At 53.1% G+C, this 65350-nt stretch overlaps 3 protein-coding genes and 1 long non-coding RNA gene across 10 annotated transcripts in view; 1 reads left to right on the plus strand and 3 right to left on the minus strand.

Moving 5' to 3' along the window:
- Window positions 1–8418, minus strand: part of SLC4A1 (solute carrier family 4 member 1 (Diego blood group)) — a 10779-nt gene extending 2361 nt beyond the window's left edge. The window contains exons 1-16 of the mRNA XM_045986269.1: window positions 8404–8418; window positions 8192–8282; window positions 7435–7575; window positions 7080–7159; window positions 6017–6197; window positions 5774–5909; window positions 4989–5112; window positions 4777–4861; window positions 4445–4626; window positions 3777–3987; window positions 3339–3551; window positions 3014–3162; window positions 2712–2906; window positions 1679–1852; window positions 1117–1206; window positions 464–630 (exon numbers count right to left, since the gene is read on the minus strand). Coding sequence (XP_045842225.1) covers window positions 464–630; window positions 1117–1206; window positions 1679–1852; window positions 2712–2906; window positions 3014–3162; window positions 3339–3551; window positions 3777–3987; window positions 4445–4626; window positions 4777–4861; window positions 4989–5112; window positions 5774–5909; window positions 6017–6197; window positions 7080–7159; window positions 7435–7575; window positions 8192–8282; window positions 8404–8418 — 2234 coding nt within the window. The remainder of the gene's footprint in view (window positions 1–463; window positions 631–1116; window positions 1207–1678; window positions 1853–2711; window positions 2907–3013; window positions 3163–3338; window positions 3552–3776; window positions 3988–4444; window positions 4627–4776; window positions 4862–4988; window positions 5113–5773; window positions 5910–6016; window positions 6198–7079; window positions 7160–7434; window positions 7576–8191; window positions 8283–8403) is intronic.
- Window positions 8419–23726: 15308 nt separating this feature from the next.
- LOC123930268 lies at window positions 23727–33564 on the minus strand. Its single transcript, XR_006816030.1, has 3 exons — window positions 33445–33564; window positions 25234–25256; window positions 23727–24058 (listed from the first exon to the last, which is right to left on the minus strand). It is a non-coding gene; the product is annotated as an uncharacterized LOC123930268 (long non-coding RNA).
- A 3363-nt stretch (window positions 33565–36927) lies between these two features.
- On the plus strand, window positions 36928–46367 carry RUNDC3A (RUN domain containing 3A). Of its 5 annotated transcripts, none has more exons than XM_045985672.1 (11): window positions 36928–37254; window positions 40943–41058; window positions 41436–41584; window positions 41772–41857; window positions 42834–42923; window positions 43023–43103; window positions 43188–43353; window positions 43473–43630; window positions 44392–44529; window positions 44649–44752; window positions 45773–46367. In XM_045985672.1, exons 1-11 carry the CDS (start codon window positions 37148–37150, stop codon window positions 45913–45915), a joined length of 1338 nt encoding a protein of 445 aa, XP_045841628.1. In that variant the 5' UTR covers window positions 36928–37147; the 3' UTR covers window positions 45916–46367. The 5 variants fall into 5 exon arrangements, with proteins under 5 accessions (XP_045841628.1, XP_045841624.1, XP_045841625.1 ...); XM_045985668.1 differs by having other exon boundaries at window positions 37066–37254; window positions 41448–41584; XM_045985669.1 differs by having other exon boundaries at window positions 37067–37254; window positions 41451–41584.
- A 639-nt stretch (window positions 46368–47006) lies between these two features.
- Window positions 47007–51867, minus strand: SLC25A39 (solute carrier family 25 member 39). 3 transcript variants are annotated; one of them, XM_045985674.1, is made up of 12 exons: window positions 51733–51867; window positions 50299–50398; window positions 50105–50164; window positions 49936–49980; window positions 49556–49689; window positions 49142–49209; window positions 48875–48999; window positions 48518–48691; window positions 48090–48199; window positions 47794–47875; window positions 47633–47713; window positions 47007–47541 (listed from the first exon to the last, which is right to left on the minus strand). In XM_045985674.1, the coding sequence occupies exons 2-12, from the start codon at window positions 50381–50383 to the stop codon at window positions 47426–47428; spliced, it is 1080 nt and encodes a 359-aa protein (XP_045841630.1). In that variant the 5' UTR covers window positions 50384–50398; window positions 51733–51867; the 3' UTR covers window positions 47007–47425. The 3 variants fall into 3 exon arrangements, with proteins under 3 accessions (XP_045841630.1, XP_045841631.1, XP_045841629.1); XM_045985675.1 differs by lacking the exon at window positions 51733–51867 and adding an exon at window positions 51487–51619 and having other exon boundaries at window positions 49556–49665; XM_045985673.1 differs by lacking the exon at window positions 51733–51867 and adding an exon at window positions 51487–51619.
- Between the last annotated feature and the right edge of the window lie 13483 nt (window positions 51868–65350).

Below are 65350 nucleotides of genomic sequence, written 5' to 3' on the forward strand. Positions count from 1 at the left end.
CTCTCCTCCATGCTTGGGTCTCTCTGAACCTTAGTTTATCCTGTTGTGCTCCTCTCCCTTGGAGTTCCTTTCTCCCCTCCCTCCCACCCCTCTTGATAATCCAGACTCTAAGAGTGGAAGGATCTCAAGACAGCCCCTAGAATGCCTACAGGCAGATTTACGTTGAAGCTGATGAGGCTGATCTGGTAAAGGTCCATTCTGAAGTGTGCCACTTCATTTTGTAGTTCTCATTTTGTTTTCTTTTTCTTAAAAAGGCCTCCCCAAATTACACCATGTCAGGTCCCACAAAACCTGCCCCTGTCCCTGCCCGTGGGGCAGGGACACTCCTCTTCATCGGGGGCTGGGGGGTGGGGGCTGGGATTGACTAAGACTAGCTCTCAGTCCGTGCTGTCACACCTGCCTGGAGCCTGTCCCTTTCCCTGCCTCAGACCCTCCCAGGCCCAGCCCTGCCCCTGGTTCTTACGTGGTGATCTGGGACTCAAGGAAGATGAGGATGAAGACCAGCAGGGCCGGCAGGGCGGAGGCGAACATCATCCAGATGGGGAAAGGTGAGTACAAGCCCAATGGGTGGATAACCCAGCCCCGGACTGAGGGGTCGGACACGGAGAGGCCTTCAGGCACACTGAGTTTCTGTGGGAGGGGGATGCTGGTGAGAACACCAGGCAGGAGAATGGGGGAAAGGAGGCAAGGGGAGCCAGCATCTTGGGCACTTGGGAACTTATATTGAGTACTGCTTTGTACCCAGTCACTGCTTTAAGGTCTTTATATACATCTTCTCATTCCCCACTTTGTAGATGAGGAAACAGGATCAGAGAGGTTGTGTAGTTTGCCTTGCATCACACAGCTCTTTGGTGGCAGACCTGAGATACATACTCAGATGGGCCTGGCTGCAGAGCAGATTCTTTCCTATTGTCCTGGGTTAAGGAGCAAAAAGGCCATCTGACCCCGACCTTTGCTTCAACCAGAGGAGTCCTATAGGGCTGTGGGACGAACCTGGGGCTCTCAGGGGAGGCTGGGATGAGTAGAGGGAGTTCTAGCTGGCTTCAGGTTTGGGAAAGTTGTTCTTGGGAGGGGGCATACTGGCAGAATAAGCTGACAATAGGAGGAGAGTGTCACCTGGGTGTAAGTGTCCTCAATGAAGAAATCCACAATGACCATGATCAGAATGGAGATGGGGACCCCAAAGTCCCCAATGATCCGTCGCAGCTGAGAGAAGGTGGAAAAAATCCAGTCAGTGCTCAGTTGTTTCCCCACCTCCTGCCCCCCCCTCTTGCCCCCACTCCTGCCCCCTCTTCATGCAGGGTCCTTGCCCTTCCCAGGGGATCCACCAACATCTAATGCCCTGTCCTGCACCTCAATGTATCGGCCTTCTTTCTTCTTTCCCAGGCTCAGCGCCACCGCTGGCCCCACAGCTTCCCCACCCCTTTGTAAGAACTGTCCCTGGCTCCCTGCTGGGTTCCTAGCCTCAACAGGCTGAGAAAGGGAGATGGGCTTGCCTGAAGAGTGAAAGCCTAAATGAGGTGGGGGCCAGGGGGCCAGGAAGGCTTGGAATAGGGAATGGGAATCTAGGGTAAGAAGGAGAGTTAATGGCATTGAGGAACTTGGAGGGGTGCTTTGGACTGGGACAGGGCAGCGTAGGCAAGAGCGGGGCTGGGGGGGGGGGGGGTTGGGTACTGACCATGCCAGGGAAATAGGAGCTGTTCTTGAACTTGCGCAGCATCATGGCGAGAAAGAAGGTGCCAGCCATGAGTACAAGGGAGAGGAGGGCTGTGTTGGGCAGGGGAGCCTGAGGTTTGGGCACCATTGTCACATTGTGGTCATAATGCTTCTGCAGCGGGTGGTCCTGGAAGATCTGGAGCAGAAAACCAAGGCATCCTATTTTTCTCATCCATCTATCCATCATCCATCTATCAATCTGCCCATCATCTATCCATCTATCTGTCCATCTGCCCATCATCTGTCTTTCCATCCATCCATCCACTTTTCTTCTTCCTCAACCGACAGGGTAACAGAGGGACAATGGGATTCTATAGCTTGGTTTTCAGGAATGAAGACCAGTCTCAGCTTGGGTGGGGCAGGTCATGGCGGCAATGAGTGTAGGTGTGCATGGGAGGCTGCAGGTCTCAGAGATATAAAGCCGGTGGGCAGGAAAGAAGTGCCAGGGAGGCCCCTAAAAAGGGCTTCAAAGACTTGGAAACAGAAAGCCCCACCAAGCAACAGAATCAGAGGTGGATACGCAGTGTCCACCTTTGTCTCCGTAGACAATGCAGATGTACAGGTAACACAGTCGAAGGTGCGGGAGCTGAGGAGACAGGCTGCTCCCTGCAGGCCCCGTGGTTCTTGACGGTGAGCGCCTGAGGGGACGTGGGGGACAGCAGAGCGTCTGGAACCCGGGCTGCCCCGCCATTAACTCAGTTTTCCCAGTCCAGGCTCACGTACACGCAGGCCCGTTAGCCACTCTGGGTGTGGTTACGAGCCGCACATGCGCACACAGGGCGCCCCCTCAGGCGCAGGCGCTCTGCGGTCACGGCCGGACTACCGGCCCAGAGGCAGCAGGTGTCAGCGTGAGTGTGGTCACAGCCTGGCACGATGAAGGCACAGCGACACGCGGGCCACAAGGACACGTGCACATTGACACACATGGCCACATAGTTGTGCACAGAGTCGCACACGCACACACACACGTGCGTCCACACTGCCACGTCCCCCACCTTGATCAGCTTGACGAAGGTCTCGTAGATGAAGATGAGGGAGATCAGGAAGGAGAAGATCTCTTGGGTGTAGCGGGAGATGAAGCGGACCAGGAAACTGCCCTCGAAGGCCACTATGAGCACCACAAACAGGACAAGCCAGAAGCCGATCCACACGCGGCCCACGATGTACTCCAGGTTGTTTTTCGTGCAGAACTGCAAAGGTGTCGGGGAGGACTGGGTCAGGCAGGTGGGCCCAGGCACCCCGTGGTCAGGCAGGCGGGGGCCAGGAGTCTACAGGGTCCGGGTGGGGCCAGAGCTACCGAGAAAAAGGCTTCTTCAAACACCAGCAGGGGTCCCGAGAAGCCAACCACAAGGAGGGGTTGAGCCCCGAGCAGGGAGAACAGAATGCCTTGCACCGCCGTGGAGATGAGCAGCTCCGACACCCCCATCAGGTTCTGGGTCTTTTCTCCTGTGGGTAGAAGTTAGTGTGGTCAAGGTCAAGAGGTCATTTCTAGGGTCCAGTAGAGCATTTCACAGGCAGGCTGTAGTAGGGGTCCAGATTGTCTGATTGGGTCAAAAGGCAGGGCCAACACAGAGGCCAAAGGGTCAGAGGTGAAGGTTAGGGGATCATGCAGAGGCACTGACCCAGGAGGCCACCGAAGGTGATGGCAGGTGACAAGGCAGCAAAGTAGATGAAGATGACAGCGGCCAGGACCTGGGGGCTGAACGCGTCTGTGATGTCACTCAGGTAGTAGGGGTAGCGGCGCCGGATGTCACGCACCAGGCCCCCAAAAAGCAGGCCTGTCCTCTGCAGAGGGTCATCTGGCCCACCAGGGGCCCCTGGAGCCCCATACAAATCTGTAGTCAAGGACAGGGCCATGGTCACAGGGGGTCATGGCGGGAGGTGTTGGGGGAGAGGAATCGTGGGGAGAGTCTTCCAGCTGGAACAGGTGACCAAGTTGGCAGGGAGGCATGAGGACAGAGAGAGGGGACACCAGGGTACTGGATGGGAGGAGGGGAGGCAGGGGCTTGCAGGGTTGCACTGGGGACCCTGAGGGTCTGTGGGAGCCACAGGGCAGGTACCTAGGCCCTTGTAGAAGTGGGTCTCGGGTTTGGCGGGACTTTGTGAGTAGCGTCTCCGCAGCAGCTCCTTCTGCACCGGCACCAGACTGAGCAGTGCCTGCTCAGAGGGGGCCTCGCAGGGAGGCAGCACCAGGCTGCAGTCCAGGAAGCCCTCCAGGTTGCAGACCAGTTCCGCCTTGCTCTGGGCCATGTAGGCATCCACGCGGAACACCTGGGGGCCAGAGAGAGGGTCGGGGCTGCGGGGACTCGCTAGATGAAAGGACTCAAGAGTCCACATCCGTGGCCTCCAGGAACCAGAGCCCTCTCTCCCAGCTCCTTCTTGCTAGGAATAGCTTGCCCTGCCCCCCTCTAGCTCCCCCTTCCTTTCCCACCACAGAAGAGTTTGGGGGAGCCAGGCAGGGGAAAGGAGAACGCACTAAAGCAAATGGGGTAGCTTAGCGCAGACCAGCCGGAACTACAGTAAGCCCAGGCCAGGCAAGACCTAACTGGGTGGAACCAGGTCCTGTCGGGCAGGGCTGGGCCAGACCACCTGCCCCTGGCCAGACAGGGTAGAAGCAGCAGGGGGGAGACCGACTAACAAAATTCAAGTGACCCAGGCCCGTCCAGTGAGTGACCTCAGCTGCCCCCCAGCCCTCGGGCTCCCCCAGCCCTCCCCAAGCCTGCCTTACCCTCTCGGACATGAGGGTGGCAGCAGCCCGACCAAGTTGGGTATAATCGGTGTTGGGGGCCTCAGGTCCCAGCAACACGAAGAGGAAGCGCACAGGCACCGGGAGCTGCACAGCCTCCAGCTCCGTGGCCACCTTCAGCCGCACGAAGCCCAGCACCGGCCGCTCCAGGAATTCCGCTCGGCCTGCCGGGGAGGAGGTGATGGGAGGAGGTCAGGTCAGGCTGAGGGGGGTGGCGGCTGGGTCCATACTTCGGAAGAGGGAGGCTGGGCAGGGACAGAAAACATCGCCTTGGGGGTGTGGGGACATTGGGGGTGCAGACCCTAGCTGCTTACCCACGAGCACCAGAGTGGCCTCCGAATCTGGGGGAATCTTCTCCAGAATTCCAGATGGCGAATGCCCTTCTGTGCCCTCCTGTCCCTGTTGCGTGGAGGGTGGTGAGGGAAGTCCTCTGGCCACATTGATCATCCAGCCCCTCCTCCCCTAACCACTCTCATTTCTAACCCTGTTCACGTGGGTCGCTTCTTGGCTCTCCCCACAGCCTCACCTGTTGGCAGAAGAGCTGTGTCTCTAAAGAGGGGTGCTGCGGGAGCAGAGGCTCGGAGGGGTCCCCACTACGCGTCAGAACCGTGGGCTTCACACCGCCCAGGGCCTCCAGGTCTCCGGCGTGACTGTGGGACACACAGGGGACATGGGCTGAGTAAACTATTTGGGCTGGGTTGTTAATAACATCTAGACCGAGACCGAGACCGGTGGTCAGAGAAATTAAGCAGTGTTTCCCAGTGACCAGACAAGAGGGACCCTGGGGCAAAAGGACAGTCAGCCTCCTTTGGGAGGATATTGTGGATGCAAGCAGCCGGTCTCCGTCTGGAATGACCAGGTGGGGCCAGGATGGCTGGAGGGAGGGGCCGTGAGAGCCTGCCCTCCTGAGGACCAGTAGCCCCCACATCTGAACACAGAGATACGGCCGCCCCTCAAGAAGCCAGAGGTAGGGGGCGCCTCAGTGGCTCAGAGGGTTAAAGCCTCTGCCTTCAGCTCAGATCATAATCCCAGGGTCCTGGGATGGAGTCCCACATGGCTCTTTGCTCGGCAGGGAGCCTGCTTCCTCCTCTCTCTCTGCCTGCCTCTCTGCCTACTTATGATCTCTGTCAAATAAATAAATAAAATCTTAAAAAAAAAAAGAAGTCAGAGGTAGGAGCTGTCATGGAAGAAATGTGGGCCCTGGTCTGGTGGGGAAGGGGCCCCCTGGGCCGCCAGGGAGAGCTCTGGGCCAGTGGGCCGTGGAGGTAGGCCCTTGGGCTTCGGAGTCTGGGTCCTGGTGGGCAGGGGCACCTGTGTTGGAGCAGCAGGACCCGGAGCAGCTGGTCTCGGGCCTCAGGCCGGATCTGCTCCTCGTAGATAAACCCATCCAGCAGCTGGTTGGCCACTCCTGCCAGGGAGGTCTCCGGCAGATCCAGGAGGACGGTACCTGCAAGGGATGGAGGGGTGAGCCAGATGGCTGGACGGTGGCCCTCCGGCCCGCCATGGCGCCGCACGCACATGCAGGTCTCGGGGAGGGACCCTGTGGGGACTCACCCTTGGCAAAGGCTTTCTGCAGTTCCAGGAGGCTCCAGAAGGTGAGGTAGGACAGGTGTGGGCGGCTCCAGACCCCGTCCTCCCCGAGGTTCTCCTCCAGCCGCACCCAGTGTGCCGCCTCCATCCACCGCAACTCCTGGTTCTTCTCATCCATCACCAGTTCCTGAAGCTCCACGTACGCCTGCGGCCCCACAAGCCTGAGTCAGTGCCCGGGCCCGGGACAGCACCCTGGGGAGACTGGCAGTCCAGGGCATGGTGGGCGCTCAGCAGGCTCTGAGAGGTGTTTGGAGGAGGCCCAGAGTCCTGGAGCACTCAGGGCAGACCCTGAGCTCAGAATGGATGGGCAGGAGCAGCAGCCTGGATGTGTTGAGTGAGATAAGAAGCGCACGTGCACGTGTGTGTGTGTGTGTGTGTGTGTGTGTGGCAGCGGGGTGGGGTGGGGATATAGCCCTCCGCTCCGGCCCTATTCCCTAACTCCCTGACCAGGCCCTTACCCCATTTCAGAGGCATTTGGAGAACCTCTGGACCAAAAGGGTGATAGAGCAGACCCTTGGGAGGAAAACAAAAAAGGAAGCCTTTGGGGTCATCGGGGGTGGGGGAGGGCTCCTGTCTCCAAGACTGTTGAGTGGGCTCAGCATGCCCTTGGGTTTTCTTGGAGCCAGCTGGTCACTCCCAGGGGCCTTGCTGAGGGCAGATGCAGTTTCCTAACCAGCTAGACAGTCTGATGTCCAAGCAGGGGCCCAGCGGGCCTGGGCAGAGGGGCACGTATTCAATTCTGTGCTTCCCCAAGGAGCACCTGCCGGCCCAGCCCAGGAGCACAGACCTTTGGCAGTCACTTTATCTCAGCCCAGGGAGCTCCCCGCTCAGTGGGAGAGGGATCTATGTCTCCCCCCCGTCCCAGCAGGGGTGTCCTCCTCTCTTCTACCTATTTCCTGCAATGCTCACTCCTCTGCCTGTGTGCGGGGCTCCCCCCTGCTGAAGCTGTGCCCATCCCTCTTCACCTCCCTTCTCCTAGTGGAAGGGTCAGTGTCCCAGGCGATCAGGTGATGCCGGGTGTCCTCACCTCGTGGGGGCCTGCCTGCGATGTGGCGTCTGGGTCTGTGGCCGTTTCGTAGTCTGTGGCTGTTGGCTCAGCGTGGTCAGCTGAAAACCGGAGGTGGGTTAGTGTTGCCCCTCGATAATCCTGCCCTTAGGGTCCTCCTGCATGCCCCACAGTGAGCCTCTGAGACAGTCACGCCTCCCTTACTCCATCCGTGGCTGCTGGCTGGGACCCAGTGCCCGCCCCCCACCCATGCACTGCTGCTCAAGGGTCTGTGGCGCCCTGTGCTCATTCTTGGCCCAGCCTGGCTCTTTCACGCCCCATCCGAGCCTTGTGGAAGACCCTGGGAGTCATCTTCAGTGGTGACAGAGAGGGTCACCTCCAAAGTGGAGAGTTCCAAATGGCAATTCCCGGGATTCTCCTAGGATCTCCTTCCTCTCCTGACACTTTCTGGGACCAGCTTCCCTTCCTTCTTCCCCCCCTGCCTCAGCAATCCCACCAGCCCAGCCCTTCTCCCTGTCTCCAAGTGGAGCTCTGGGAGCCCGGGTGGGGTCTGCTTTATATTGTCCCCCACTCCACACCCCACTCCCAGCCCTCATTTCCCAGAGGGGCCTCTTATCTTCAATACCAATGGCCAGCACTTAAGACCTATTGACAGTAAACAGGTCCCCACCTGGGGCTCCCCAACTGAGACCTTGGCAGGGCCAGGAAGGTTTTCTGCTGCCTCTCTACCCTGGGGGTCCCTGTGGCCCCTGACTCCTCAGGACCTCTAGACCCCCCCAAACAGAATGATGTTCCCAGAACAGGCCTGGTGCCTGGCCTAGAAGTCGGCATGGGATGGACACAGATGGCATGTGGGCTCATGCCCTTGTCCCCGAGGGGCCTGGCTGCCCTGTCCCAAACTGAGGGCCTGGCCATGGGTGACTAGTCCTGCCCCCCCACCCCCCAGTCCCCTCCTGTGATCATTTCAAACAAAACTCTGTTTATCCTTCAATCAGCCAGGATTGCGGGGAGAACTGGCCCTGGGGCTGGTGGCGGAGGGGAGGGGGTGTGGAGAAGGGAGAGGACAAGTTCCTTTACTGTCTCTGTTCGGGGCTCAGCAGCTCATCCCAGCAAGAGAGAGAGTTGGGGCTCACCTGTTGGCTCCTCCACTTGAACCACAGGGACATCTGGGTCTTCATACTCCTCCTGTTCTAGAACGTCCTCCAGCCCCTCTTCATGATCCTCCTATAGGAAGTGGCCGTCAGGGCTGGGCTGGGAAGGGCTTCTTAAGCCACCGTGAAGGTAGGAGTCTGGGGAGTCCCAGAGGCCCCAGATTGGAGCCCTGCAGACACTACGAAAGACTTACCTGCCAGTCCCCCATGGCGCTGTCTCACTTGTCCACTTATCCACAGCGATCTAAGCCCCCAGCATAACCCGTACCACGGGTCCCTGCAGGGGGGAAGCATAGGCTGAGTGAGGCCCAGGCATCCTCCCCCAGAGGAGGCTACATTAGAGTCAAGGGGGACCCCAGGTGTTGAGAGGCAGTGGGGTCAGGGGCAGGAAGCTGGGGGGGGGGGGAGGAGCTAGATTTGTAGGTGTGAGGACAGGTGTACAGGAGGAGCTGGGAGAGCTAGGGCAGGAAGAGGAAACTTGGCTGGCATCAGTCAAAGGCAGTTTGAGAGAATGGGCTGTCCTTCAAATTCACCTCCCTCTTTCATCCACCAGTCCTCATCCTGGCTTCTTTTCCTGTCCATTCCCTGGACTTAGCCAACTCCAGGGGCATCATGACCTGTTCCTTCTTCAAGGAACTTTGTTCCCCTGGGAGTCTTCACAACGTACCCTCTTCTCCCAGAAACAGTTATTTTCTGCTAGGCATGGGGCTGTAGCATCCTTGGGAATGGCTCGCAGGTGTTGAATGAAGTGTCACTGTTTCTCTCCTTCACCCCCTTGTGAACTCCCTTTCTCTTGCTCGCTTCCCATCTGTCTCATTGGCCTTACCAAGCCCTTTCCTGCCCCAGGGCCTTTGCATACACAATTGTCTACATCCTCAGTGCCCCTCTGCCCCTCATCCCTTCTCACATCTCAGCTCTTCAGATTCCCTTTCTGACCACCCTAACATTCACTAGCCCACTCTGTCATTTTCTGGTTTCTTGAGTCATTTGTGTATCTGTTGTTTGAAGATGCTGCTAGAAGGGACGCCACCTGCGTGCTAAGATCCATGTCTCGGTCCCCACTGAATCCCTTACTCCTAGCAGAACAGGTGCCGCAGAGTAGGTGCTCAGTAAGTACATGCTGAGTGGAGGGAAATGTGGCTGTCCCTTGCAGTCTTGGGTCTCTGGGACTGAGGAGTCAGCATGAGTGGGACCCTGTGTCTCAGTTTGCTCAGTGTGCCTCGGGCAGATAGGAAGGTATGCTCACCCCCAGGAAGGTGAGGCCCAGCCCGAGGGGAGCACAGAAGTTCCCTGGGGACTGGATGTGCAGCGGCTCTCTTTCACTCTCACTCAGCAACAGGGATTGGGGTCGGGTGACAAACATGCTCGCCCTGTGCCCACAGGGCACCGAGCAGTGGGAGCTGAGATGAACAAGACACTGTCCCTTCTCACGAGAAGCCCCCACCTGGACTGGGGAGGCAGCCGGGAAGGCGGAAGAGGCCAAGGGCTTCGGGAGACAATATGTGCCTCAGACCAATGAGAAATGAACCGAAGGGGTTGGGTGCAAGGGACCATGTGGCAGGTTGAAAGGTAGGGCGGACTGGTGGGGTTGGGGTCGGGTGTCTCTGAGGGGTGACCCCGGGGCTGGGCCGAGAAGCTCTGACGGGATCTGAAGGGCTGGCAGGTGGGGAAGAGTGGCCCGGGTGTGGGCACTAGCGGGCAGAGGGAGGCGCGTGCCAGGCGAGGCTGGCTGCTGTGTGAGGGAACAGGGCGAGGAGGACGTACAGACAGAATGGTCCAGAGACATTTCTTTCTGAGGGCTGGGGGGTGTTGCTGTCCCAAGAGATAGAGAGAAGGAGAGGGCATGGCAGAGCCCCACCAAACTGACAGGGGCAGGGGTCCCTGTCTTGGTAGGGGAAGTGATGACCGGGGGATGGTCCCAAGGACCGAGGACAGGGCCGTCCCTGCACTGGCTTTTGCCCATGAAGACCCTAGACAGGCACCCTTCTCTCTCCCCCTTTTGCCCCCCTCTTTCCTTTTCTCCCACTTCTAATTTTTCTTTCTTCCTTCTCTGGCCATGCCCTCTGCTCTGCCTGGGCCTCAGATCCTGAGAAGTCTCAAGCCTTAGGTGCTAAAGGTCCCACCTGGGAGACTGGGACTCTCCATTTCCTGTCTGAGAGGTGGACTGGGCAGAGGGGTCCTCCAGCTGGAGAATGCTGCATGTCCGCCACTGTCTGGTTGAATAGCCTCTGATGGCCCCCAGCCTCTCTCTAGGCCTCCGTCATCCCATCTGTACAATGGGAGGGCCTTCCCACCAGGGTTCTGAGACCTCAGTGAGAGACAGAAGAAGGGAGACTGGAGGTGCCTGGAGCTCAGCTGGGGCCTTAAAGTGTGCCCCCGTGACCCAGATTGCAGCCCCCATCGGGCCTGGCCCCTGCCGCCCAGCTGCAGGCCATGCTCCGGCACTGATAAGAGCTTGGAACTGGATCGCCTCCCCGAGTCTGGAAGCTCATCAAACACCTGGCCATCCAGCCCGCCCGGGCTAGGCCAGATAAGGGTGAGCAGGGCATCTGGAGCCCCGGAGGTGGAGCACAGCTGGCAGAGGCGGGGCGGGGGGGGGGGCTACCAGATGATGGGGAGAGCTCCCTGGTGGCAGAGCACTGCCTTTGTGCGATCACCGCCCCCACTGCACAGAGCCATCCTGCCTTATCTCTTAGAACCCTCGAGGCACTGTGTGAAGTGGGTAATGTCACTAGCCCCGTTTTACAGATGAGAAAGCTGAGGTTCGGAGAGGTTCACTTGGCAGGTAGGTATCAGAGGCAGGACAAAGGAGGCCAGCCTGCCTGACTCCCACTACCTCTCTCTCCATCGCGCTGAGTTGCCTCCCAGAAGAGAAGACAGCTCTAAGTTGGTCGAGTGCTCGTGGGTTGAAAGCATGGGCTCTCCAGTCGGCCTGCCTGGGTTCGGATCCCAGCCCTGTGACTTACTGTGTGACCGCGCAAGTGACTCAACCTCCCTGTGTCTCGGTTTTCTCATCTGCAAAGTGGGGTAACAGTAATGAACCCTACCTTATGGGGCTGTTGAAGCGCTAAGTTGGTCTATGTAAAGGCCTTAGAACACTGATTGACACGAAGGAGCTCCGGGTCATGTTGGTCATCATTATCACTGTGACTAGGGGCCAAGGTCAGACTTGCTATCTTCCTCTCTCTCTGATCTTGCTGCTTTGTTCCCATGGAATTAGCCTAAGTGCTTTGAAATCCTTGGGTGATGGGGGACTCCTCCTTTCTCTTCAAACACCCCCTAGGCTGGGGACAGGGCTGGGTCTGCCCAGTTGAGTCCCTGAAAGTGTCCCAAATGGAAAACAGGATCAGTGAACAACTGTCCTCACAGAGGGGGGATAGGATGGCCTCTGGGTCCCCATGCATGGCTGGGGGCAAGACCTGGGTCTGTGGGATCCAAGGGGCTCGTAAATAGGAGCCTGACCGGCACCCACACCTGGAGGGGGATCTGACTCGCCCCCTCCAACACCAGCCACACAGACCTCTGCTGCCACGTGCCCGTGTCTTTCTCCCAACACTGCACCCCCGCGCTCCCCAGCCGGAGGTGCCAACGGGCCTGTGCCCTTAGGGGTAACAACACACGTCCTACCGTTCTCATCCCACCCACCAGCACCCCCTTGGAGGTCGGGTGCCTTGGGCCCCCGGGCACGGATTCAGGCTGGGCACTGCAGAAACCTTCAAGACAGGTGCCGCAGGACCACCCACCCCCCCGCCTCCCCAGCCCTGCTTACCTGCTCACGAGCCTCGGGGTCCCTCGGCGAGCTCCTGCAGCTTCGGGTGTCCTCTGCCACCAGCTGAGCTCACACCCGCTCTGACAGCACCTGAGTCCTGGCTCCCAAACCCCGGGGGCAGCTCCCAAACCCCTGACTCATGCCCCCGCCTCCTAATCTGCCCGCCCCACCGTCCCGGGGAGCCCCTTCCCACCCCCCGCCCTGCTCCTTCTGGGTGCCCAGTAAACAGACTTATCTCTCACACACATCTGGACAGCTGTGCGTCTAGCCCACCCCACCCCAGCCGGCCAACCCCCAAGGCCTCCTGCTGCCCTCCTGGCTCCCAGGGATTCTCCCGGGTCTTCCTTCGCCAACTAAGATGTGATGGCTGGGTTCTCGAGCTCTCAGCCTCCTGGCAGGTCTGCTCCAGCTCCTGGGGGTTCCCGTCCTGCCTCTGTCTGTCCTCACTCTGGCCAGGCTCCTCTGCTCTGGCCCCGAGAGACACAGGTGCCTTCTCTCTTCTCTCTCGGTGTCTTCCCTGAACTTACTCTTGCTCTACACCTCGCCCACGGGGACCTGCTCAGTGCATACAAGCTCCAGGCGGCCTCTTCCCCTTCTTGCCCCAGACTAGGGCTCCCTAGCCACCTTCTCCCCAAGACCCTGGATGGCTCCAAAGAGCCGGTCCCAGGGTGCTAAGACGCAGCCACTCAGTCAACCTGAAACAATGTCAGGTCAACAAAAACAACCTTCCCCACACAGAGCTCAGAGCTCACAAAGCAGCAATGTTTGGGCACACTGGCTTCTCTGTCGGCAGCCCGGCCCAGGCCCCCAGGCCAGAGCAGCCCGCATTCTCGGCCCCCGCCGTGCCCCTGCCCACACCCCCAAGCAGGGCAGCTTCTGCTCCTGGGGATGCTAGGCCAGTCACCTGTCCCTGGGCTCCGGTTGCTAGAGAAGCAGACACTGAAAGATGAGTTCAGATGGGCCAGAATGAAGAAAGGCTTGAAAGCAGACAGAGGAGGGGGTTTGTGGATACGGCTCCAGGCACCGAGAGGGAAAACCATCCTAGGCCAGCATCAAAACTCACTGGCTGTGGGACTCTGGGCCAGTGCCTGCCCTCTCTGGGCTTTAGTGTCCTTACTACAAAGTGAGAGCCCCCGGTTCTGTGGCTTCCAGCTTGGGGAAGCTTCCAACTCAGACAGACAGGGTCAGATTAATGGCATATCCAGCAATTTCCCCACCGTTTCCTGGGTCTCGACCATAAATTCATACTGGTCCGAGCCCGATAGAGAGGAAAAGAGGCCACCGCTTCCTCCTGTGTCCAGACACTGGGCTGAGGGCTTCACCTACTCCTTGCTGTCTCCGCAGTTCCCACAAAAGGCAACTGGAGGGACAGAGGAGTCCAGTGGCCTCCCAGTGAAGAGAGGAACCGATGGCCTGATGCAGGCTCTATGCAGGCCCTGGGCCCAGCCCTTCAGATGCGCTACCCCTCTGCGCTCTCTGAGCCCCTCTGAGGAAAGCTCGGCTCCTTGTTGTTCTTCTCTGGACAGTTGAGGAAGCCAGGGCAGGGAGGTACGCTACCGGCCCCAGGCCTCTTGGCTGGGGGAACGGGAGCTGGGCCTTAGGCCCACTCCCTGCCTGATGCTAAGCCCTGTGCTCCCTCCTGCTGCCCTTGGCCCGTCATGCTAGTCGCTAACAGAGGCCCCGGCTGAAGGCAGCTGGGGGATGCCTCCTCCTGCTCCAGGACTGGAGCTCACACTGGACTGGAAGGGTCTGTCTCAAGCCCTGGCCAGCCTGGGGTGCGACAGTGGAGGCAGCAGATGCCAGATGAAGCCCCTGCCCTCACACCCCAACCCAGAGGCCCCGGGCACCTTACCCTTCCGCCCAGCCCAGGAGTGAGAGGCAGCGGGAGGCAGGCGGCAGCATGGGAGCCCCCCTCCCTGGCTCGGAAAGGACAGGCAGCTATGGGGTGGCGGTGGGCACATTTGGCTTAGGAGGACGGTTGGCCCAGCTGTTGGGCTGTTCTGCAGATACCATCCCCTAACAGCGCACCAGATACCCAAGCAGCAGCAGAGCAGATTGGCTTCTGGTTCTTTCTACTCATACCACCTGTTCTGGATCATTCTTACTGCCCTGACTGAATGCCGATGTTTCCCCAAATCTGCCCAACATCGCATTTTGATTGTTTATGCTTTTCCAGGAAGAAAGGATGGCTCTTATTACTCATTTAGTCCAACTTGGACTTCAGTTCATCTGAAGGCTCCACGAGCCTAGCACTGGGTGAGGCGCTGGGCAAATAAGAGAGGGGCTGACCTCCCTTTAGCCATGACCCTGGGCCGGACAGAGATGGTCGGAAATTCTGGCAAGTGGGGGAGTGAAGCAGGGCCCCGGGTGCCTTGGGTGCGTATCTTGATTCCTTCTTCCCATGGAGTCCTTCTTGCCACCTCTTCCTGTCTCCTCACCCCGTTCCCATTTCCTAGTTCTAAGGGAAGAGCCTACCAGGTTCCCCTCCCCCAGGTTCACGGGTGTCATTGTCCAAGTCTGTGCCCATGGAAGTTTGGGAGTTAAGGCCAAGTGTCTTCAGGAACAAGGGAAGCTAAGGGTGAACCCCCGGGCTGAGTCTGCAGAGCCCCACCCTGAACAGTGACTTGGTGCCCTCCCTGTATGGTGTTATTGCAGACCACACAGCCCAGACCACGGACCAGGATAGGTTGCCCCAGAGGGAGAACTTCTCCAGAGGGAGAACTCCCAGAGGGAGTTCAGTTCTCCTGAAGGGATGAGACTTTTTCATTTTCCATCGTCCCAGGATGTAGTCAGTCCTCAGTGAGAGGCGAGGACTTGACAGTGGGCCTTGGAAAGGAGGTTGCCTTCTCTCTCTTGGCCTGAAGGTGGAGAGGCTGAGATTCCACGTGAGGAAGTGGGGCGGGGGGGTTCCATGGCAATTCTCTGAGCTTTCCCTTGCAATGGACTTGGCAATGAGGTGTTAGGTGGAGCAGCTTGGGCCAGTGATCACTGAAGGCAGACATGGCTCATAATCTCACAGCTGCTCTTGGGTACACATTGGATGAGTTTGGCATCTCCCTGCAAGCCCCCAGCAAAACCTTGCTGGACAATTCCCCGGCAAGCCCTGGAGGGACGATCTGGGCCCATGATCACGACAAAGAGGGCTGTGGTTTGCAGTGCCCGCTAAGGGAAGGGAATGTCCAGATGGCATGGCATAACCCACTGAAGGGAGCCAGGAGGTGGCCAGATAGGAGAGGGTCTGGCCAGGTGACCTGGAGGGGCCCATGGGTATTTCCTGGTTAAGATATGACTTCCTCTGCCCTCATGGACTGGGGACTCAAACAGTGAGAAAATGTCCCATGGCTAGAATGTCTGGGTTGCATGGAACTGCTGGGGCAGAAGGCTTTGTGACCTAGATGGATATGTGACTTTGAGCTGGACATATCCCCTCTCCACTCTTGGGTTTCCTCTCTGGGCTGTCGTGAAGGCCAGACGACATGAAGATGGGAACTAGCTTGACAATGTCACCTGCTCCAGACACATGTAAAGTACCCTAGGAGCTATGGGTACCGAATCACAGCATCTGTCCTCAAGAGGTTTATGTCCAGCGTGGAGAGCAGCACATAATCGCAGAGTGCAACGTCAGGGGTATGAACAAAGGAAGGGCGGGCCTGAGGGACAAGCAATTTGGGAAGTGTAGATGTCCCTCTCCCTCTGCCTGCCTCTCTGCCTACTTGTCATCTCTCTGTCAAATAAATAAATAAATAAATAAAATTTTAAAAAAAGAAAGAACAGGGAGTCTTCTTCTTCTTTTTTTTTTTTTTTTAGATTTTATTTGTTTATTTGACAGAGAGAGATCACAAGTAGGCAGAGAGGCAGGCAGAGAGAGAGGGAAGCAGGCTCCCTGCTGAGCAGAGAGCCTGATGCGGGACTCGATCCCAGGACCCTGAGATCATGACCTGAGCCGAAGGCAGCGGCTTAACCCACTGAGCCACCCAGGCGCCCCGAACAGGGAGTCTTCTGAGCTGAGTCTCAGAAAAGTGCCTCAGAAGAGGGAGCAGGGCTTCCCACGTGGAAGGACCGGAGGTGTAAGGTACAGCGTGAGCAGGAGCCGGCCAGGGGTTAATGGAAGTGGGGTAGTAATCCCTGCACATTATGAAGGGACCAGTCATCATTAGGGCAGATGAGGGGAGTGGGGGGAGGAGAACAGGGGAGGCGGGGCATGGGAGTGGAGTTGGAAAGATGCTTAAGGATGAACCAGCCCAGCCTTCCTACCTGGGAGTCCTGTATCCCACCATCTCACTTCTCAGCCACCCCCAGGAGCCTCCCAACTTCACCGGGGCCCCCTAGGAGCCCTCTGACACTCAGAGTGACCTTTTATGTCTATTATTTATTTATTTATATTTTTTTAAAGATTTGTTTATCGAGAGTGTGGGGAGGAGGGGCAGGGAGAGAGGGAGAGAGAATCTCAAGCAGATTCCGTGCTAAGCATGGAGCTGATGCAGGGCTCGATCCCACAACCCTGAGATGGGGACCTGAGCTGGAACCAAGAGTCAGATGATTTGACTGCACCACTTAGGCGCCCTGCAGAGTGATCTTTTAGAAACAGGTCAAAAGGGGTGCCTGCGTGGTTCAGTGGGTTAAAGCCTCTTGCCTTCGGCTCAGGTCATGATCTCAGGGTCCTGGGATCGAGCCCCGCATCAGGCTCTCTGCTCAGCAGGAAGCCTGCTTCTCCCTCTCCCTCTGCCTGCCTCTCTGCCTACTTGTGATCTCTCTCTCTGTCAAATAGATAAATAAATAAATAATCTTTTAAAAAGAAAGAAAGAAAGAAACAGGTCAAAAGACCTCACTCTCCTGTGTAAAATCCTTCATGACTCCCCGCCATGTGGGGTGACACCCACTCCCCACAGCAGGCTGCTCCTCCCCTTTGTCCATCCCCCTGCTCCTCCTCCATTAAGGCGCCTGCATCATTCTTTTCCTTTATAAGATTTTATTTATTTATTTGACACACAGAGAGAGAACATAAGCAGGGGGAGGGGCAGGCAGAGGCAGAGAGAGAAGCAGGCTCTTCACTGAGCAGAGAGCCCAAGGCATGTCTCCACCCCAGGACCCTGGGCTTATGACCTGGGCCAAAAGCAGATGCTTAACGGACTGAGCCATCCAGACCCCCTAGGCACCTGCATCATTCCTGCCTGTCTCTCCCCTCCCTGCCTGGATACTTTCCCTAGTCCCTCCCTGGCAGCTCCTTCTCACCAGGCTTCAGATCAATGTCACCCCTGCAAAAAACCTTCTCCAACCAACCATTTAGAGATAACCCCCCACCACTCCATCACTGTGTCAAGGAAAATCAGGGTGCACTGTGTGTGGGAGAAAACCCAAAATCTTAGTGGTTTAAGCCAAACAGAAGTTTATTTCTCTGTAAAGTAAAATCTGGAGGAAGGAGGTCCCTGGTGGCCGGGTGCTCTGCAGTGTCAGGAACTTCACCCAGGTACTTTCTATTTTTGTGGTATCTTTGGCAAGTGGCTTTCTCTTCGTGGTCCAGTATGGCTGCTTGAGCTTCAGCCATCACTTCTGCATTCCAAGCAAAAGGAAGGAGGAAATGGTCAAGGAAGAGCTGCCATTTCCTAGAGGGTGTTTCTGCTTACATCTCATTAGTCAGAACTTAATCATGTGGCAACAGTCAGCTTCAAGGGAGCCTGGGAAATGTAGTCTTTATTTTGGGAAGTCTTGTGTCCAGAGTTCTAGTACATGGGAAGAAAAGGAGAATGAAAATTAGAGGACGCCTTGTCATCTCTGCCAGAATCATATCACCTGCTAAATCCTCTTCTTTTTCCTACTAGCTGATAGTTTCCTGCTGAATTATATCTCTCCAGTAGCACATAAATTCCACAAGGGCAAGTTTTTTTGCTAGACTCGTCCATCACTGTATCTCCAGAGCCTAGCACAGTGTCTGGCAGAGGTAGGCTCTGAATTTTTCCTGAATGAATGAATGACTCCCCACAATAACTATTTAATAATAAGTATTGTCATTCCCATCTTACAGATGGGGAAAATGAGGCTCAGAGAGATCAAGTAACTTGTCTCTGCTGCCACAGTGTTGTCGTTTCAAGTTTTTCTACCTATCGTGCGGCTCCTCTGATCACTCAGCTCCCCCCCGGATCAAGGTAGAAGCCAAGAAGCAATCACATAGAGTCTATTAGTGCTGTGTCCCTGGGAAATTCCACTTCGAGTTCTCACCACGGCCTGCCCTTAGCTTCTATTGGGATCAGCACAAGAGCTGATTGTTTGGACAGGTTTCTGTAACTGCTGCAAATCACTGGGTGAGAGGACGTTACATAGAAGCCAAGAGTTAGTTCGTCCTGGAGAGATAGGTTTCTTTGTTTCACTTTGTTTCAGTGGAAGGAGAACTACCTACCCATCTTATAAAATCTTCCTACCCCCCAGCCCCCTGGCTGCTACGAAATTTGCAGTTTAAATTATGGGCCTAGAGGCAAACTCACCCTCCAGAGAAAGGCTGGAGAGGGCAGATGGTGTGTGACTTGGAACCAGGGGGCCACGACTTGGGTCTCCACTGATGCTCGGTGAGCAAGACATTCACACTTCCCTGAATCTTAGGCCTGAGGTTGTAAACATATCATCCTTCCCTCCCAGGGCCCTTGGGAGGATTAAATGAGCTACTACAGGGATGCCTGGGTAGCTCAGTTGGTTGGGCAACTGCCTTCGGCTCTGGTCTTGATTTCCGGGTCCTGGGATCAAGTCCTACATCAGGCTCCCTGCTCAGTGGGGAACCTGCTTCTCCCTTTTCCGTTCTCTCTGCTTGTGCTCTCTCGCTCGCTCGCTCGCTCTCTGTCAATTAAATAAATGAAATGTTGGGGCACCTGGGTGGCTCAGTGAGTTAAAGCCTCTGCCTTCGGCTCAGGTCATGATCTCAGGGTCCTGGGATTGAGTCCCGCATCGAGCTCTCTGCTCAGCAGGGAGCCTGCTTCCTCCTCTCTCTCTGCCTGCCTCTCTGTCTACTTGTGATCTCTGTCTGTCAAATAAATAAATAAAATCTTTAAAAGAAAATAAATGAAATGTTTTTGTTTTTGTTTTAAATGAGCTAATACATAGGAAAGCTCTCTAGAAATGCCTCAGTGATGCATAGATGGTTGGCCCTTATCGCATGCAGTGACTGGGCACCCTGCTCACCAAGGCAGAGCTGCAACTGCTCAGGCCCCAGGAATTCTGTGATAAGATCTCCAAGTGGTCAGAGAAAGCTTCAAGGAGGAGGTTTCTTTCCAGACAAGTGGGACTGTCTGGTGCAGAACCTTGACAGTGCAGTCTCTCTCCCCTGTAGCGCTAGCCCCTTCCATTTCCCAACCCAGCACGTCCTGGTCCAAATCATCCTTTTTCGTTCTTTCTCATCCAACACTGACCCCATGGTCGAGCCTCTGTCCCCAGGGGTAGCACAGCTCATGGACAGCACGCAAATCCCATAGACGAAGGGCTCTGGAATGAGGAAGAGTTTAGACTTGGGACAAACTTTTTCCCATTAACCAGCAACCTCTGACCCTCTGCTTCCTCAGCCATACAGAAAGACTTGGTTACAGGGGCACCTGAGTGGCTCAGTCGTTAAGCGTCTGCCTTTGGCTCAGGTCATGGTCTCGGGGTGCTGGGATGGAGTCCCCGCATCAGGCTCCCTGCTCAGCGGGGAGCCTGCTTCCCTCCCCCCCATTCCCTCTCCCACTGTGTCTCTCTCTGTCAACTAAATAAATAAAATCTTAAAAAAAAAAAAGGAAAAACGACTTGATTACAGGGCACAAAGACCCCCTTCAAAAAGGTGAGCTGTCTTACAGGCTGTTCTTTGTTAATCCTCCCAATTTTTGAATGAAGTGGGCCACAGAGAGGTCAAGTCGCTTCCCAGAGGTCACCCTGCTCATAAGCGTGGAAGTGGACCGGGATTCCCACGTAGGCAGCCACGGATGGCGACGAGGAGGGAAAACCCTTAGGGAAACAGCTCTTTTCAGTCAGTGAGAGTTCCAGGGCTGCCACAGGGAGCCAGGGAGCCCTGCAGGACCCTCAGGCTCAGGTGGGGACAGTAGCCTCACTAGGCTTACAAGCTTAGGCCTGGAGGGTGGGCTGGACAGACGGGCCAGCCCCTTCCTTACCCCTTTCTTTGGGCTGAACCCACATTGGGGCCTGAATTCTGCCACACCCCCCCCCCCCACCTAGGACCCAGACAGTGGTGGGGGTGGGGGAGGACAGGATGCAGGCTTGTTTGTGGGGGGAGCTCCACACCTTGGGGGAGGGGCAGAGAACCCACAGGTGAGTGGGCTGGAGAGAGGCCTCACACCTGGGCACCCCATGCGTGCCACGCACGCATGGGCATGGGCGGAGGAAGCGAGGAGAGCGGCCCCCTCTTCCTCCCTTTGGGGCTAGGGGACTAAGGCACACAGGGACCCACGCACAGGCTCCAGGGACCGCCTGACCCTGGCCTCCCTCCCTACTCCACTCCCAGCCGCTCCTGGCGACCTCAGGATAAAGTCCAAATTCTTCCTTCTGACCCGGTTTCTGTTGACCTCCTGGCCTGGCCTCTTGGCTGTGAACTTGCTTTTGATTTCCAGGTCCTGCCCGACTAGTCTGGTCTCTGCACTCTCCTTTCCCCTGGCTAAGTGTTTAAAATTGAGCTCCAGTCCCTCTGGCCACCTCCCCTTTGGTTGACTTGCCACTGTGCCCCGCTTTGTGGCTGCTCTTCTCTGTGTCTTCTTGAGGGGACCTCCATGGTGCTCTTCCTCCCCTTCCCGAGGGCCCCCTTTGTGACTCAGTCCCCCTCTGCTTACAGGGCAGGCCCGCACCCCGTAGGAGCTCGGAACTAGGTGGGGTGGAGGCCGCCTACGCCTTATCCGGGCTATTGAGGATCATTAATCTCCACTGGGAAGCTGCCTGCCCTCCCCCCTCCTTTCCAGGCCTACTCGGAAGTATGGAGGAGCCTCCTTCGCTGCGGGGGCGGGGGGCGGGGGTGGGGGTGGGGAGAGTAGGGGGTCAGCTCGAGGCTGATATATCCTTCTGGACCCGGAGGATCCTTGATGCCAGGAGCCAAGGTAAGCAGGGTGCCACGGGTAGACGGCCAAAAACTGCTGTGTGAGAGGAACCCCAGCATTAAGGCGGGGACTCCCCCAGTCACCTTCTCCGTGCCTTTTATTTTAAAGGAAAGTGCTGATAGAATGCATAAGGCTGCAGTTGTGACTCCACAAGAGACCACAGTAAGCGATGGCCGCAGCTCCACACCTGCTGGGCGGGGGCTGGAGGAGCGGGGGAGGGGGGAGAGAGAGGGGGGCGGGGGGTGGGGTGGGGGAGAGAGGCAAGAGGGGGGAGAGGGGAGGAGGCGCAGGAATTCGTTCCTATTCAGTCGCCGGTCTGGGAAGACAGCCGCTGGCACACCGAAGCAGGAGAAGGACTGGGGGGCCCTCCTCTTCCATCTTCCCTCCATCTTTCCTGTCTTGCCCTGACTTGTCTCTTATGTGAGTCCCCTGGGGTCTCTCTGTGTGGCTGCCCCACGTCTGGGCAGGTAGGCCTCCCTGTCTGGGCCTCCCCTTCCAGCAGGGGGAGGGGGGGTTTCTCTCACCATCTCTCCTGGAGGAGACGGATGGCTCCTCCAGCCAAGGGCCAGGCCTGACGTAAGAGACAGCTCCTCCCTCCTCCAACAGTTCCATCCCTTCTCTGTTCCTCCTATCTGCTCAGCCAGATGTTTGGCGCCTCTGGCTGACAGCTGATGGCAGGGTCTGTCAGGTCTGGGCCTATGGGTGTGTTCCTGTGTGTGTGTGTGTGTGTGTGTGTGTGTGTGTGTGTGTGTGTTTTGCAGGGGAGTTGTGGTTAAGCCAATGGCTTTGGAGTCAAACCAACTGCATCTGGGCTCTTACTAGCTACGTGCCCTTGAGTAAGTTCCCAGATATTATTAAAGTCTCAGATCCTTCATCCATAACATCCAGCCTCCCAGAGAGGTTATGAGATAGTATGAGATTTTGTACAGGAAGCCCTGTAGAAAACTCCAGGCTCACAGTCGTGTTTGATAATTAGTTGCTATTAGTCCGGTTAGGAGAAAACCCTAAGTCAGCACAGGGGTCTCTTGAGGGAGGCCTCCAGATGCTGGGCCCTGAGGGGGTGATATTCCCAGCGGGTGGAGGTAGATGCCCAAAGCCTGGGCTGGTGGGGAAGGAGAAATACAAGGTCTCTGGGTTCAAAAACCCCAGACCCTAGCTTCTCCTCCTTTGCCAACTCTCTACATCAGGGGACATTGAGCTGCCCATCCCCAGTCCCAACAGGAAGACTGAGCTCTGGGGACAGTTTGTGGGGGAACCTTCAGAAACCTCTATTCCTCCATGTGCCTCTGTGTCCCTGGGTGGGGAGGCCACCATGTTCCAACAGACTCATTTCAATAGCGGCTCTTCCTACAGCCTGGAGGAGGGCAGGGAGCCGGGAAATCCAAGCTCATCAACACCGACACCCACCCCGCTTCCTTATTTCTTTTTGAATATGCGATGGAACAACCAATCAGGACCCAGAGCCTCAGCCCTGCCCCCCCCCCCCCACTGGTTAATTTCAACTTGGGCCTGACCCATGGGGCAGAAGGGGCCCTGGGTGGGGCAGGATAGGGTGGGGTTGGGTGGGGAGTAGGGAGTAGTGTCTGCAGGGCCCAGGCCCCTATCTCAGAAGCCAGCGCTGTCAGCTGGGAGACTTCAGAGGGGACATTAATTCATCTTGCCTTGGAGAAAAAATACTGGGTCTGATAGGGGTGGGAAGTGGAGGATGGGGGAAGTGTTTCCAGTCCGTGCCTCAGTTTGTCTTCCAGAGAGCTGGAAGACAGCAGGTTTGCTAAGCCTCGACTCTGACAAGGCGGGGACTTAGTTCATTTATTCACACAGGGAATAGGTCTGTAACATTTATTTTACCCTATAATGTGTCAGGCACCATGCTAGGTGTTTGGAGATACAAAAGCTTCAAACCCATGCTGTGGGGCCTGGGGCCTCAAGTCTGGGAGAGTAAACCCCACGGTCCTGGGGCTGTGCAGGGAACGGCAGCAGCCAAGAGGCCGTGGGAGCCTGCCAGGCATCCTGGGCCTATAAACCTCAGGATGAGCAGGAATTCTCGTGCCATCCCCCGCCCCCCCCCCCAACTGTGATGTAGCAGAGAGGTATACAGATGAGCTCAAAGCCTTTAGGTGTTGCATAGGACCCACCAATCTCAAATGCCAGGATGGTCAGCCCCCTCCTCCATCGGCCTCCTCTGCCCAGCAGCCCCCGAAACCTTGCACGATCCCACCACAGGGGTGTCCTCTCACATCCAGGACTCTGCTGCTGGAGGTCCTCACTCAGACCACATGTAGCCCAACACCCAGGCTGCTCTCTCTAAGCTCCCTCTCCTCATTTTGTACTTTAAAGGCAGAGTTTAGATCCCTGGAAAATACCCATTACTTGGGGTGCCTGGGTGGCTTAGTGGGTTAAGCCTCTGCCTTCAGCTCAGGTCATGATCTCAGGGTCCTGGGATCGAGCCTCATATCGGGCTCTCTGCTCAGCAGAGAGTCTGCTTTCCCCTCTCTCTCTGCCTGCTTCTCTGTCTACTTGTGATCTCTCTCTGTCAAATAAATAATAAAATCTTAAAAAAAAAAAAAGACAGAAGAAGAAAGAAAGAAAGAAAGAAAGAAAATACCCATTACAAAGAAGCTTCAGTTGGCCTGGTAACCAGACATATTATGTTTGGAAATAACTTTATTTGTGTATGTTTTGCTGATTCGTCAAGGTGTGTAAAGTGTCCCCCCACATCAGCCATGTTTTCTTTACGGTGCCTCACTGTGTAGAGTCACGATGGCCCAGGTGACTTAGCTCATATTCCAGCTCTAGCATTTTCCAGCTGTGTGACCTTGGGCAATTTACTTCACTTCTCTGGGCTTTAGTCCGCTCAGATGCCAGAATGGAAGCAGGTGATGTCTAGAACCTTCTTCCTGGGGTTGTAAGGATCCATGGAATACAGCATATAATGCAGGTCAGACAGTGCCTGGCACATAGTAAACGCAGTAGTCAGCGTTCCCTAGTTTCATTGTCATTGCCAAAAGACAATTCGTGCTTCTGTTTAGAGAAAGAAAATATTGAGAGAAATTTAATTTGTCAAATTCCTGATTTGGGTGAATTTGTTGTGTGAGTATCAGAGAGATGTTGATTGCTTAAAGCACTAGCAATTCCTCAGTAGATTCAGAAGGTTAATAAACAGGACATGAAACCAAGTTTGCTACTAGTGAGGATTTCTCTCCACTAGTAAAGGCCCTTGAACTTTAATGAATTTAATAAATAACCTCTTCCACCCCCAAGTCCTGTAAACTTATCTGTAGTGACACTGCCTGCCCTCCAGGGGGCTCAGGCTGTTCCTTGGGACTCCCTACCCCTCCTGAGCACACCGCCACACACCCCCCACCACTTCTGGGCTTCCTCAATGTCATCCCTCCCCCACACACCGTCTTGTCTACAGCCCTAAATGAACTTAAGCCTATCCCATTAAAATAACCGACCTTCTCTTGACTCTACAATGATTGCCCTGTTGCTCTCCCGTTCACAGCTCAACTCCTCTTCCTCACCTCTCATTCCCTCCTCTGCCCAAGACTGTCCAGTGTCTTCCCATCTCCCCTTTCCACTAATAACCAATTAGTTGCTAAATCTAATGGACACTGCCCAGCTCCCCAGCTGGATTTCTCTGTAGCATTTGACAGGTGCAGCCTTTCCCTTTTTGGAAATATGTGCTTTTAGTTCCCCTCCTATCTCTTTGATGGTTTCTTCTCTATCTTCTAAGCTGACTCATCTTCCTCCTATCACCTCCCCCCATGTCAGTGCTCCCCAAAGTTTGTCTTTCCTGAGCTATCTTTTCCTTACACTCTGCACACTTTTGTAACTTGGTCTTCTTCCAAGTTGCCCTATCTCAGCCAATGACATTCCCATCCACCCATTGCTTAACCCAGAAACCCGGGAGTAATCTGGCCAATCATCAAAGAGCTATCCATTGGCTTCCCTATAACTGATGACCTTTTTACAACCCAAATCAGAGCCTGTCATTCCTTGCTAATGTTCAAATCTCATAGCTCTAACTTCCAGTTTCCTTCTTCCTCTCCATTCCCTGCATTTAAGCGGTAAACTACATGAAGATCGTGGATGATTATCACAGGGCATGGCACACATTAGATGCTCAATAAATGTTTGTTGAATGTGCCTGCCGATGCCGAAAGGTATAGCGAAGAAGATGTGAAAATACATACCATGTAGTTCCCAGTGGTCCAACCTAGAACAATTTGAGGAAAAAAGTAAAGTAGCATTGGATTATAACCCAAAGTATAAAATAAATATCTATGAGTCTATATTGATATATTTAAATGGTTGAGTAAATTAATAAATGGAGGGGAAGAGATAAATCTCCCAAGCAGAAGAATTCTAGATAATATATATTGATACTTGGGGCGCCTGGGTGGCTCAGTGGGTTAAAGCCTCTGCCTTCAGCTCCGGTCGTGATCCCAGGGTCCTGGGATCGAGCCCCGCATCGGGCTCTCTGCTCAGTGGGGAGCCTGCTCCCCCCCCCTACCTGCCTCTCTGCCTACTTGTGATCTCTGTCAAATAAATAAATAAAATCTTAAAAAATATAGATAGATAGATAGATAGATAGATACTCCATTCTTCAGGTGTAGGCAGTGAAGGGACTCCCTTCAAAAAGACCACAGTTTGGGAAGTGTGGGGGGGGTGGGAGGGGAGGCACATAACTTTACAGGGGAGTAACCTGAGAGATGCTACCTCAGCTGTGAGGTAGGTCAACATCACCAGCCATTAATTATGTTGATAGTATGTATACTTGATGTGATGGGATGAATATGGGACTCCATGATCTTCCTTCCTAAAACTCATAACCTCTCATCATGAGAGAAGCATTAGACCTGTTCCAACCGAGCAGCAGCGTCATGGGTTCGTTCTACATGTCAACTTGACTAGTCTCGAGTACTCCATCATTCAGTCAAACCCTAATCTGGGTGTTGCTGTGAAGGTAGTTTGTATATGGGATTAACACCTATAATCTGTTGACTTTAAGTAAAGCATAATATGGATGGTCCTCTCCGATCAGTTGGAAGGTCTTAAGAACAGAAGTAAGGGCTCCCTGATGGACAAGAACTTCTGCCTGGGGAACTTCTGCAGTGTCAGCCCCTGCCCTTAAGACTGTGGACTTGGGGCGCCTGGGTGGCTCAGTGGGTTAAGCCTCTGCCATCAGCTCAGGTCATGGTCTCAGGGTGCTGGGATCGAGCCCCGCATCGGGCTCTCTGCTCAGCAGGGAGTCTGCTTTCCCATCTCTCTCTGCCTGCCTCTCTGCCTGCTTGTGATCTTTCTCTCTGTTAAATAAATCTTAAAAAAAAAAAAAAAAAGACTGTGGACTTGCCTAACCAGCCCCCAACTGAGTAAGTGAATTTCTTCATGATAAAGCAGTAAATCAAATGTACCAAATATAAATATTTATATGTATTTATATCTAAATATCTATATGTATTTATTAATATATAAAAATCTATCTATAAATGTCTAACATATATTTATAAATATATAAACATATATATACATATATATGTTCACAGAAAGAGGAGACATGGTTATATATCTCTGTCTGTACATCTCCATCTGTCTGTCCTACTGGTTCCCATGGGTTAAAGAAGAAACCAAAATGGAAATTATAAAATGTTTTGAACTGAACGAAAAAGTATTTGTGGAATATGGCTAAAGCAATACTCAAAAATTATGGCCTTAAATGTACATGTTGGAAAATAAGTTTATAATAAACAACTTAAGTACAGTTTCTATAATTTACCAGGAGAACAAGATGAGTCCCTTAAAAGTAGAAAAAAATAACTAAGAGTAAAAATACATAAAACCCAAAATAAAATATCATAGACAGAATCAGTAACAACAAAGTTAGTTCTCTTCAAAGGTCAATAGAGGGGCGCTAGTGTGCCTCATTCGTTGGGCATCTGCCTTCGGCTCCTGTCACTGTCCCAGGGTTCTGGGATAGAGCCACGCATACGCATCCGGCTCCCTGCTCCGCAGGAAGCCTGCTTCTCCCTCTCTCTCTCCCCTGGCTTGTATTCCCTCTCTCACTCTGTCAAATAAATAAAATCTTTAAAAATAAATAAAATAAAAGATCAATAAGATTTAAAAATTTCCAGTGCAATTTATCATGAAAACAAAGATCTCATATTGCAAATATCAGAAATGAAAAGGTGATGGGGTGTCTGGCTGGCTCTTTTGGAAGAACATTCAACTCTTGATCTTGGGGTTGTAATTTCAAGCTCCACGTAGGGGATAGATATTACTCAAAATAAATAAATAAATAAAATTTTAAAAGATTTTATTTATTCATTTGACAGAGATCACAAGTAGGCAGAGAAGAAGGGAAGCAGGCTCCCTGCTGAGCAGAGAGCCCGACCCCACCGGGGCTCCATCCCAGGACCCCGAGATTATGACCTGAGCCTAAGGCAGAGGCTTTAATCCACTGAGCCACCCAGGTGCCCCAATAAATAAACATTTCAAGAAAAGAAATGAAAAGGTAAACTTCACTACCAAATTTAAGGACATTAAAAACAAGAGGATATTATGAATAAATTTATGCCAAAATTTTTAAATTTTCAATAAAATGGACAAAGTCTTAGAAAATTATGATTTAAAGAAAAGAAAATTGGGGCACGTGGGTGGCTCAGTGAGTTGAGCCTCTGCCTTCGGCTCGGGTCATAATCTCAGGGTCCTGGGATCGAGCCATGGGTCTGGCTCTCTGCTTGGGAGGTGCCTGCTTTTCCCCCACCCCCTGCCTACTTGTCATCTTTGTCAAATAAATAAATGGAATCTTAAAAAATATATAAAAATAAAGAAAAAAAATTATGACTTCAACCAACTCAAGAATAAAAAAGGGAATTCTACCTCATCCAGATGAAGTTAGAAGGATTAGGCTCACTGTCTTGGTGTAAACAACTAGAAAACTAGAAAAGATATATGAGACAACAGTTTTAGAGACTGATGATAGGCAGTGCAGGGCCGAGAGCTCTAGAAGAAGGGGGGAAAACAAATGAGCCCTATGATTGTCCCAGTTTCTGCCTAGGGGCACTGTCAAGACCACAGTGCTGGGACATTGTCCTGAAGTTGAGATGAGAGATCAGAGCTTGGGGAAGCTGTAGCAACTGGAATTTGCTAAATGGAATACTAAAGAAAAAGGAGTTATGCATTGAAAGAGCTCCAGAAATATGCATCAGATTATCCTAGAGACTGCTGTTGAATACTAAGCCATGAATATGAGGGTAAAATTCCTTACATCTGAGATAGTGAGCTCAGAGATTAAGACTTCAGAGATTACAGAAGACTAGGATATAGTTAAGTTCTGGCCACCCAGAGTGGAGAATACTTGTTAAAACACTCAAGACACTCAGTAGAAACTCCAGAAAGGTAACAAACACTTTAGCAGTAGGGTCATTTTAACCTTAGAGTAAAGGCAAATTTAGACCTTCCCTAACATCTTAAAAATACGCTTCAAAAGAATTAAGTTTATCATGAATAAGTTAACTAATTGCCTGTTAGAACCAAGTCCAGCATTTTGGAAAACAACAAAATCCAGCACCTTGAGAAACGCAATAAATCGTGGTTTGAGAGAAAATGTTTGCCACATAGGTATCTGACAAAAGGCTTGTATCTAGGCTATGTAAAGAGCTCCTGCAACTCAATAATGAAAAAGGCAAACAACTCAATAAAAAACACTGGCAAAAGACTTGAACAGACACATCACACATGTATAGAAATAAATGGTTAATAAGCTCATGAAAAAGCTCAACATCATTAGTCATCAGAGAAATGCAAATTAAGTACACAATGAGATATCACTACATACTTACTTAAGTGGCTAAAACGCAAAGAGATCAACAGCACCAAGTGTTGGAAAGGAGGTGGAGTATTGGAAATCTTACACTTTTATACATTGTACAAACTGTACAACCACTCTGGAAAAACAGTTTGGCAGTTTCTTTAAAAGTTAATCATATACTTATCTTATGATTCATTTATTCACTCCTAGATATTTATCCAAGAAGATACGAAATATACGTTCACAAAAACCTTGAATGAGAACATTCATCAAAGATTCGTTCATAACAACCAAAAAACTAGAAACAGTTCAAACGTCTATCAATAGGAGAATGACTAGACAAACTGTGGTATACTTCTCATCAATAAAAATAAACAATTACTTACCCATGCTTCGACATCAGTGAGTTTCAAAAGCATCACACTGAATGAAAACAGCCAGTGCCAAAGAGTATTTATTTATTGTATGATTCCATTTATATAAGGTTCTAGAATAGGCAGAATTAATCTATGGTTCTAGAAATCAGTAGTTGCTTCTGTGGTAGTGGGGAGTAACTGGGACAAAGCACAGGAGAATGTTCTTGGGGTTATGGAACTGTTCTGGGTTCTTTTTTTTTTTTAAGATTTTATTTATTTATTTGACAGACAGAGATCACAAGTAGACAGAGAGGTAGGCAGAGAGAGAGAAAGGGAAGAAAGCTCCCTGCTGAGCAGAAAGCCCGATGTGGGGCTTGATCCCAGGACCCTGGGATCATGACCTGAGCCGAAGGCAGAGGCTTTAACCCATTGAGCCACCCAGGCACTCCTGTTCTGGGTTCTTAACTGGTATGATGTGGGATACTTGACTGCATCTACCTATTAAATTAGTGAATGGCATGCTCAAAATGTAAACATTTTGCTATCTATAAATTACACCTCAATAAAGAAGAGCCATGGTGGGGTACCACCGCCCACTTACCATATTGGCTAAAATGAAAAAGAATATAAATACTAAATCTTGGCAACTATATGAAGCAAGTGGACCTCTCACACATTGATGATGGGGATGTAAAAAATGGTACAATCACTTCAGAAATTTCTTATAAAGTTAAGCACATACTTCCCCCATGATCTAGCAATTCCATTCCTAGGTTATACCCAAGAGAAACAAAAAATTTAATTACAAGTATTGAAAATGTATACAATACTATTTGTAGTAGTGTTAGCCAAAATAGTAAAAAAGAATCAAAATAATCCCAATGTCCCAATCCCAAGTGAGTGGACAAATAAATTGTGTTACAGCCATACAGTGGAATAATACACATTACCCACTGTATTTATCCACGGATCTCCACCAGCAATAATGAGGGCTGAATTAATGATACTTGCAACAACATGAATGAATTTCCAAAATGTTACACTAAGTGAGAGAAGCTAGACACAAAATCGTATCTCCTATATGATTCCATTTAAGTGAAATTCTTTTAAAAATCAAAACCAAAAACTAGTCTACAGTGACAGAAAGTAGATAAATGACTGCCTGAGGCGAGGTGTGATGCAGAGGATTGACAGGGAAGAGGCACAAAGAAATCTTTTTGGTAAAAAAAAAAATCTTTCTGGTGATGGAAATATTCCATATTTTTGCTGTAGGTTATATATTGGTCAAAACTCACCAACTTGTAAAATTAACATGGGCACATTTATTGTGTGTAAATTATTCTTTGATGATGTTGATTTTTAAAAATGGAGAAACCAAGTGACAAAGTCAAAATAAAACACTAAGAATAAAAAGAATAGACAGAGTATCCAAATAATCCACAACTATTAAAGAAATTGGATCAGCAGTCAAAGACAGTTCCATGACCGGATAGCTTCATCACCAAATTCAGCAACATATTCAAGAAGCAAATATTTCCAAAGATTCACAAATTATTCCACAAAGCATAAAAAATAAGGGGGTATGTCTTAACTCATTTAACAGCATAATTTTAATACCCAAACCTGGCATGGATAGCACAAGGAAGGAAAATAACAGGTCAATCTTACACATTATCATAAATTTTTATGGAATATATATTATACATATGTAATGTATAAAATAAATATATAAAAGATAATACACCATGACCAAATTGGCTTATCCTACAAATGGAATTTATAACATTAGAAAAATCAGTTAAGGGGCGCTTGGGTGGCTCAGTGGGTTAAAGCCTCTGCCTTCAGCTCAGGTCATGATCCCAGGGTCCTGGGATCGAGCCCCACATCGGGCTCTCTGCTCAGCAGGTAGCCTGCTTCCTCCTCTCTCTCTGCCTGCCTCTCTGCCTACTTGTGATCTCTGCCTGTCAAATAAATAAATAAAATCTTAAAAAAAGAAAAAGAAAAGAAAAATCAGTTAATGTAAATTGCCACATGAATATGAAAGTGTAAAAAACATATATTCATCTCAGAAACAAAATGAATTTGATAAAATTTGCCATCCATTAATGATTAACACTTTGAGCAAACTAAGAATAGAAGGGAACTTCTGTAACCTGATAAGGAATATCTATAAAAAACCTACAGCAGGGACGCCTGGGTGGCTCTGTTGGTTGAGCGACTGCCTTCAGGTCAGGTCATGAACCTGGAGTCCTGGGATCAAGTCCCACATCGGGCTCCCTGCTCAGCAAGGAGTCTGCTTCTCCCTCTGACCTTCTCCCCTCTCATGCTCTCTCTCTCTTTCTCAAATAAATAAATAAAATCTTAAAAAAAAAACCTATAGCAAACATTACACTTAATAACGAAATCTTTCCTTCTGAGGTCAGAAACAGGGCAAGGATGCTTGTTACGTGGTGAGGAAAAAACAAACCTGTTTTTGCAAGTGACCTAATTGTATCCAGACAATCCAAATGAAGCTACAGGTCAATTATTTCAGCTTATAGAATTTTTTAGTAAATTAGCAGCATCAGCTTAAAAATGAATTGCACAAAGACAACTCAATTAAAAAATTGTCAAAGGACTTGAATAGTGAAGATCTACAAATGACCAATAAACATATGAAAAAATATTCAACATCATTAGTCATTAGGAAAATGCAAATCAGAGCCACTATGAGATACCACTTCATACCTGCTAGGATGACTATTATAAAAAAATGGAAAGTAGCAAGTGCCCGTGGAGAAATTGGAACCCTCATATATGACTGATGGGGATATAAAATGGTTCAGCCACTGCAGAAATGGTTTGGCTGTTCTCAAAAAGTTAAACATAGAATAACCATATGACACAGCAATGCAAAAGAATTGAAAATAGGGACTCAAAATAGATCCCAGATGGCCATTTTGGTCTTTCTGTCCATTACAGTAATTATGTCCACCTTGACTCTAGTGGTTAAGGGCCATCACTTGGCCTCTGTTCTGGGCTCCTGTCGTAACTGCTGACTCTCGGAAGCCCACTCTACAGTATTTTCCACTACCATCAACTTTCGCGTGGAGAGCAGAGCCACTACTGAGCTACATATGGTGCCAGTGCCCCCCAACAACTAGCCCATTTCTTATCACTCTACTGAGGGAAGTGTCTCTGAACCTTCATGAGGAGCACAGGAGGCTGGAGGGTTCTCTGGTCACATACAATAATAATTTCATTCCGGTGTGCCCACCTCTCTGCCTTTGAACCCCTTCCCCGGTACTCTGCCAAGGAAGTTCCGGCATTTCCTCCTCATTTGCTGTAATGCATAGATTTCCTAAACTTTGAAGATCTATGCCAGTAGCATATTCCAACTGGCTTTGGATGTCTTTGCCAAGCCTTTAAAACGTTGAAGTCTCAGTCATGGTAGTATATCCCAGATCAATAAACTCTCCATTATCCAGACTTATTTATATTCCACCCCCTGGCCCCAGTCCAGCACCCTCAAGATCCATTCCCAAGCGTGTTCTCTCAATTTCTGCTGCTACAGGTTAGCCAGATCCTATAGTCTTTTGATGAATAATCCCTTTCTTCCCATTGCTGGGACAATACTTCCCCAACTTGGTTCATGGAGACGTGTGACCACAGTTATTGGTTTAGAATCACAGAGGGGGTCGGGGTCCGATCTTGAAGAGGGCATGTATCATCTTGCGAGGCATTTGCCTCAGGGGAGAACTTTGCATGGTATCCAAGCAAGAAGAGGCTGCTCTCTTCCACCAATGAGAAGAGGCTACTTCTGTTGGCCCAAAGGGTTCAGGAAAATCTGGGTCTTCCTAGACAGATGATCCCATACCAGGTCTGAGGGTCCTACTCCTTCTCTACTAGGGTCATGTCTTGCTGCATCTTTAAACATATCATTCTGCTGTTCTCACATTCAGATTATGGGATTGATTCTCAGCCCATCTGCCCAGCACAAGCTGCAGATGAAAGTTCCCTTAAATGCTGCCATAAAGGCTCTTACACCCTGAGTTGATAGTTGGCTGAAGTGAGTCTCTCATTGTTGTCTTTTAGCACTTTGATGGCATTTAACAAATGCATTAACTGGCCAACTCCACAATCCTTGTAATCATCATTTCCCTCTTATATCCCAAATCCTAGTAGTGCATCCCCACATTCACCATGGCGGGAGTGATGATGATGTGTGGCACTTTAGTGGATGTCAGGGCTCCACGTACCTCAGCAATGGAATCCTTATTGCCATCTGGAAGGTGAGTGGTCCAATTCCAGAATCCTATTCTGGAGATCTGCTTCCTGGGACCACCTCAGACACCAGCTGTATTTTGGGGGGTTGCCCTAGAAGTAGAACCTAAGTCAAGGATTCAAAAGCAAGTATTTGAGAAATGATGTTAAGAACCACCAGGAAGCAGGTGGGAAAGTAACACCGGGGAGAGGAGGCCAATAAAGGGTATACTGTCAAGCAAGGTAAGCATGTGAACCACGAGAGTTTAAAATCCTGTTGGGAAACTCAAGGAATCAGGAATCATTGAGCCTCAGGACCATCCCACGTGAAGGCTGAGGGAGGTGAGGTATTTATTCACCGATCCCCAACCAGTGTTCCCTGAAGTTTGCTCTGGATGGGAGTACCATTCCCCAGGACTTTCAGACTGCCCAGTGTTAATAAGGCAGGCTTCAGTGGCCAGAGAAAAGCCCTCAGGGAAAGAACTGCAGTTTTTCTGGCAGTTGGAGTTTCTTCCAGTGTACCCAAGGGCCTGGGGAATGGGGGAGGAGCGTGGAGAACACTGACTACACCAAGGGAAGAATCCTTTTAAGAGCTGCAACAATGGTTCCACTCAGCTGGAGATTAAGGCTTGCTTGGGGCTCAGGGCACAGAAGGAGGTTACCTTCTGGAGTGACTATCCCAAATACCAAGGGTTATTGAGTTGCCGCTACACAATGACGATAGGGAGGACTATGTCTAGAACTCATGTGATTCTCTAGCATGGCTCTTTCTAACTTCCAATACTGAAAGTTAAAGAAAACAACAACAACAAAGGAACTCAATTCTGAGGACTTAGATTCATGAAGAAGGAAGGTTTGGTCACCTGACCTGGTTAAAAAACAGTAATAACAAATTGAGGTTTTGGCTAAGGGCAAAGTGAAAATGAAATGAGTCATGAGAGAAGAGAAGAGTTATAAAGATCAACGTATGACAAGTTACGGAAATAAGGATTGTAGAAGCTACTGGTATTTTCTTTTTCCTTTTAAGATTTATTTGAGAGGAGCACCTGGGTGGCTCAGTCGGTTAAGCATCTGTCTTTGGCTCAGGTTATGATCTCACGGTCCTGGGATCAAGTCCCCCCCATCAAGCTCCCTGCTCAGCGGGGAGTCTGCCTGTCTCCCTCTCCCTCCGCTTGCTCTGTCTCTCTCAAATAATCTTTTTTAAATAGGAGACACTAGAGAGAGATGGAACGTAGGAAGAAGGGAGAAGAAACTATCTCCCCATTCTTCTGGTTTTGTCCAAAGTTGCTCTCTTGTTGGAAGTAGGCTCCAGCCCTCGGCTTCTTCCTGCATGCCAAGAATCAGCTTTGTAGATGGCTCCTTTGAGGACTAAGCAGCAGACCACTGATGACTCTGCCTGAGTAGAGTCCTACCTGTGGGCTTTTTGGGTGTAGTAATCCCACCTCTTCTTTTGTTCCCTCAGCCCTTGTTACTTCATCTATTACTAGTTCCATGGTGTCTCAGTGTTCTCTTTCTCTTTTTGCTTTTAGTCTTCCAACTCCTGTATAACCGATTCCTTGTATTAAATCTCCTCTATCTGAAATGCATGATACAGTTTCTATTTTTCTTACTAGGCTCCAGCTGATACACAAAGTTACCCTCAATGGTAGAATAGATAAACTGTAGTATTGACATGCATTGGAATAGTATACAAGGAAAATAATATGGAAAGAATAGAAAGAATAAAAAGAGAAATTTCTTTTAATAAAAGGACATTAAACTATATTTTTATTGATGGACACATAGGTGATAGCACTATTAAGAAAAGCAAGGAAACGATTATCACAAAGGTAAGGGTCATGGTTATCTCTTGGGAGTACGGATGAAGACAAGATCTGGGAGAAGTACATGGGAAATCCTGAGTTCTTCACAACTTTCTATTTCTTGATTTTTAAGATGATGACCCAGATGTTTGTTATGTAAATTTAAACTTTAAATTTTTAAATCTTTAAACTGAACCTATGTATTTTATGTGCTCTTACATGCATATAACATATCCTACAATTGAAAAACAAAAGACCATCAAAATTGGCATTGGCTCTGTATCTGGAGGCAGGAAGATGATAAGAGGGACTTCTAGAAGTGAAGTAAGAGGGGAAAGGCAAAGGGGGAATGGAAAAGACCAAGTCTAAGGTCCCAGAAGCCAAGAATTGAGGCTGAGGTTGAGTGGGCATGAGATTTGTGCTGGAAGCCAGGACTTTTTGCCCTGCTCCCAGGGAGTCAGACCAGGGTTATGAACTCGTACAGGCCTTTTATCTCTTCCTCCTCTGATCGTGCCAACAGAGGGTCCCTGCCTGCTGATCATATTCAGATGTTGGTGCACATCTGGATCAATGTGGAGACATAAGACAATACACTAGGAAAGTGGAGTAAATCTAGCATATGGCTAGAGTTGGTGATTAGGTATCAGCTGAGCCCCAGGATGGACATTCCTAAAGCCAGGTGGGGAAATTGGGTAGACCCCCTCTTAAACAACACAGAAAGATTTCTGTAGGAGCTGGGGATTTCAGTGTATGAAAGAGAACAGGTTGAGTAGAGGAATGGAGCTGGTGAGAGCAGGGAAGAGAGAGCAACGGGGGGACAAGAAAGTCAGGCATCTATCTCCTTCACCTTCTCTTGAAAGATGCAATCAGCTTTGGGGGCCCTCCTAGCCTTGCAGAGATTCGATGGCACCATGCAGCAATGCTGGCAGCCATGGGTTAAACCTCAAGCCGGCTGCCATGGGGTGATGTGAGGGGGTAGGACTCCGAGAGAAAGCAGTGCCTTGGCACCACTATGGGTACCAGCCCTACTGCAGGGAACCGCCACAGAGCCCAGGTCCGTGGCTGCCAGTCTACTCTCATTGTCCTGAGTGGTTCCAGGCCCTGGGCTCCTACAGCTTGTTCTGGATTCCCATCCCCCACCCCAGGAGCAGTTGAATCCATCCGTTGGTGCTGGCAAGTCAAACACCAGATACGCAGTCTCTCCGACTACCCCTTGGCCTCCTAGGTTAGCGCACAGGGGCCACCTGCGCTCTCTGGACATAGACCTGGCCCCGGCCTCGCTGAGATACACATACTGAACGGTTGGAGAGGCAGGGCGGGGATGAAGGTGAGGAACTCTTCTCCGGCCGTAGGAGGAAAACTGAGACACCACCAATCACAGGTCAGAAACAAGAGAGTTTCGGTCGTCGGAACTCAGAGACGCGAGGCGAGGGGTCCCCCGCCCTAAGTGTGGGAGTGGAGAACAGGCCAGATGCCCCCTCTTTCTCCTTCCAATCGCTGCCTCTTCCGGGGACCCCCTCCGCCTTCCCTCGGGCCCCAGCCCCCACCCCCAAATTCTGCATCCTCTGCGGATTGGTGCCCGGCCTGCCAGGGGCGGGGCCCGAGGGCCCTGACGTCACCGGCCGAGGGGGGGCGGGCAGTTAAGGGAGGGGGTGACGGGCCCCGGCTCAGCACCTCGGAGAGCTCCCTCCCCGGCCTTGTTTTGCTCTGGAATCGCCGCCGGGGGAGGGTGCCAGGGGGCCGGGCAGCGGGAGCAGCGGCAGGGGGATGGCCGTGCAGGGATCGAGGGGCCCCGGCGGGCAGAGGGCCCAGCTGTGATCCAGCGGGGGAGGGGGCCGGGGCGCCAGGCGGGGTGGGGGGGGGCAGCTGGTGGCGGCAGCAGTGGCCACACATCTGGATGGAAGCGAGCTTTGTCCAGACCACCATGGCTCTGGGGCTGTCCTCCAAGAAAGCGTCTTCCCGCAATGTGGCCGTGGAACGTAGGAACCTGATCACCGTGTGCAGGTGGGCGCCGCTGGCGGGGGGTGGTCAGGGAGAGGAGTCGGGGCGGGCTGCGGAGATACCGACTGAGCCTGCCGCTGGGAGGACTCACGGCAGCCGCGGATAAAAGGGAGGAAGCACAGAGTTAAGATAAGCGCGTCCACTGCCCCTCAGGCCCAGACCAGGAGGGGCTTTGGAGGTCTGGTCCCTACCCTTCTAGGCCAAGTCAGGCCTATGCCCAGCCCGCGGCCTGGGGGGTGAGGGGTGTTTAATTGGCACTGCAGCTTCCTGTGAAAACCAGGAAGTGACATTGTGTGTGAGGGGGAGGGGTGGGATGGCTGGCTCCCTTGTTGGGGGCGGGGGCGGGGTGGGCAGGGAAGCACTCCGGAGCAGCGTGAACGCCCTTGCCCTCCAAGCGTACCCTGACTCCCATCCCTGTCAGACTGGCCTCTCTGGGGTGGTGCTTCCTGAGAGATTTTCCCATGCTCCAATCCGGGAGCAGAGATCGGTGCCCTCCTCCATCTCTGGGCAGCTGCAGCCTGTGGCAGGGTCAACTGGGGATGTGGGCAAAGCCCCCGAATCCACCCAGTGAGGGCCTGCCATGGGAAGGACTGAGGGTCTGACTGCAGAAGCCTGGGTCTCCTGGGTTCAAGGGAGGAGACTGGGAGGGCAGGGCCATTGGTCCCTGAGGGTGGGGCTGTCGCAGTGTTGGGAAAGATTCATCTGCTTTGGGGGCCCAGGAAGTGGACCTTCACACCTCAGCCCTGCAGTGACTCACCTTCACTGCCCTGCCCTTAGCCAGCTGCTCAGTCCCTGTCCCTTGGCTTCACCTCCCCTCCTCTCTCCCTCTAGGACCACTCCCCCCACCCCATCCCCCCACCAGCTGCCTTCTCTATCTGCAACCTCTCCACCCCCTGACATGCCACCTCTGAGGGCAGGGTGCTCCAAGTGCAGGGCTCAGCTGTCCTGCTTTGCCACCCCACCTGCCTACACACAGGCCTGGGCCCAGCTCCTTCCCTCAGGAATCATGGCTCACCTGATGCCCTGGCTCCTGCCTCCCATAGCTCCTTCCCAGGTTCCTGAGCACACGCCCAGCCATCCTGCCTCTGTCTCACACCATTATATCCTAGTCCCTAGAGTGGTGCTAAGCACATCAGACCTCTATAAAAATGCCTGGAATGTTATAGAAGGAATGAGTGCAGCAATGGCCCACCCAGGCCAAAGTACAGGCCAACGCTACCATCCTTACCCCTCAAATCCTGCCAGTGTGGCATAAAACAAAGCTTTCTGCCTTTGGGGCCAGAGGATCCTAAGGTCAAGCTCTTATTTCATCCGTTATTAGCTGTGCAACCATGGCGAAGTTTCCTAACCACTCTGGGCCTTGGGTGCCTCATCTTCCCCACAGTAGAAGTAACAACCATGCCAAGGAATTACAGTAACGGCATAATTCCGGTAGGAGCCTAGCCCAGTGCCTGGCATATGGAAGTAGCCCGGCCCTGATGATGTCCTTCCTGTGTCTGAGAAGAAGATACTTCTTTCTCTCGCCTGCCTTCCCCAGTGTCGGGGAAGTGGGGATCTCCCTTCTGCCTACCCCAGAGCAGCAGGGGTTCTGGTGGATTGGAAGTGGGCTTAGAGCTGGGGTGGGAGGGATAGTTTAGGAGGTGACTGGGGCATGGTAAAGGCTCAGAAACCCCTTGGGCCTCTGCCACCTCATCGCCATCACGTGGTTTGCCTCCAGCTCCCAGAACAGTTCCCTTTAGCAGGCCAAGGGCTCCCCTGGGCCCTGGCCTCCCTGTCTCCATGGTAACCTGCAGCAGCCGCTGCACCTCCTAACAGGGAACACACCATGGGGCTCCCAGGGGCGACGGCCAGTTCTACAGCACCCCCGATGAGGGATGGCAGATGGCCGCCGTGCTGCAACCAGCCCCAGGCCCCCACTGAGGGCTGACCCAGATGACCAGAGAACACCACAATAGGGGGGTGGTGTGTGCTACACAATGAGGCCCAGCTAATGTCCCAAACACAGCCTCCTTCTGGCGGGGCCAACCTTCCCATTAATAGCCCTGCTCCTCGACACCCCTGTCCAATGGGCTATACACACGCTCCTTCTCCCAGTCCTTCCTGGAGTCTGGGGCAGGTACTATTATTCCCGTTTGGGCCTCGGAGATTAAATGACTTGTCCAAGGCTGAAAGGGTATCACGAGGGAACAGGATCTGAGCCCAGCAGTCCGCCTCCCCCTACTACAACCCCACACTTGACCTGGCTCTGATTTCAGGCTAGACCAGCTCTAAGCCCAAAGAGAAGGGAGGGAGGTCCATTGCCTCATGTCTGCCATTGGCCTAAGAGCCTCAGAGGCCAGTGCTAAGGGCTGGAGCCTGCAGAGTGGAAGGCAGAGGAGGCAAGGGCTTCTCCCAGACCTCGGTGATTGTGACAGCCAGCAGGAGGCCCCAGGATGTAGTGGAAGGACCAAGGGCTTTGGGGTCAGACATCCATACTTGACTCCTCACAAGCCCTGTGACTGAACAGATCAGTCAACCTCTTGAACCCTCGGTCACCTTATCTGTAACATGGGGAGGATGCTAAGAGGACCTACCCCAGAGCTGTTGTAAGGCTGGATGAGGAGTACATGCTGTGCTTGGCACGTTACAGGGCTTGATAAGCTTCCGGGGGAAAGGGCAGTTCCAAGCAGCCCCCGTACCCTGGGTACCCCACTCCTGCTCTGCCGCCCACAATAGGGCAATAATGGGAGGTTGGGAGCTGCGTCCTCATTCCAGCCCCACCCACTGCAGGGATGGCAGGTGGAGATCGCAGAGGGAGGGACTGCAGAGGTAGCTGAGGCTCCAAACAGGACTGCAGAGAGGGATAAGGGGTGCTGGTCTCCATTGCCTTCCTTTGTTTTCCTCCTCTCTGGGAAGCCAGGTGTCTGGGCCCCTAAAACCCCTCCCAGAGATTTGCTGCCAATGCCCCCTCCCACCCAGTGTGTGTGTCAGACCTACACCCTGCGCACACACACATGCACACACACACCCCGCCCCAGCCCGGCTCTGCACCGCCTGGTTCTGGGCAGCTGGTGTGTGGGCGACCAAGCTGGGAAGGAGAAGGGGGAAGGGGGGGCATCCATGTGCTAAGAGCCCACCTGGCCACCCCTGCAGGCCCACGATCCATGTGCTCAGCTTCAACTCACATGCCCTGGCCCAAGTGACCACCCCCCCTCCCCGAGGAGGGACGGAAATTTGTCGCAGCAATAGCAGAAGATAGCTCTGGGCAGGAGTTCAAGCCCACTGTCTAACTCCCAGCTGACCCCCAACAGACACCCATCAAAAACGCAACTCCTAAGCAAGGGCAGGAAGGAAGGGGCTCTGGGACAGTCCCCTGACTCTAAGGGCCTCCTCTGCTTACCTACTGTTCTGTCCCTTCTTGTACCTTATTCCTGAAGCTTCCTTTCTCGGCTGTCAACTCTCCTGTCACCTGCATGTCCATCGGTCTCCCGCCTGCCACTCTATCACTCCCATGTCATAGCACCTCTGTGGTTACTGTGTACCTCCCCTGCCTCTCACCTCCTTTTCCTGTGCCTCCCCACATGACCTCCCTCTTCAGGACCTCTCCTCTGCCCTTCTCTCCCTCTCTTTGCCTAACACCCCTCCTCTAAAAATCCATTACTCTGTCTTCTCACTGGGCACGCCGCTGTCCCCTTTCCCGACCTCCTGCCAGGTTCTCTGTGAAAACGCTGCTGGAGAAATACACAGCGGAGCCCATCGATGACTCATCCGAGGAGTTTGTGAATTTTGCAGCCATCTTAGAGCAGATCCTCAGCCACCGTTTCAAAGGTGGGCCCAGCTCCCCGTCTCCCGTTGTCCAGCCCTCCCATCTCCCAGGCTTTAGCTTCCAGACACCCACTCTGATCTTTCTCGTGGCTTTCTGAACCCCATCATTGATCCTGGCCCCAGTTCTGGCTGGGCCTTGCACACAGCTGGGAAGAGGGGAGGGGTCTTCTGGCCACATAGGTGGGTGCACACAAACCCCATCAGTGGGCGTGCTGGTACATGCTAGCGTGCCTTCCGTGTACAGGTATGTGGGTGCACGTGTTTGGGATAGGAGCTTTGTGCAGGTGGGGCTGTTTATACTTATGCATGGGTGTACCCCATTACACGGACCCTCTACAAACTCCCTGGTTTTGCTGAGCCCCCTCCCTGCCCTGGCTCAGCCTGTGCCCCAGCAGGTCCGGTGAGCTGGTTCAGCTCAGACGGGCAGCGGGGCTTCTGGGACTATATCCGACTGGCCTGCAGCAAAGTGCCCAACAATTGTGTAAGCAGCATCGAGAACATGGAGAACATCAGCACAGCCCGAGCCAAGGTGAGGGGCCTTGATGGGCGGGGCCGGGCCAGCTGTTGCTTGCAGGGGATACAGGTGGGAATTGCCTGCTCCTCGTTCCTCAACTCTGCCTATGGTCACCAGGTGGAAGAGCCACAGGAGGTCTAGACCCAGTGGTGCACTGCTGGGTCCCTTCAGGGCAACAAGTAAAGTTCAATGTGCTTTCCAGGGCCGGGCATGGATCCGGGTGGCATTGATGGAGAAGCGAATGTCAGAATATATCACCACAGCTCTGCGGGACACCCGGACCACCAGGTCAGACCCTCTCCTTCAGCTCAGACCACAGGTCCCCGTGTGCATGCTCGCGGTCTAAACATACTTGATCCTTAAGTTTCTGGAGCAAACTTCAGTCCCTGAACTACAACTCCCAGCATGCCCTGCAAACTTCCCTCTCCCAGACTATCCTCTGGCTATGGAGCTTGCAGTCCCAGACAGCCTTTAGCATCACCACCATTTCTTCCAAGTCACATTCATTCTTCTCTATCACTCCGCCGTACTGATCTCATGCATAGCTCTAACCTCGACATGCCTCTGAACAAGCCTCAACTATGCATCATTTTATCTGTTGGCCTCATTCCACGACCTGTGACACAGAGCCCTACCTACTTCCCAAACAGTGGCAGCAGTCTGTACTCGCCACCTGTGGACTAAAGTCCTGGTGTGCAGAGCCTGAGTCCCTGCACTGTGGGTTTGCAGAGAGACTGGGTCTCAGGGGCAGGGGTCACAGCCAGGATGGGTGTTTGCAACCGAGTACAGTGGGCAGTTTGTGTCTCCCCGCCCCGCCCCCGCAACCCAGTGGTCACGTGTGACTGATGGTTTTACTTCGTTCTATCTCTAGTCTGACCTTACATTTCAGAGTTCACATCAACACGTTTTTGAGCACCTTCTGTAGGTCAAGCACTAACGATGAGAACTTGTTTCCTGACTGTATGGATCTGAATGGTCCCATAATTGGTGGGAAAGGGGTAGTTCAGAGGATGGAGGAGAGTATTCTCGGGGAACACACGTTCTAGTACACAGGAGACACAGTGGGCACCACTCTGAGGGAGAGCCAAGATCCACACTGAAGGGTGAGCAGGAGAGACGTACCCCCTTCCTCTAGGAAAGGTTTGTAGCTAGCCAACAGGAGAAGTCCTGAGGGCTGGGGCCTCCCTGGGCGGATGAGGCTGCGGCACGGTCAGTCCCTCGATACCCAGCCTCCCCCCACCTCCAACCCTCTACCCCCCCGCAGACGTTTCTATGACTCGGGAGCCATCATGCTGCGGGAGGAAGCCACCGTCCTCACCGGGATGCTCATCGGACTGAGCGCCATAGACTTCAGGTGGGTCTCTGGGGCGGGGGCGGAGGGAGTGGAGCCGAGGATGTCTACACTTGCATCCCGTCATGCCCGCCCCCCACCCTGTGGTTCTCCCGCCCCCAGCTTCTGTCTCAAGGGCGAAGTGCTGGACGGGAAGACCCCCGTGGTGATCGATTACACACCCTACCTAAAGTTCACCCAGAGGTGAGCCGCGCGTGGGTGCGGGGCTGGCGGAGGGCGGGCAGGGGCAGGCAGGGCGGGCCGTGCCCACTGCGCCTTCCCCACAAGCTACGACTACCTGACGGACGAGGAGGAGCGGCACAGCGCCGAGAGCAGTACGAGCGAGGACAACTCGCCGGAGCACCCGTACCTGCCGCTCGTCACCGACGAGGACAGCTGGTACAGCAAATGGCACAAGATGGAACAGAAGTTCCGCATCGTCTACGCGCAGAAGGTGCGTGCCGCGCGCCAGGGCAGCGGGGTGGGGGGGGAGGGGCGGAGCCGGCGGGCGGCCCGGCGGCGTCCGCGGGGACACCCGCGTCCCGCCGCCGGCGCTGAACCCGCGTCCCGCAGGGTTACCTGGAGGAGCTGGTGCGCCTGCGCGAGTCGCAACTGAAGGACCTGGAGGCGGAGAACCGGCGGCTGCAGCTGCAGCTGGAGGAAGCGGCGGCGCAGAACCAGCGCGAGAAGCGGGAGCTGGAAGGCGTGATCCTGGAGCTGCAGGAGCAGCTGTGAGCGCCGCCGCCGCCCAACCCCTGTCCTCCCCGCCCGCCCCCCACCCCCAAAACTCGCCGCGTGCCGGCCACCCCGACCACAGCAGCCAGCGCCCCCCTCCGCCAGCATCAAACCACTGATCCCCTCACCTCCACCCCAAGACCCCCTCCCCGGTGAACTAAATTGACCTCAAGATAAGATCCAGCGACCCGACCCCCCAAAACCGGCTCCCCACTTCCTCCATCAGCTAGCATGGCTACAGAACGTCACTCAGAAAAACCTGGTTTGTTACTCAGAAACTGTGGACATGATCGCATTCCCTCTGTTCAGCACCCCTCTGATCTGTAACCATTATCCTCCCCACAGTGCCCCCCCCCCCCCCCGGGCTTCACTGTTACTCATGCTTCTGATGGCTTCTGCCTGAAACTTTTCATCACCGTGTGACCTCCCAGCATGATCCCCAGAGATGCTCCATTACCTTTCAGGATTCCCACTCTATTTTCAACCCACTCCATCACCCTAACTTGAGTCCCACAGCACCCCATCATTCCCTCCAGCTCCCATCATAAGCATGAGCGCACCAGATCCCCATCTCCTCCCTGACCTCAGTACCCTCCACTGACTCCCAGGAGCTGCCCTACTGGTCTGCAACATTCTGTCCCCATTTCCGCTGCCCAGATTCCATTCATAACCACTCCCCCCCCACCCCCGTTGAATCCCCCTTTCCCCACTTCTGCGCCCTCTCCTAGTCAGGCCTGACCCCTCCTCCCCATCCCAGGACAGGTCTGATCCCCGGTGACCACGTTCCCCTGGCCCAGGGTTCCAAAGACCTCACCACGCCCCTGGTCAACCAATGGCCATCCCTGGGAACGCTCAGTGGGGCAGAGGGCACCAACAACCCCAAGCTGTACCGGAGGTAAGCCTCAGCAGGGCTCAGCTTGGGCCTCAGTGCTGGTCCTTACTGGGGAAGTGGGGCTGGTATGGGGGCTGGGCTGCAGGCCTCTGCCTGCACATCAGCCCTCTGCTCTGCTCCAGACACAGTTTCATGAGCACGGAGCCACTGTCAGCTGAAGCCAGCCTGAGCTCGGACTCCCAGCGCCTGGGAGAGGGTAAACGGGACGAGCCCTGGGGCCCCATCGGTGAGCGCCCCAATCCAGCACCCAACATTCTTCCAAGAAGGGCTGAGGCCAGGCTTGGGGCCTGCGGTGACCCTGGCCGAGTCCCTCCTTCACTGAGCCCTTTCAGGGAGCTTAGCGTCGCATTTAAGAGCTTGCTTTGGGGTGTCGGGCAGACACTGCAGCAAACCCCAGGCAGCGCCTCTTCCAGTCGTTCGAGCTTGGTCCCTGGTCTGGCCCTTCACCTTGCTGAGCCCTGCTCATCAGTAACATGGGGGGGCTGGTTAATGCCCAGTGTAGCATTGTGGGGGCTCCATGGCTCACAGGTTCTCGGGGAATTCTTTGCCTAACTAATTTGCTCTTATCTCACGTGCTCTGTGAACCGCTTGCCTGACCCTTGTTTCCCCCTTTTCTTTGGCTGCCAGGAAGCTCAGAGCCAAATTAGTGGCTCTCTTCAAGCGAATGTCCGGGACTTCAACGCATGCATTTTGTGTTGCCCTCCCCTGGCTTCACCTTGGTTCCCTACCCTAGTTTTCCTGGGGCCTGGACTCCTGCCTTTTCTTTCCCAACACCACACTGTTCTGGATGACTTTAGATCTTCTTTGAGACGAGGCAGGCTGTGGACGTGGAACCCCACCACACTGTGTTTGTGATTGTCTGTGTGTCTGTCTCCCCCACCAGACTGTGAGCTCCGTGAGGGCAGGGACTGTGTCTCGTCCGTTCTCTGTATCCCCAGTGCTTGGAACGGAACAAGTGCTCACCGTGTGTTTAATAAACAGACAGAGAGGATGAACCTCAGGGGGAGACAGAGACATAAACTGACGATTACAATACAGTGTCCCAGCACTGGGCATGGCATGGCCAGCTGCTTACCCCGGTTTACTCGAAAATGGCAAATGCTCCAGAAATGAGGAAAATCTCCAGGGGGAGTCGGGGGTTGCTGACCTGAGGGGTACCCTTCCCTCACCTTCGCCTGCACCCCCCTTCCCCAGCTCACACACAGGCAGACCGGTTGGCTCGGCCTCACCCGCCCTCTCTCCTCAGGGAAGGACCCCACGCCCTCCATGCTGGGCCTCTGCGGCTCCCTGGCCTCCATCCCCAGCTGCAAGTCCCTGGCGAGCTTCAAATCCAACGAGTGCCTGGTGAGCGACAGTCCAGAGGGCAGCCCGGCACTGAGCCCCAGCTGAGGAGCGGCGTGGGCAGTGCTGGCCCCACCTGCCAGGGGCACAGGCACAGAGTCCCCCAATCCAGGCCACCTTTCCAGAGAACTCTGGCCACCCAGCCATGCGTCTCTTGCCAAAGGCACCCTTTGCTTCTTGCCCGTTTTAACTTTCTGCCCAAGGGAGCAGGAGCTGCAAAGGGAAGCTGCCCGGGCCGGGACACAGGGGCACCACAAGCCACGGGCTGCCCTGGGGAAAGCTTGTACCATTCTTCTGGTGACCCTGGCACCTGGCTGGCTTCCTACCGGACTCTTCTTCGCTCATCCCCACCGCCCTTCTCAGGAGCTGACGGCCCAGCCTCAGCACCGCACCCCTCTGCCTCTCCAGCCCGACCCTGTGTATGCCCCAGAGTCACTCAGTCCTCGGCCCCCGGGCAGGGGCTCTGAGGGGATCCAGCAAATAAAAACCAGAAGACTGAGGGCAACTTTGTCTGTGGGGGGCTGGGACTGGGAGCTGTCCTAGGTGGCACAATTCAGTAGAGCCCATGCTGGGTCCGTAACGGGGGTGACGCTAGACCAGACACCACGGTGTGCGTGCCCCACGGGAGCAAACTGGTCAGAACGATTAAGGAATTGGGGTGCTTTTGTCCTGTCTGTCCACGGAAAGACCACGACGTGTTGGTGCCCCATTCAACCTGACACTTTTAGTAACTTGATTAGACCCCAGCAGTGAAGACATTGAACAGCCCAAGGGCAGGACAGAGGAGGCCAGCCCTGGCAGGGCCCTGTTCTCTGAGACTTTCCTCATCCTGAGGGATTCAGCTTTGGCCCAAAGTTGCACCGCCAGTGAATCATCCTCCCTCTGTCGTCACTTGGAGGGTATCCGTGGGGAGAGGTCTTGCCACCCTCCCCCGTGGCTCTAACACTACCCGTCACCCCCTCAACTCTGGGTCCTCACCCTGACCCAGCTCTAAGTTAGCGGGGTGTCCTCTCTATGGATACCGCCTGGGTCGTCAGAGCCAACCTCCGGGTCCCTTCCAGGCCTCCTCTGTGCAAGCCACTCACCAAGTCCTCCTCCCCTCCCCACCCCTCCCTGCCCCACAGTCACAGGCGCTAGAGAGAGGTTCATCGTCTTTAGATTCAAGGAATTCACAGGAACGGGGGCAGACGACACCAGGCCCAGGGTTTGGTGGCTCCCAGGAGCAGACCCAGCTACAGCAAACACACAGGGAAATGGTGGCTAGGGAGGGGACAGATAGCAGATTTGGTCTTGAACTTGGGAGTAGGGGTGGTGGTGGTGGAAAAGTGATTATCCTTGGGGCTTGGGAATGAGAAACAGCAGGAAGAAAGCTGTTTCGGGGAAGGGGCCTGGGCAGGCCTCGCGGGGCAAGCCCCTACCCCTAGGACTCGTAGTTGAGGGGGACGGGAAATGAGGCCCCTCCCCTCAGTGCTGAGGACAAGGCACTTGGCTCAGTCTCCTTCGGCACTCCCCCGCCCCCCGCCATGGAAGAGATGGGGTCCTTTTCCCCTGGTTCCTTCTAAGAGCCCAGAGGCTGTTCTCTGTTGAGCCTCTGAAAGAAGCCTTTGCCGAACTCGTAGGTGCTGATCATGATGGCACAGGAGGGAGCGGCCTTGATGATCCTTGGGAGAAAGCCTGCAATGGGAGTGGGGGTTAGGGTCAGAGGTCAGGACCCCAGGGGGCCCCAATCCTTCCTGAGCTTGGACACATACACACACACATTCACCTGCAAAGAGGCCCCTGGTGCCCGACTCAGCCCGGATCCTCCGCAGCAGCAGCCACGTGGAGTCAGCACGTGGGGGCGTCACTGCAAACATGAGGCATGGCCAGGTCAGGACCCCGCCTGGGCCCCCACCCGCGCGACCCTGCACCAGCCAGAACCTTCACCTCTCACAGCCTCCACTGCTCCCAGCGCGACCTGGCGCTGAGTCTTCACCACGTCGAAGGGTAGAGTCAGGATGGCCGCCACCTGGTGGGGTGGGGAGAGAGCTGGTCTCCGGTCCCAGGACCCCCTCCCGCGTGTCCAGCGGAGCTCTGCCAGCCTTAGCTAGGGCTTCACTAGGCAGGGCGAGCTTGCTCCTCGACAGGGAGCTACCCGAGCCCGTCTCCCTGGAGCACCTCCCACAACCCTCCGGCCTCCCAAGGCCACACGCACTGGCCTCATCCAAGCCCAATCAACTCACCGTCCCTGAGATGCCGCCAGCCACAAAGCTGATGCCCACGGATGGCTGGTCTTTTGGTCTCAGCCCACTCAACCAGCTCTTCACCAATTCATAGTTGAACCAGTACAGAGCTTGGGGATGTAGGGGAACGCTCATTAGAGCCAGGAAGGGCAGCAGGGTGGCCTCAAACCTCCCATTTTCCACCCCCGCACCATGCAACGACCCCTTCCTCTGGACAATGAAGACTGTCTGTGGCGGGCCGGTTTCTGTGACAGATCCTCCGTGAGAATTTTCTCCTGGAAACCTGGATGACTACCCCACCCGCTGAACCCATTTTACAGATGAGATATCCAAGGTCCAGAAAAACAACTTCAAAGTCACTGCACTGTAAACCTCCTGTATGTCATGCGGAGGCTCCCTTCCCCCACCTCCTGGCACCTGACTCCTACCTGAAAAGGGCACATCCCGAAGGGCAGTGGGGCCCCAGCCCAGCCACAGTGAGCGCCAGCCGCCCTGGGCCATGGCAGCTCGGACACAGGATCCCAGCTCCCGGTAGGACACGTGCTGAGCCTGCAGCTTTGTCCGCACCAGCTCCAAGGGGCTGATCACAGTCACAGTGCCCACTGCGGGGGAACAGTAGGGAGGGGTCAGCTCACAGTACCCAATAGACACCGCCGCTCCCGGGATCTAGGGGCCCAAGAGATCCCTCCACCCCTAAGCTGCCAGACACGAGAGTTGGAAGCCAGGACCAGGCTCCAGCAGAGCTGGGGGTCAGAGAGAGATCAAGGGCTCCGGGCTGTCCTCACAGCGGGCTAGTGCGCCAGCCACCATGGGGGCGTAGAGATCAGAAGTCAGGGCTCGACCACAAAGGAAAGTCTTGAGTTGGTCATACGCGGTGAAGTAGATGGCAGTGGCCGGCACAGTCATAACCCTGGGAGCATGAACAGACGTTAGCTGGGACTCCCAAAGGCTCCCAACCTCCCAGGCGTCCCCGCCCCAGCCACCATGACAGGAGAGTAAAGGATCGGAGCAGGAAAGCAGGGAAAAGCAATGTGCGGGACTCGGAGACTCACAAGGTGGCTGGGAGGCCGCTCCACAGGGTCCTGGTGCCCTCGTGTCTCACGATCTTCACAAAGGCGTCCTGGCCACACAGACACCAGCCCACAAGGAGGGAGGAGGAATGTGAATGAGCCCTGTGATGGGGCCCACCTGGACTCGGCCCTCCCTCCACCCGCAGCCCTGGGTCCTGCTGGGAGGCAAGAGCCCCTCAGGCCAGCACACGTGCAATCGCCCGTTTAGCTCCCAACAGACTCCTGCTCACCCTTCAAACCGCACAGAGGCACCACCTCCGCCAGAGAGCCCTTCCCAAGCCGCCCCGGCTGCTGCTACTTGCTTTTCACCACCCACTCCTCCTTGGGTCTCCCACCGACCGATGTGAATCCCTCCCGAGCACCCAGATTCCAGGTGGGGGACCAGCCGCTCCTCACCACGGTGCCAGTGAAGCGGGTGGGGTCCTGAAACCAGGTGGCACAGCGGGCGCCGTTCGGGCACAGGTAGAGGGGCTCCAAGACCCCGTTGCAGTATAGGAGACACTTCCCTGTGGATTGGAGAGAGGAGGGCACTGGGGAAGGGAAGAGGGTATTAGGAGGACACTGCCCTGGAACCCTGCAGGGAGGGGGGTGAGTCCCACCCCTTGGAGGCCAGCACCGGCCATGGTCCCCGGGTGGACATTCTTGTTCAGGACAAAGGGTTCGCTGGTAGGACCTGGAAGTGTGTGGTAGGGCTGTGGGCACTCAGGTCCCCTGGGGAGACTGGGCTACTCTATCCCCTGGACCTTCACAAGCTCCCTGTGGTTCGGGGAACTCACATTTCACGTAGGGGAGGCTCCAGAGTCTGGAAGGAGGCATCAGCTCTAAAACACAAGGCAGTCCCTTAAGTCAGGAGGGCACCCCCCTCCGACCTGTCCCGGGGACCCCATCTCTGGAAGATCTTGGTTTTGCCCAGGCCCGTTCTGGGCTCCATGGCTAGGCACTCACCGCTGGCCGTCGAGGGGCGCTGAGACTGCAGGCGGACTTTCACCACGTCCAGGGGCGTCACTGGAGGAGGAGGGCAGGTCTGAAGGCTCCTTTCAGGACCCCTCCCCTTAACCCCTATCCTAGGACCAAGTCGCCTCCAATCTCTGGCCTGCCCCAGTCCCCAGCTGCCCCCTCCCCAACTCCCCAGATCTTACTGAAAAGGGAGGTGACCACAGCCCCAGTGCCAGAGGCCACCATTTGTTGGAGGGGGCTAATGCCCCCAGGGTCCTGGTCAGCCATCTTGTAGCTTCAATTCTGAAAAACAAACAAGTCCACTGGAACCTCCACTCACAAAACAAAAACCACTGAGAAGAGGAGACAAGAGGCAGGGGCACTTTGGGATCTGACTCAGCCCTTTACCTGAATTCACCCACTAAATATGAACTCAGACAATCCTCACAATTACCTTTTATTTTTATTTTTGAAGACTTTATTTATTTGAGAGAAAGCAACAGCACCAGCCGGGAGGAAAGTGAGAACCAGGATCAGGGAGCCCAATCAGGGTGGGATCCCAGGACCCTGGAATCATGACCTGAGTCGAAGGCAGAAGTTTAGCAGACTTAGCCACCCAGGCCCCCTCACAACTACCTTTTAAAGCAATTTAGTCAGCTCTACTCTGCAGGTGGAGAACTGGAGGTTCAGAGAGGTGAAATGACCTGAACAAAGTCACTTCTGGGAGCAGATAGGAAGAAAGCTTGGGTAGTTATTCATTGGTTAAGAAACAACAACGGTCCGCTGTCATTCCCCCTTGTGGGCAACACGGAATTACTGTTCCCCCTCATTGGGGAAAGCGCCCCGTCTGGGGAAAGCGCCCCGTCTGGCCCTGAGAACCCAAAGATCGATCAAACGGCTGAGCCATCCCTCTAAGGCCCCCACTCCCGAGGCGGGCACTTCTGTGCCCCGTCACCGGGAGTGGAAGGTGGGGCCCAGCGATGGGTGAAACGTGTAAACAAATCTGATGGCCGCGAAAAGACCGTCCGCTCTCGGAACTGAAGGCTGGGTTCTCGGCCCTCCCTCCCGCACCCTCCGGAGGCCGGAAGGGTCAGTCCCTCAGGCCTGGATGGGAAGGGCAATCTCTTTCTGCTGTCTCTGCCCAAGACAGAGGCCGGAGGTTCGGCCAAGAGAGCGGGAACTAGGTGTGCGAAGACAGGATTTCCCCTTGCTCCTCGGAGCAACCCCGGCCCCGCGCGCAGCAGACGCCCGATGGGACGACCAGGTCTGCCTGACGTCTCGAGAGTCCGGGACCCCAGCCCAACCCCGGGTCAGGTTCCCCGGGACCTCCGGAGGCCCATCTCCGCCCCCGCCCCCTGCCAGGCCCTCAACCCCGGTCCAGCTCCGCCCACCTGATTCCAGGCCGGTGCTCGCGCTGCGCGACGCCCGGGACCCAGCGGGCCCATGGCGGCTCCGCGGCCGGCTTGTGGTCCGCGCGCGCTCGCCCCGCACCAAGGCCGTCTCTGAAAGCACCCAAGCCTGCCCCGCCCCCCGGACCGCGCCGCGGGGCTCCGCCCTCCGCCGGCCGACCAGCTACATGCCCGGAGTTCCATCGACCCCGCCCACCAGCCGCAGCTCCTGAACCCGCCGCGCCCCACCTCCCCACGCTGCCGCTGCGCCGCTGGTCCCCGGCCGGGCCAGCGCTCCAACCAAGGTCGTGGGTCTCCACTTTGCGCGTGACCGACGGTAGCACCGCAGTTAACTGTGTATTCTCACAAACTCCATCCCACCAGTGCCCTGGCCGAGCGTTGCCCTCGGAGTCCCGGCGCTCCCCTTTTCTGGCCGGGCCAGCGTGGGTAACGCGCTCCCCGCCTCTTCCTCAGTGTCCTCATCTGCGAGGAGGCAGGGATTTGAATCAGTTCTTCCAAGGCCACGGGGATATCAGATAGTGATGACAAATATTTACCCGCCGGACTCCCAGCTGAGGCTTTACAACATAATGGCGACCTACCAAACAGGAATTAGCATTATCCCTATTTTACAGGTGATCCACTGAGGCGCAGCTCCAAAACCAGTCGGCAGACCGCTGCGTCCCGTGCGCCCGTGGGCGCTGGGATTAGTCGAGCTGCGACTCGGGCCATCCAGGCTGGGACAGGGAAAAGGTTGGCCAGGAAGCCAGGAAGCCCGGGGTCAGCCGGACTCAACTTAGTCTTAGTCCCACCACCTTGTGACCTTGGGCAAATGACACCACCACTTTGGGCCTCGGGTTCCTCCTTCGCACAGTGAGAAGACTGAGTACGGAAGAAGGGGTCTGACATTTTGTCCGTTGGTTACTCTCACAACATTACTTCTAAGCCCCCAAACTTTTAGAAGTATATTATTATTCGGTTCCTTTTTACAAAAGATGAAACTGAGGCTTGAAGTTTAAGTGCCTGGAGTTCGAACCTTCCGGGTACTTGACCCTGCACCAAGCTGCCTCCCTGGGCGACGGGTGGGCTTAAAGCCTGCGCTGACGTCTCTGATCGCGCTTCTCAGGGAGACAAATCTGTCTCCCATGCAAGCCCCGCATCTGAAAGCCCGCCACCTGCCTCGCCTTTAAAACTTTTGTGCGATCCTAATTATTTGTCCGAACACAGAAAAACGAACACGGGGTGCGAGCCTGCGCCTTTAAGAAGGGCAGACCGTGACTTTGACGTCACCAGGCTCTCGGGCTTAAGCCGCCCAGCCATTCAGCGCCCGCGAGGTTTGCACGTGGATTCTAAGGGGCCAACCATCAGCTTGCCCCGAAACTGGCTTTCCGGCTCCGAGAGGCTTGGCAGCCCAAGTTAAGTTCGGGGGGCGGGAGAGTGCAAACCGCAACCGGTGAAGGGGCCGCTGGTCGAAAGGGCAGGACAGAAGGTGCCCTTTGCATTCCCTTTCCCCCATCCAGTGGAGGTACGAAATTACACAAAATCATTTTATCAACTGCATGTTAAGGCCATAACCCAGTTTCCATTTGGGTCTTTCACAGCCTCAAAGTTATGGCTTACCTGAACAGTTCCCAGTCTACAGCCACTCTCCCCATTTTACAGAGGAGGAAACAGGGTCACGGGCATAGTGATTCCTAGTGTATAACGGAACCAAGACTTCTCCTGCGCAATCTCCGTTTTACCAATGAGAAAATGGAGGCCTAAGAGATCAATCGCCCCAAGGTCACTGAAATGAAAGAGCCAGAATTCAAACCCAGAATTGCCCGAGTCCAGAGGAGCTGCCAGCCACTCCACGCTCAGCAGGGGTTCTCTGCTCCCTGCGGGGACCTGCAGCCTGTGAAGGTTTTATCTAATCGGGCCTCAGGCTTCAAAAACTCCAAGAATACAGCCCATAGGGTAACAGCCCTTGTCTGCCTCAAGGTCAGAGCAGCTGGAAGGCAGGAACCTGGCTGTTTCCTGCAGGAGCTGAGCGACCTTTAGCAAATGTCTTACCACCTTGAAGCCTGAGTTTCCCCCTTTAAAAAATGAGCTGATGGGGATAATAATGCACCCACCTCACAGGAATTGTTTGAGAATTCAATTAGTTAGTAGCTGTAATGTGTTTGGACCCTTGTCTATCATGTGGCAAACACTCAGTGACTATTATTATTGTCATCATCATTATTATTGATTCCCCCCAACACCAACACCAACACCACCGCTCGACCTGTATCACAGAAAGTTCTGGAAAGGCCCTTTAGAGAACCAGGTTCTCGTCCTACCTCCGACTCCAAAGCAGGCGCAGAGTAATAATTCCCTTTACCCCTTCCTGCCCTGTAAAGTAGTGGTCAGGAACCAGGTCTGGTGACCTTTGAGCCTCAGTTTACCCCCCACAGCAGAATAAGGGGCTTGCATTCCACTTCTGGTTTTCTTCTTGCGATAGGATGCCTTTGAGATTTGTTGCTACACCTCAGTTTCCTTACCTGCAAATAAGGATGATGTCACTCATCCAGCCTAACTTACAAACTCCTAACTAAACTCTGGTCTGTGAAAGCCCCATGAAGAGTCGACAAATGGTTCTGTGGCCCCGTCAGGACCCCAGAGATGATCAGATCACAGTCCCTGCCTTCTGCCACAGAGGAATGCCTTGAGGCATCACGGGTGTGACCAAAGCCCAGTTCCGTGGCAGCCATCTGGGCAGGTGGGAGAGGTGATCTGTGGGCAATGAGGCGCCGCTGGAGCCGATGACTGTCTCTCCTAAGGATGGTCATGGTGACTGCAGGTGGGAACAGGAGCCTTGAGACGCCCAAGCCTGGAGACCTGAGAAGGAAGCAGCCACTGTCTTGGCTCACTTGGCCATGGTTCACACTGACCACGTGCCCAGTGGTCCTTCCAGAGGCAGCATGTGGCCCTCTGTGGCCATCACTGGCCTCCTCATTAGATGGAAAAACAGAAACGCCTTTCAATCGTTAAAGGGGAGAAAACAGTACCAGCCCCAGGAGCTGTTGTGGGGACGGATGGACAAGTCCTTGCCTGACACTGAAGGAGGGACAGAAACGGAAGGTAATTTATTGTGAGACTGAATTCTTCCCCAGCAAGCCCAGCGGCAGGACAGTGTCCTCCCCAACCCCACTCCCAGCTTGCACCCCCAGGGCCTAGAAAGACATGTGTGGGGTTCGAGTAGGGCTTAGGTTCCTCTCGTGGACCCCGCCTGCACCTGTGAGTTCACCGCCAGCACTGTTCCCACCTGGAGCTGCCTTCCTGGAGGCCGGCCCCACAGCAGCAGGCCCACCGAGCTGCAGAGGAGAAATCCAAACTCCCGGCCTAGTGCTAAATGCCAAGTCAGATGGTTTTTTTTTTTTAGATATTTATTTATTTGTCAGAGAGAGAGAGAACGCACAAGGAGGCAGAGTGGCAGGCAGAGGCAGAGAGAGAAGAAGGCTCCCTGCGGAGCAAGGAGCCCAATACAGGACTTATCCCAGGACCTTGGGATCATGACCTCAGCAGAAGGCAGCGGCTTAACCGACTGAGCCACCCAGGCCTCCCTCAAGTCAGATTTTTTATGGGACCTTGAGGGCAGGGAGGTGCGGGTGAGTTACAGAAAACTTTATTGGGCCAACTGGAGAAAACGGAATAAGGCCTGCACAGTAGATCTTACGTCATCAAGGTTAAATTTCTTGAGTGTGATAACAAGACTGTGGTTTTGCCAGAAAATGTCCTTGTTCTTAGGAAATGCACACTAAGGTGTTTAGGGCTGAGTGGCTGCAACTTCGTCTCAAAGGGTTCGGCAAAACAGAGAGAGATAAAGCCGGTGTAGCAAAATGTGAACAATGCGTGAATCAAGGTGAAGGGTATATGGGTGCTCATTATACCACTCTTGCAATTTGTCTGAAGTTTTTAGTTTTCAAAACAAAAAGTTGTGGAAAAAAAAAAAAGTTGGTGGGGAAAGAAATTTCTCCCTCTGAAATACTTAAAGAATCAGAAAGCAACAAAGCTGTCCTTTTTTTTTTTTTTTTTTTTTTTTTTTTTTTTTAAGGGTTAAAAAGATACCCATAATAGCTAGGATCAAACTGCTTGGGAAAGGACATCTCTACTCACCTACCCTCCCTCTCACCACCCAGGCCTGAGAGGTGGGTTGGGGAGTTTCTGAACAGCGAAGGCTTCATTGAGGGGCCCCTGGATGTGGTCTGAGGAGGCGGCCCCCAGAGAGGAAGGGTCCTGACTAAGACCTTCCAGAATTGTCTCCCTCCACGTTCACCCCCAGCCTGACTCCCAGAGCTCTGGGCCGGGCTCGTTCCTGCTCTGCTCGGGGAATGTAGATTCGTCTACTTCCGCGGAAGGCAGATTTGGCTGTAACTGTGAAAATTCCACATGCCCAATCCCTGTGAGCCAGCCAGGCCACTTCTAAGAATTCCTCTGCTGACGGGCTTCCACAGGTGTGAAACGACACCCCAGCTCTGCAGTCCTTGTAGCCTTGTTTGTAACAGCGGTATGCCATCCAGAGGGACCTGAGTGACAGTACCTCTACACGACAATCACCACCCAGTCTGGAAAGAGACGCAGAGTTCCACAGTATGATACAAAACAGTCTCAAAGACAGAGTTAAATTAAAAAGCAGGGAGCCGGTGCCCGCTCGTTGTTTTCGACTGGAGCGCTACCGCCCCCTAGAGGACGTCTTGTAAATGTAGGAGGCCAGTCTGTAGTTGTCACGAGACCGACCGGGGGCCCCTGGCGTTTGACAGATGGCAGGCCAGGGATGCTAAATGTCCTTTAAAGTATAGGACACCCTGACACAACAAATAACTGTCCCGCACGCCACTCAGTTTTCCTTTGTCTTTCTAGCCAGCCACATACATTAGAAACACGTTCATAATTATCTGACCGGGAGGCTAGCTCTCTATCCCACCCACAGCTTTTAAAAAAAAATTGTTTTAAAATATGTTGAATTTCTCAGAAATAAAACTACCCTGCAATCCTAGAGAAGATTTGACTTTGTCTCCATTCGAACTTCATCAGAGATAATTCACCGTTTTGGAAAATCTTTTCTCAGTGGCCTCCTGGCCCATGTGAGCTGAGTCGCTAACAGGACACTCCAGCACCGAGGGGAGATTGGGGACCTTCACGGTTCTCTGTGCCGGTGAGTCGTGGGCACTTGCAAGCTCCTGTTCTCTCGTGGGGTCAAGCCTGAGCTTTCACATACAGAAAGCATATTATTTTATTTTATTTTTTTAAAAGATTTTATTTATTTACTTGACAGAGAGAGATCACAAGTAGGCGAGAGGCAGGCAGAGAGAGTGAGAGGGAAGCAGGCTCCCTGCCGAGCAGAGAGCCCCATGTGGGACTCGATCCCAGGACCCTGAGATCATGACCTGAGCCGAAGGCAGCGGCTTAAACCACTGAGCCACCCAGGCGCCCCAAATATTATTTTATTATAAATTCCTTTCTTTTTACTTTTCCTCTATAGCCCACTCTGAATTGTCTATAAATGTCTAAAAACACTGTGCATAGGAAAATTATATTATCTTTGAATTTCTTTTCTGAAGATTTGTTAGAATACAACACATAGGTGACCAAAAGCAGACTTTGGATCAGATTCGACTCCGAACCTCAGAAAGGACCGTGAGCTCACCAGGCACGGTCCAGTCCCTTGTAGTAACATGGCTTTCTGGGGGGCTTCTGCTTCTCAGAGCCCCCAGTGCTATCTGGAGAATGTTGGCCACGGGACCAGCGAGGCCCCGTCAGAGCTGAGCGCCAGTCACTGGGGGCCAAAAGGAGGAGGAGCTGGTCCAGCGAGGCCTGGACCAAAGGGCTGGCTGGTGCACATCTCCCTTTTTTTTTTTAATTTACTGAGTCTTTCTCTCTCTCTTTTTTTCTTTTTAGCAATTTTTGAGTGTTTTGTGCCAAATAGTGTTGTAGGCACTAGGAGACGGCAGAGAATGAGTCACATAAGGTCCCTGCTGCAAGAGGCACAAACAAATGAGTACATAAGACAGTGGCGGACAGGGAGAACATCCCTGCGAGCAAGACAACAGATCACGTGACAGAGGGGGCCTGAACTTGGCCCAGAGACCAACCAGGAGAACTAGGGGGTCAGGAGCACCCATGGGGAGGAGCTGAGGGAGGCTGGAGCGGGTTGGGATGAAAGGAAGTGCCCAGATGAGGGCCGGGGATGTCCTAGTAGCTTCCAGGGGAAGAATATTGTGATGGGCACAAACACAGGCTCTGGGTCCGACTGGATTCAATTTCTGGCTTCACCCCTTCCCAGCTACATGGCCTTAGATATTTGCTGAACCTCTCTGGGTCTGTCTTCCTTCACTGTAAGGCAGGGATCATAACTGTAGCTACCTGGGGTGGTTACGTTAAAGATTGAAGGGGAACCTCGTACAAAACCTGGCACAATGGAACCTTTGAGAAAAATTAGCAGGACCCAGTTTTTAATTTTTTAAAGATTTTACCTATTTATTTGAGGGGTGCCTGGGTGGCTCAGTGGGTTCAGCCTCTGCCTTTGGCTCAGGTCATGATCTCAGGGTCCTGGGATTGAGTCCCGCATCGGGCTCTCTGCTCAACGGGGAGCCTGCTTCCCCCCTCTCTCTGCCTGCCTCTCTGCCTACTTGTGGTCTCTCTCTCTGTCAAATAAATAAATTAAAAATCTTTAAAAAAAAAAACCCAAGATTTTATCTATTTACTTGAGAGAGAGAGCGAGAGCAAGCAAGTGCACAGCCAGAGGAAGGGGTGAAGGGAGATGGAGAAGCCAACTCTCCTCTAACCCAGGACCTGAGATCAAGACCTAAACTGAAGGCAGACGCTTAACCAACTCAGCCACCCTGGCACCCCAGGACCCACCTCTTTAAAACACTGAAACGAAGTACACCACCAACCATCCTGGCATTAAAGATTAAGTCAAAGTCTCCAGAAGCGCGCATGCATACAGATTTCTCTCCTAACTTGTTGGAGGACTTTGTCTCCTTTCTGAGCCTCTGTTCCTTCTTCTTTATGGTAGAATAACATTCCTGGTCCTGCTTCCCTCTTGGGACTCCTGAGCAGTTAAGACACATGAGAGGTGTGAAAGGGACTTAGGACCCGGAAAGGGTGATGTGGGGGGGGGGGGAGCAGTTCCCTCCGCCCCTCCCACCTCCCCTGCCACTGCCTCACTCTGCTCCCCCTCAGCTCCTGGAGGAGGTGACTGTGACTTCACCTCTCTGAGCTGTCTGGGGAGAGTCATTTTCTCACCTAGGCCCTGGCCTGGCGCTTCAGGGATAGATCATCAGATGAACAAGAGGAACCCCTTTGATGTCCTAAAAAGGCTTCCTCTCAGTTCTCCTGTGCTAGTTTACAAGGCCTCTTGGCACCCATCATTCCGTTTGAACCTCGCATACCTGTGGAGAGGGCACACGGAGGTTGCTGTGTACCCATTTTACAGATGAGGAAACTGAGTCTTGGAGGAGTCAAGTGACCTGTCCCAGCACCTTGAAGTGGATATTTCTTGGCCCCTGTGGGGTCTGCCTGGAGAAGGGACAGGGGCGCTCAGTAGGCTGGAAGAGCTGGGGAGGGCAGACCGAGCTGAGCTGGTGTCAGCTTCTAGTGGAGCCTGGTGCTTTGGGCAAAAGCTCTGGGATCTGAATGACTTGGACTCAGCCCTGACTCCCCTGTTTTGGAGCTGAGCAGTCCTGGAAAAGGCCTCATAACTACCACTACCCTGCAGTGTAGCTCCAAGAACTCAGTGAGCTGGCACAGGGTAGGCATTCAAAATACTGTCGTAATTCTTCTTGTCTCCATTCTGCTCCCAGGTCTCTAAGCTCATTATCCTCCCAGCTCTAATGGTCGATGAGTCAACAACCCAAGCTGTCCTCCCCTTTCCACCACCCAACCTGGCTACTTGCTGCCCTTGACAAGAGCTGGGCTCCAACCCCTGAACTCTCCATCAGCCATGCACCAGCCACTCGGCATGGCTGTCCCTGGGGGGTGTCTCAAGTTCAGAAGAAGGCACAGGGTGGGAAGGGTACTCCACGTACCTACAGCGAGGCAGGACAATGGCCAGACCACTGGCAGGGCCCAGCTCTTCTCACACCTCCCAGCTCAGGGACCTCTGCCTCCCAGGGCTGGAGCAGGGTGTCCTTAGCTGTGGGCCCCGGACCTGCCCCCTAGAGGAGCTTGGGAAGGGTCTGGAGGACCTGAGCTCCTGTCTTGGTTTGGCTGGATTCCTTTTTTTCCCCCTCCTGCAAGGCCACATTTTGTATCGTGGATTTTGTAAATTAGAACAGGAAAATGAATTCCTTGGTCCTGAATCAATGCAGTTTGGTTGTAAAAATTCTTTTTAAAAACATCTTATTTATATATTTATTTGCGAGAAAGAGAGAACATGAGGGGTTGTGTATGTGGAGGGAACCCAAGGGAGAGGGAGAGCAGACTCCCTGCTGAGCTGGTGGGAGCCCAGTGAGGGGCTGGATCCCAGGACGCCAAGATCACCATCTGAGCTGAAGGCAGCCGCTTAACCAACTGAGCCACCCAGGTGCCCCAAACTTCTTTCAAACATAGGTGTGATGGAGAAGGAAGCGAGGGTTTATTAAGGAACGACTGTGTGTGTGTGTGTGTGTGTGTGTGTGACTTTCCACAGGGCTGTCAGCACATTCGGTCCTCCCCAAATCCTCAGGAGGTGATTACGGTCGCTCTATCACATTCAGGGTCAAAGAAATAAGCCCAAGTCACCCAGCAGGTGGGAGGCAGAGCTGGAGTTGAAGGTCAGCAGGCAATGACAAGGTCCCGTGGCTGCTCAGATCCCAGCCCCTTGTCTAGGTTTCCAGGAAAGACCTGACTCCTCTACCCTGCCACCTGCCACCTGCCAGCCCCAAAGGCTGCTCTGGCTTCCTGGAGACTTGCTGGCATCAGTCCTTGCCCTCACCTGGAAGTTCATCTCCAGATCACCCCACCGGTCTCAGAATGGGAGAAGCTGTTACTTTAACCCAGGAGGGTGTCCCCTTCTCCTGCAGGAGGCAGAAGGCCTGGATGGGAGGAGTGAATCAGCACAAGGATCAGGACCTGCTGTGTGTGGCCCCAGGGGGACAGAGCTCTGGCAGGCGGACCAGCAGGATGGGATGGGGGGCAGCCCCAGCGAGGATCCAGAGGTTTCTGGGAGGAGACCGTGAGGTGGGCTTGAGGGGCTGGGGGGACAGTCTCCCAAGCTATAGTTGAGGGCTGCATTGGAAGGGCCCGAAGATAAGAATTACCACAATGAGGCAGCTCCCTGGGTTGGGCTCTGTGCCCAGGGCCCTAAAGGCATTCATTCCCTCCGTGGGGGGAACTGCCTCAATCTCAAAGTCCATAATGTACCGACAGACCAGGCTGCTGCGGCATCGGGTCACGCAGCCCAGCTTCTAAGAGGAAGACGAACTGGAAAATAGTTTCCTCCCTGAGAACCAGGTTCCTCATTCCATACAAGGAGGCTTGAGCAAGGTGAGGGGTTCTCAGACCTCAGCACTTTGGGGCTGCAAAAGCTCCCCAGGTGATTTCAACGAATAGCTGGGAATGGAAGCATGGGCTTGCGATCCCCGAAGACCCCTCCAGCCATAGCCTGGGCAGAGCGAAGGAATCCGCTTCCTCCACCTGCCTTCCCTTCCCCCATTCGTCAGTCTCCTCCCATCCTCTTCCCTCCATCCTGCAGGCACCACACCACACAGCTGGTTTTTAGGGTACTATCCAGCCTCCCTCTCCCCAGCATGCGGGGGGGGGGGGGGTCACCGCTGCTCAGTGTAGACTCAGAATTTCCCAGCAGACAGGGAGCAGGGCAGCGCTCACTCACTGCTCAGGTGGACACACCCAGCCCAGAGGCAAAGCGAGAATTCCCAAACCCACACTGATGTAGAAATGCAAGTTTCACAGAAGTTTAGAAATGTAAGTTTCACAGAAGAAACTTACAGGGTTTGAAAGTGGATCTGGAGGGTAGGAAAACAGGACTCAGAGAAAAGAGTGCTGCTTTGTGTTATAATTTGAATAGCATTTACTTGTTACTTTTGGTTAAAAATAATGATGGATTTGGAGCTCCTGATTGGCTAAGTCAGGCGGAGCATGAGACTCTGCACCTCAGGATTGTGAGTTCGAGCCCCACATTGGGCATAGAGATTACTTGGGGGGACAAAAGCAATAATTGATTAAAACACAATAACAAGGAAAGTGGGGTGCCCTCCGGCACTGGGCAAGTTCGCAGCCTGTGGTGGGACAGGAACCGAGGTCTCTCCTGATTTCATCCAGTACTTCTGTGGCCAAATATCCTCCCACAGCCTCTGGCCAGGTCACTGGCCCAGTCCCAAATCCCTTCCCCCACACCACCCAGACAGCTTGGAGACCTAGCAGAGCCCTGCAGGCTCACCAGTCAGGTGCCCGATGATGAGGGCAGGCGCTAACAATTGCTCACCCAAGGTGACTCAGGCAGGAAGGGGAAGGAGTAGGTGTGAGCCAGGAGAGACTGTTTCTGTGCCCTCACTCCAACCTCAGTCTTTAGGGCTGCCAGATTTAGCAAATAAAAATGCAAAGTGCTCAGTTAAATGTGAATTTCAGATACATAATGAATGCTTTTTACGTGTATGTATGTCTCGCATAATGCACGAGACATACTTACACTAAAAAAATTCATTTCCAGTCTGAAATTCAAATTTAACTGGACATCCCGTGTTTTGTCTGGCAACTCAGGATCTTGGGAGGAAAGGCCCTAGCCCTGGGGTCCCTGTGACTCTTCCATATGGGGGCAGAATAGTAACTCTGAATGAAGAAAACCCTGAAGGACAATTGGAAGAATCAAGGAGAGGCTAGGAGAAGTGGGAGGAAGGAGAGAGAAGGAAGCTGCCTAACCTTCAGCCAGACCACCACCTCGGAAAGTAGCCTTGGGACTAACCTGGAGGAACCCCTTGGCCAGGGAGACACATCCAGGGACTTCTCCATGCCAGGTTTCTCAGTGAAACCTCCTGTTATTTCTTCTGGTGCCACTGAGGTCATGCAGCTGGGGGTGTAAGAGGAATAGAAACAGACCACATTGGGGCACCCGGGTGGCTCAGTCAGTTAAGTGTCTGCCTTCTGCTCAGGTCATGATCTGGGGGTTCTGGGATGGAGCCTTGAGTCGGGCTCCCTGCTCAGTGGGGGGGGGGGGTGTGCTGCTTCTCCTTCTCCCTCTACCCCTTCTCCTCACCTTGTTCTCTGTCTCTCTCTTTCAAATAAATAAATGAAATATTTCTTAAAAAAAGAAACAGACCTTATTTATAGCAGAACATATTTATAACTTTTTTTTTAAAGATTTTGTTTATTTATTTGACAGACAGGGATCACAAGTAGGCAGAGAGGCAGGCAGAGAGAGAGGGGGAAGCAGGCTCCCCGCTGAGCAGAGAGCCCCACATGGGACTTGATCCCAGGACCCTGGAATCATGACCTGAGCCGAAGGCAGAGGCTTTAACCCACTGACCCACCCAGATGCCCCTATTTATAATTTCTTAAGCAAGAGGAGGGGAAAGGCAGAAACCATAAAGGAAAAGATTGATTACTAGATTTCAGATGGCACAACAACGACACAACTTCTGACCACAAAAGAAACTGTAAACAATGCTGAAAGACAAAATGACCCATGGGGAGAAAATATTTGCAATATAGATAATATCCAGAATATACAAAGAGTTCCCACAGTTCAACAAGAAAAAGACAAACACTTAAGAAAAATAGCCAGAATAATGTAATGGTTAGTTTTATGTGTCAACTTGGTGGATGTTTTTGGGTGAGATTAACATTGGAATGGAGAATTTTGGCCAAAACAAATTGCCCTCCATAATGTGGCTGAGCCTCATCCAGTCCACGGAAGACCTGAATAGGACACAAAAAACCTGGCCCTTCCAAACAAGGAGACATTCTCCAGTGACTGCCTTTGGGCTTCCTCTACACCTTAGGCTCTTCTGAGTCTCCAGCCTGCTGGCCCACATTTCAGCTGTTGGACTTGTCAGCTTCCATAATCACATGAGTCAATTACTTTCAATAAATGTCTTTCTACATACACAGCCATTGGTTCTGTCTCTCTGGAGAACCCCAATACAAACAAGAACAGGCAATTCACAGAAGAAACACACATGCAGAATAAGCATCTGAAAAAATGCTCAGCTTCCTTAGAATCAAGGAAATACACATAAAACAACCACAGACTATCTTTTGTCATTAGATTGGCAAAATCTCTTTTGTTATTTATTTATTTACTTAAAGTTTATTTAGTTAAATAATCTCTACATCCAACGTGGGGCTCAAACTCACCACCCTGAAATCAAGAGCTGCACGCATTCTTCTGACTAAGCCAGCCAGGTGGCCCTGGTAAGACATCTTTTGAACTGGCGCATTCAGAATGCATGAGTGGCTCTGTCGATTAGGCATCTAACTGCTGATTTTGGCTCATGATCTCAGGGTCATGAGATCGAACCCCACGTCAGGCTCCGCCCTCAGTGAAGAGTCTGCTTGAGATTCTCTCTCCCTCTCCCTCTGCCCCTCCCCCTGCTTGAGCACTCTTGGTGTCTCTTTTAAATAAATAAATATCTTAAAAAATAAACTGGCTTATTCAATGTTGATGCGTGTATGGGAAATAAGTTCCTTCAAATACTGTGGCTGGGAGTGTAAATTGGAAAGATTTTAAAGCAGTTTGGCATTAGTATTTCAAAATACATTTATTTTTATTTATTTATTTGACACAGAGAGAGAGAGATCACAAGTAGGCAGAGAGGCAGGCAGAGAGAAAAGGAGAAGCAGGCTCCCTGCCAAGCAAAAAGCCCAATGCAGGGCTTGATCCCAGGACCCCGAGACCATGACCTGAACCAAAGGCAGAGGCTTAACCCACTGAGCCTCCCAGGTGCCCCTTGGCATTAGCATTTCAAATGTGCATACTCTTCACCCAACAACATTACTTTTAGGGGTTTAGCCCCCACATGTGCACTCAGAGACATGTTCACACATATTTATTGCATAATTACTTGTAATTATTTTGTAAATTATAATTTATTGCATAATTACTGCAAAGAAAATGGAAACACACAAAAATCCATTAAATGAGACTGGTTAAGTAAACTATGTAACATCTATAGCATGGAATACTTGGCAAATGTCAAACTAATAAATAAATGTAAAGACATCCCATGTTCATGGATGGGAAGATTTAAACTGTCATGCTTGGCAACACACCTCAAATTGACCTGTAGATTCAGTGCATTCCCTACCAAAATTTCAGTTGTCCCCTTTGGAGAAACTGATCCTAAAATTCATATAGAAATTTGAGGGACCCAAAATACCAAAACAATTTTGGAAAAAGAAATTGAAGGACCCCTCTTCTTCCTGTTTCAAAACTTTCTACAAAACTATAGTAATCAAGACCATGTCATACTGGCATAAGGACAGACATACGGATCAATGGAATAGAACTGAGAGTCCAGAAATAAACCCTCACATTTACAGTCAATTGATTTCATCAAAATTTAAAAACACAAGGCCTGGCCAAAGGGGGCTGGGAGGGCTCGGGGAATGGGCCAAATGGGGATGGGGATGGACCCTTTGATGTCATATTTCTTTGTGACTCTGAAGTTTGCTTTTTTTTTTTTTAAAGATTTTATTTATTTATTTGTCAGAGAGAGAGAGAGAGAGAGAACACAGGCAGACAGAGTGGCAGGCAGAGGAAGAGGGAGAAGCAGGCTCCCTGCCCAGCAAGGAATCCGATGTGGGACTCGATCCCAGGACACCGGGATCATGACCTGAGCCGAAGGCAGCAGCCTAACCAACTGAGCCACCCAAGCGTCCCAAGTTTGCTTCTTTTTAGTCCTATTTT

This window comes from Meles meles, chromosome 18 (assembly GCF_922984935.1).
Source record: "Meles meles chromosome 18, mMelMel3.1 paternal haplotype, whole genome shotgun sequence".
Lineage (NCBI taxonomy): Eukaryota > Metazoa > Chordata > Mammalia > Carnivora > Mustelidae > Meles > Meles meles.

Excerpts from the sequence above, each read along its gene's own strand:
- RUNDC3A (XM_045985672.1), top strand. The coding sequence starts at position 37,148 with ATGGAAGCGAGCTTTGTCCAGACCACCATGGCTCTGGGGCTGTCCTCC. Across the intron at positions 41,059-41,435 it reads CCTCAGCCACCGTTTCAAAG|CCTGTGCCCCAGCAGGTCCG; the intron begins GTGGGCCCAGCT and ends GCCCTGGCTCAG. Across the intron at positions 41,585-41,771 it reads TCAGCACAGCCCGAGCCAAG|GGCCGGGCATGGATCCGGGT; the intron begins GTGAGGGGCCTT and ends TGTGCTTTCCAG.
- SLC25A39 (XM_045985674.1), bottom strand. The coding sequence starts at position 50,383 with ATGGCTGACCAGGACCCTGGGGGCATTAGCCCCCTCCAACAAATGGTG. Across the intron at positions 47,876-48,089 it reads CTGGCGGCATCTCAGGGACG|GTGGCGGCCATCCTGACTCT; the intron begins GTGAGTTGATTG and ends CCACCCCACCAG. Across the intron at positions 47,542-47,632 it reads CACCAGGGGCCTCTTTGCAG|GCTTTCTCCCAAGGATCATC; the intron begins GTGAATGTGTGT and ends CTCCCATTGCAG.